This window comes from Triturus cristatus, chromosome 6 (assembly GCF_964204655.1).
Source record: "Triturus cristatus chromosome 6, aTriCri1.1, whole genome shotgun sequence".
Lineage (NCBI taxonomy): Eukaryota > Metazoa > Chordata > Amphibia > Caudata > Salamandridae > Triturus > Triturus cristatus.
In genome coordinates this window covers 1,111,599,697-1,111,671,785 of record NC_140589.1, presented here as the reverse complement: position 1 = coordinate 1,111,671,785, position 72,089 = coordinate 1,111,599,697, and positions in this window count along the sequence as shown.

Genomic DNA, 72,089 nt, shown 5'->3' with positions numbered 1-72,089 from the left:
CATTTTTGATTGAACAATAAAGGCCTCCAAATGTTATTTTATTCACTTCCCGTGGAGGAGAAACACTTTTTAAGGCCTCAGAGTGAGTACATTGGCCATTTTCATTCACTTTTACCCATTTCTCAAATCTTGTGTTTAGGGCCCCTGGAAGCTTGAAAATCACTTTAAACATCTAATTTTATCTCTAAAAGTGATTATCCAAGTACAAATGTGAATTGTCGTTCAAAGACCCAACATTTGAAAATGGACCATTTTTTTCGTTTCTGAAGCATGTCGTAAGGGGGGGTGGTTATCTGTTTCACCAAAAAACAGGCATTTTTGATTGAACAATAAAGGCCTCCAAATGGTATTTTATTCACTTCCCGTGGAGGAGAAACACTTTTTAAGGCCTCAGAGTGAGTAAATTGGCCATTTTCATTCACTTTTACCCATTTCTCAAATCTTGTGTTTAGGGCCCCTGGAAGCTTGAAAATCACTTTAAACATCTAATTTTATCTCTAAAAGTGATTATCCACGTACAAATGTGAATTGTAGTTCAAAGACGCAACATTTGAAAATGGACCTTTTTTTTCGTTTCTGAAGCATGTCGTAAGGGGGGGTAGTTATCTCTTTCACCAAAAAACTGGCGTTTTTGGTTGAACAATAAAGGCCTCCAAATGTTATTTAATTCACTTCCCGTGGAGGAGAAACACTTTTTAAGGCCTCAGAATGAGTAAATTGGCCATTTTCATTCACTTTTACCCATTCCTCAAATCTTGTGTTTAAGGCCCCTGGAAGCATGAAAATCACTTTAAACATCTCATTTCATGTTTAAAAGTGATTTTCCACGTACAAATGTGAATTGTAGTTCAAAGAGGCAACATTTGAAAATGGACCATTTTTTTAGTTTCTGAAGCATGTCGTAAGGGGGGGTGGTTATCTCTTTCATCAAAAATCGGGCGTTTTTGATTGAACAATAAAGGCCTACAAATGTTATTTAATAAACTTTCTGGGGTGTAGAAAAACTTTTTAAGGCCTCAGAGTGAATAAATTGGCCATTTTCATTCACATTTACCCATTCCTCAAATCTTGTGTTTAGGGCCCCTGGAAGCTTGAAAATCACTTTAAACATCTAATTTTATCTCTAAAAGTGATAATCCACGTACAAATGTGAATTGTAGTTCAAAGACGCAACATTTGAAAATTGACCTTTTTTTCGTTTCTGAAGCATGTCGTAAGGGGGGGTGGTTATCTCTTTCACCAAAAAACAGGCGTTTTTGATTGAACAATAAATGCCTCCAAATGTTATTTTTTTCACTTCCCGTGGAGGAGAAACACTTTTTAAGGCCGCAGAGTGAGTAAATTGGCCATTTTCATTCACTTTTACCCATTCCTCAAATCTTGTGTTTAAGGCCCCTGGAAGCATGAAAATCACTTTAAACATCTCATTTTGTGTTTAAAAGTGATTTTCAACGTACAAATGTGAATTGTAGTTCAAAGAGGCAACATTTGAAAATGGACCATTTTTTTAGTTTCTGAAGCATGTCGTAAGGGGGGATGGTTATCTCTTTCATCAAAAATTGGGCGTTTTTGATTGAACAATAAAGGCCTACAAATGTTATTTAATTCACTTTCTGGGGTGGAGAAAAACTTTTTAAGGCTTCAGAGTGAATAAATTGGCCATTTTCATTCACATTTATCCATTCCTCAAATCTTGTGTTTAGGGCCCCTGGAAGCTTGAAAATCACTTTAAACATCTAATTTTATCTCTAAAAGTGATTATCCACGTACAAATGTGAATTGTAGTTCAAAGACGCAACATTTGAAAATGGACCTTTTTTTTCGTTTCTGAAGCATGTCGTAAGGGGGGGTGGTTATCTCTTTCACCAAAAAACTGGCGTTTTTGGTTGGACAATAAAGGCCTCCAAATGTTATTTAATTCACTTCCCGTGGAGGAGAAACACTTTTTAAGGCCTCAGAATGAGTAAATTGGCCATTTTCATTCACTTTTACCCATTCCTCAAATCTTGTGTTTAAGGCCCCTGGAAGCATGAAAATCACTTTAAACATCTCATTTCATGTTTAAAAGTGATTTTCCACGTACAAATGTGAATTGTAGTTCAAAGAGGCAACATTTGAAAACGGACCTTTTTTTTTGTTTCTGAAGCATGTCGTAAGGGGGGGTGGTTATCTCTTTCATCAAAAATCGGGCGTTTTTGATTGAACAATAAAGGCCTACAAATGTTATTTGATAAACTTTCTGGGGTGTAGAAAAACTTTTTAAGGCGTCAGAGTGAATAAATTGGCCATTTTCATTCACATTTACCCATTCCGCAAATCTTGTGTTTAGGGCCCCTGGAAGCTTGAAAATCACTTTAAAAATCTAATTTTATCTCTAAAAGTGATAATCCACGTACAAATGTGAATTGTAGTTCAAAGACGCAACATTTGAAAATGGACCTTTTTTTTCGATTCTAAAGCATGTCGTAAGGGGGGGTGGTTATCTCTTTCACCAAAAAACGGGCATTTTTGGTTGAACAATAAAGGCCTCCAAATGTTATTTAATTCACTTCCCGTGGAGGAGAAACACTTTTTAAGGCCTCAGAATGAGTAAATTGGCCATTTTCATTCACTTTTACCCATTCCTCAAATCTTGTGTTTAAGGCCCCTGGAAGCATGAAAATCACTTTAAACATCTCATTTCATGTTTAAAAGTGATTTTCCACGTACAAATGTGAATTGTAGTTCAAAGAGGCAACATTTGAAAATGGACCATTTTTTTAGTTTCTGAAGCATGTCGTAAGGGGGGGTGGTTATCTCTTTCATCAAAAATCGGGCGTTTTTGATTGAACAATAAAGGCCTACAAATGTTATTTAATTCACTTTCTGGGGTGGAGAAAAACTTTTTAAGGCCTCAGAGTGAATAAATTGGCCATTTTCATTCACATTTACCCATTCCTCAAATCTTGTGTTTAGGGCCCCTGGAAGCTTGAAAATCACTTTAAACATCTAATTTTATCTCTAAAAGTGATTATCCACGTACAAATGTGAATTGTCGTCCAAAACGCAACATTTAAAAATGGATCATTTTTTCCGTTTCTGAAGCATGTCGTAAGAGGGGGTGGTTATCTCTTTCGCCAAAAAACAGGCGTTTTTGATTGAACAATAAATGCCTCCAAATGTTATTTTTTTCACTTCCCGTGGAGGAGAAACACTTTTTAAGGCCGCAGTGTGAGTACATTGGCCATTTTCATTCACTTTTACCCATTCCTCAAATCTCGTGTTTAAGGCCCCTGGAAGCTTGAAAATCACTTTAAACATCTAATGTTATCTCTGAAAGTGATTATCCACGTACAAATGTGAATTGTAGTTCAAAGACGCAACATTTGAAAATTGACCTTTTTTTTCGTTTCTGAAGCATGTCGTAAGGGGGGGTGGTTATCTCTTTCACCAAAAAACAGGCGTTTTTGATTGAACAATAAAGGCCTCCAAATGTTATTTAATTCACTTCCCGTGGAGGAGAAACACTTTTAAGGCCTCAGAATGAGTAAATTGGCCATTTTCATTCACTTTTACCCATTCCTCAAATCTTGTGTTTAAGGCCCCTGGAAGCATGAAAATCACTTTAAACATCTCATTTCATGTTTAAAAGTGATTTTCCACGTACAAATGTGAATTGTAGTTCAAAGAGGCAACATTTGAAAATGGACCATTTTTTTAGTTTCTGAAGCATGTCGTAAGGGGGGGTGGTTATCTCTTTCATCAAAAATCGGGCGTTTTTGATTGAACAATAAAGGCCTACAAATGTTATTTAATTCACTTTCTGGGGTGGAGAAAAACTTTTTAAGGCCTCAGAGTGAATAAATTGGCCATTTTCATTCACATTTATCCATTCCTCAAATCTTGTGTTTAGGGCCCCTGGAAGCTTGAAAATCACTTTAAACATCTAATGTTATCTCTAAAAGTGATTATCCACGTACAAATGTGAATTGTCGTTCAAAGACGCAACATTTGAAAATGGACCATTTTTTTCGTTTCAGAAGCATGTCGTAAGGGGGGGTGGTTATCTCTTTCACCACAAAACAGGCGTTTTTGATTGAACAATAAAGGCCTCCAAATGTTATTTAATTCACTTCCCGTGGAGGAGAAATACTTTTTAAGGCCTCAGAGTGAGTAAATTGGCCATTTTCATTCACTTTTACCCATTTCTCAAATCTTGTGTTTAGGGCCCCTAGAAGCTTGAAAATCACTTTAAACATCTAATTTTATCTCTAAAAGTGATAATCCACGTACAAATGTGAATTGTAGTTCAAAGACGCAACATTTGAAAATGGACCATTTTTTTAGTTTCTGAAGCATGTCGTATGGGGGGGTGGTTATCTCTTTCATCAAAAATCGGGCGTTTTTGATTGAACAATAAAGGCCTACAAATGTTATTTAATTCACTTTCTTGGGTGGAGAAAGACTTTTTAAGGCCTCAGAGTGAGTAAATTGACCCTTTTCATTCACTTTTACCCATTTCTCAAATCTTGTGTTTAGGGCCCCTGGAAGCTTGAAAATCACTTTAAACATCTAATTTTATCTCTAAAAGTGATTATCCACGTACAAATGTGAATTGTCGTTCAAAGACGCAACATTTGAAAATGGACCATTTTTTAAGTTTCTGAAGCATGTCATAAGGGGGGGTGGTTATCTCTTTCATCAAAAATCGGGCGTTTTTGATTGAACAATAAAGGCCTACAAATGTTATTTAATTCACTTTCTTGGGTGGAGAAAAACTTTTTAAGGCCTCAGAGTGAGTAAATTGGCCATTTTCATTCACTTTTACCCATTTCTCAAATCTTGTGTTTAGGGCCCCTGGAAGCTTGAAAATCACTTTAAACATCTAATTTTATGTTTAAAAGTGATTTTCCACGTACAAATGTGAATTGTAGTTCAAAGAGGCAACATTTGAAAATGGACCATTTTTTTAGTTTCTGAAGCATGTCGTAAGGGGGGGTGGTTATCTTTTTCATCAAAAATCGGGCATTTTTGATTGAACAATAAAGGCCTACAAATAATATTTAATTCACTTTCTGGGGAGGAGAAAAACTTTTTAAGGCCTCAGAGTGAATTAATTGGCCATTTTCATTCACATTTACCCATTTCTCAAATCTTGTGTTTAGGGCCCCTAGAAGCTTGAAAATCACTTTAAACATCTAATTTTATCTCTAAAAGTGATAATCCACGTACAAATGTGAATTGTAGTTCAAAGACGCAACATTTGAAAATAGACCATTTTTTCGTTTCTGAAGCATGTCGTAAGGGGGGGTGGTTATCTCTTTCACCAAAAAACTGGCGTTTTTGGTTGAACAATAAAGGCCTCCAAATGTTATTTAATTCACTTCCCATGGAGGAGAAACACTTTTTAGGGCCTCAGAGTGAGTAAATTGGCCATTTTCATTCACTTTTATCCATTTCTCAAATCTTGTGTTTAGGGCCCCTGGAAGCTTGAAAATCACTTTAAACATCTCATTTCATGTTTAAAAGTGATTTTCCACGTACAAATGTGAATTGTAGTTCAAAGAGGCAACATTTGAAAATGGAACTTTTTTTAGTTTCTGAAGCATGTCGTAAGGGGGGGTGGTTATCTCTTTCATCAAAAATGGAGCGTTTTTGATTGAACAATAAAGGCCTACAAATGTTATTTAATTCACTTTCTTGGGTGGAGAAAAACGTTTTAAGGCCTCAGAGTGAGTAAATTGGCCATTTTCATTCACTTTTACCCATTTCTCAAATCTTGTGTTTAGGGCCCCTGGAAGCTTGAAAATCACTTTAAACATCTAATTTTATCTCTAAAAGTGATTATCCACGTACAAATGTGAATTGTCGTTCAAAGACGCAACATTTGAAAATAGACCATTTTTTTCGTTTCTGAAGCATGTCGTAAGGGGGGGTGGTTATCTCTTTCACCAAAAAACAGGCATTTTTGATTGAACAATAAAGGCCTCCAAATGGTATTTTATTCACTTCCCGTGGAGGAGAAACACTTTTTAAGGCCTCAGAGTGAGTAAATTGGCCATTTTCATTCACTTTTACCCATTTCTCAAATCTTGTGTTTAGGGCCCCTGGAAGCTTGAAAATCACTTTAAACATCTAATTTTATCTCTAAAAGTGATTATCCACGTACAAATGTGAATTGTAGTTCAAAGACGCAACATTTGAAAATGGACCTTTTTTTTCGTTTCTGAAGCATGTCGTAAGGGGGGGTAGTTATCTCTTTCACCAAAAAACTGGCGTTTTTGGTTGAACAATAAAGGCCTCCAAATGTTATTTAATTCACTTCCCGTGGAGGAGAAACACTTTTTAAGGCCTCAGAATGAGTAAATTGGCCATTTTCATTCACTTTTACCCATTCCTCAAATCTTGTGTTTAAGGCCCCTGGAAGCATGAAAATCACTTTAAACATCTCATTTCATGTTTAAAAGTGATTTTCCACGTACAAATGTGAATTGTAGTTCAAAGAGGCAACATTTGAAAATGGACCATTTTTTTAGTTTCTGAAGCATGTCGTAAGGGGGGGTGGTTATCTCTTTCATCAAAAATCGGGCGTTTTTGATTGAACAATAAAGGCCTACAAATGTTATTTAATAAACTTTCTGGGGTGTAGAAAAACTTTTTAAGGCCTCAGAGTGAATAAATTGGCCATTTTCATTCACATTTACCCATTCCTCAAATCTTGTGTTTAGGGCCCCTGGAAGCTTGAAAATCACTTTAAACATCTAATTTTATCTCTAAAAGTGATAATCCACGTACAAATGTGAATTGTAGTTCAAAGACGCAACATTTGAAAATTGACCTTTTTTTCGTTTCTGAAGCATGTCGTAAGGGGGGGTGGTTATCTCTTTCACCAAAAAACAGGCGTTTTTGATTGAACAATAAATGCCTCCAAATGTTATTTTTTTCACTTCCCGTGGAGGAGAAACACTTTTTAAGGCCGCAGAGTGAGTAAATTGGCCATTTTCATTCACTTTTACCCATTCCTCAAATCTTGTGTTTAAGGCCCCTGGAAGCATGAAAATCACTTTAAACATCTCATTTTGTGTTTAAAAGTGATTTTCAACGTACAAATGTGAATTGTAGTTCAAAGAGGCAACATTTGAAAATGGACCATTTTTTTAGTTTCTGAAGCATGTCGTAAGGGGGGATGGTTATCTCTTTCATCAAAAATTGGGCGTTTTTGATTGAACAATAAAGGCCTACAAATGTTATTTAATTCACTTTCTGGGGTGGAGAAAAACTTTTTAAGGCTTCAGAGTGAATAAATTGGCCATTTTCATTCACATTTATCCATTCCTCAAATCTTGTGTTTAGGGCCCCTGGAAGCTTGAAAATCACTTTAAACATCTAATTTTATCTCTAAAAGTGATTATCCACGTACAAATGTGAATTGTAGTTCAAAGACGCAACATTTGAAAATGGACCTTTTTTTTCGTTTCTGAAGCATGTCGTAAGGGGGGGTGGTTATCTCTTTCACCAAAAAACTGGCGTTTTTGGTTGGACAATAAAGGCCTCCAAATGTTATTTAATTCACTTCCCGTGGAGGAGAAACACTTTTTAAGGCCTCAGAATGAGTAAATTGGCCATTTTCATTCACTTTTACCCATTCCTCAAATCTTGTGTTTAAGGCCCCTGGAAGCATGAAAATCACTTTAAACATCTCATTTCATGTTTAAAAGTGATTTTCCACGTACAAATGTGAATTGTAGTTCAAAGAGGCAACATTTGAAAACGGACCTTTTTTTTTGTTTCTGAAGCATGTCGTAAGGGGGGGTGGTTATCTCTTTCATCAAAAATCGGGCGTTTTTGATTGAACAATAAAGGCCTACAAATGTTATTTGATAAACTTTCTGGGGTGTAGAAAAACTTTTTAAGGCGTCAGAGTGAATAAATTGGCCATTTTCATTCACATTTACCCATTCCGCAAATCTTGTGTTTAGGGCCCCTGGAAGCTTGAAAATCACTTTAAAAATCTAATTTTATCTCTAAAAGTGATAATCCACGTACAAATGTGAATTGTAGTTCAAAGACGCAACATTTGAAAATGGACCTTTTTTTTCGATTCTAAAGCATGTCGTAAGGGGGGGTGGTTATCTCTTTCACCAAAAAACGGGCATTTTTGGTTGAACAATAAAGGCCTCCAAATGTTATTTAATTCACTTCCCGTGGAGGAGAAACACTTTTTAAGGCCTCAGAATGAGTAAATTGGCCATTTTCATTCACTTTTACCCATTCCTCAAATCTTGTGTTTAAGGCCCCTGGAAGCATGAAAATCACTTTAAACATCTCATTTCATGTTTAAAAGTGATTTTCCACGTACAAATGTGAATTGTAGTTCAAAGAGGCAACATTTGAAAATGGACCATTTTTTTAGTTTCTGAAGCATGTCGTAAGGGGGGGTGGTTATCTCTTTCATCAAAAATCGGGCGTTTTTGATTGAACAATAAAGGCCTACAAATGTTATTTAATTCACTTTCTGGGGTGGAGAAAAACTTTTTAAGGCCTCAGAGTGAATAAATTGGCCATTTTCATTCACATTTACCCATTCCTCAAATCTTGTGTTTAGGGCCCCTGGAAGCTTGAAAATCACTTTAAACATCTAATTTTATCTCTAAAAGTGATTATCCACGTACAAATGTGAATTGTCGTCCAAAACGCAACATTTAAAAATGGATCATTTTTTCCGTTTCTGAAGCATGTCGTAAGAGGGGGTGGTTATCTCTTTCGCCAAAAAACAGGCGTTTTTGATTGAACAATAAATGCCTCCAAATGTTATTTTTTTCACTTCCCGTGGAGGAGAAACACTTTTTAAGGCCGCAGTGTGAGTACATTGGCCATTTTCATTCACTTTTACCCATTCCTCAAATCTCGTGTTTAAGGCCCCTGGAAGCTTGAAAATCACTTTAAACATCTAATGTTATCTCTGAAAGTGATTATCCACGTACAAATGTGAATTGTAGTTCAAAGACGCAACATTTGAAAATTGACCTTTTTTTTCGTTTCTGAAGCATGTCGTAAGGGGGGGTGGTTATCTCTTTCACCAAAAAACAGGCGTTTTTGATTGAACAATAAAGGCCTCCAAATGTTATTTAATTCACTTCCCGTGGAGGAGAAACACTTTTAAGGCCTCAGAATGAGTAAATTGGCCATTTTCATTCACTTTTACCCATTCCTCAAATCTTGTGTTTAAGGCCCCTGGAAGCATGAAAATCACTTTAAACATCTCATTTTGTGTTTAAAAGTGATTTTCAACGTACAAATGTGAATTGTAGTTCAAAGAGGCAACATTTGAAAATGGACCATTTTTTTAGTTTCTGAAGCATGTCGTAAGGGGGGATGGTTATCTCTTTCATCAAAAATTGGGCGTTTTTGATTGAACAATAAAGGCCTACAAATGTTATTTAATTCACTTTCTGGGGTGGAGAAAAACTTTTTAAGGCTTCAGAGTGAATAAATTGGCCATTTTCATTCACATTTATCCATTCCTCAAATCTTGTGTTTAGGGCCCCTGGAAGCTTGAAAATCACTTTAAACATCTAATTTTATCTCTAAAAGTGATTATCCACGTACAAATGTGAATTGTAGTTCAAAGACGCAACATTTGAAAATGGACCTTTTTTTTCGTTTCTGAAGCATGTCGTAAGGGGGGGTGGTTATCTCTTTCACCAAAAAACTGGCGTTTTTGGTTGAACAATAAAGGCCTCCAAATGTTATTTAATTCACTTCCCGTGGAGGAGAAACACTTTTTAAGGCCGCAGAGTGAGTAAATTGGCCATTTTCATTCACTTTTACCCATTCCTCAAATCTTGTGTTTAAGGCCCCTGGAAGCATGAAAATCACTTTAAACATCTCATTTTGTGTTTAAAAGTGATTTTCAACGTACAAATGTGAATTGTAGTTCAAAGAGGCAACATTTGAAAATGGACCATTTTTTTAGTTTCTGAAGCATGTCGTAAGGGGGGATGGTTATCTCTTTCATCAAAAATCGGGCGTTTTTGATTGAACAATAAAGGCCTACAAATGTTATTTAATTCACTTTCTGGGGTGGAGAAAAACTTTTTAAGGCTTCAGAGTGAATAAATTGGCCATTTTCATTCACATTTATCCATTCCTCAAATCTTGCGTTTAGGGCCCCTGGAAGCTTGAAAATCACTTTAAACATCTAATTTTATCTCTAAAAGTGATTATCCACGTACAAATGTGAATTGTAGTTCAAAGAGGCAACATGTGAAAATGGACCATTTTTTTAGTTTCTGAAGCATGTCGTAAGGGGGGGGTGGTTATCTCTTTCATCAAAAATCGGGCGTTTTTGATTGAACAATAAAGGCCTACAAATGTTATTTAATAAACTTTCTGGGGTGTAGAAAAACTTTTTAAGGCCTCAGAGTGAATAAATTGGCCATTTTCATTCACATTTACCCATTCCTCAAATCTTGTGTTTAGGGCCCCTGGAAGCTTGAAAATCACTTTAAACATCTAATTTTATCTCTAAAAGTGATAATCCACGTACAAATGTGAATTGTAGTTCAAAGACGCAACATTTGAAAATGGACCTTTTTTTCGTTTCTGAAGCATGTCGTAAGGGGGGGTGGTTATCTCTTTCACCAAAAAACTGGCGTTTTTGGTTGAACAATAAAGGCCTCCAAATGTTATTTAATTCACTTCCCGTGGAGGAGAAACACTTTTAAGGCCTCAGAATGAGTAAATTGGCCATTTTCATTCACTTTTACCCATTCCTCAAATCTTGTGTTTAAGGCCCCTGGAAGCTTGAAAATCACTTTAAACATCTAAATGTATCTCTAAAAGTGATTATCCACGTACAAATGTGAATTGTCGTTCAAAACGCAACATTTAAAAATTGATCATTTTTTTCGTTTCTGAAGCATGTAGTAAGAGGGGGTGGTTATCTCTTTCGCCAAAAAACAGGCGTTTTTGATTGAACAATAAATGCCTCCAAATGTGATTTTCTTCACTTCCCGTGGAGGAGAAACACTTTTTAAGGCCGCAGAGTGAGTAAATTGGCCATTTTCATTCACTTTTAGCCATTCCTCAAATCTTGTGTTTAAGGCCCCTGGAAGCATGAAAATCACTTTAAACATCTCATTTTGTGTTTAAAAGTGATTTTCAACGTACAAATGTGAATTGTAGTTCAAAGAGGCAACATTTGAAAATGGACCATTTTTTTACTTTCTGAAGCATGTCGTAAGGGGGGATGGTTATCTCTTTCATCAAAAATTGGGTGTTTTTGATTGAACAATAAAGGCCTACAAATGTTATTTAATTCACTTTCTGGGGTGGAGAAAAACTTTTTAAGGCTTCAGAGTGAATAAATTGGCCATTTTCATTCACATTTATCCATTCCTCAAATCTTGTGTTTAGGGCCCCTGGAAGCTTGAAAATCACTTTAAACATCTAATTTTATCTCTAAAAGTGATTATCCACGTACAAATGTGAATTGTAGTTCAAAGAGGCAACATTTGAAAACGGACCTTTTTTTTTGTTTCTGAAGCATGTCGTAAGGGGGGGTGGTTATCTCTTTCATCAAAAATCGGGCGTTTTTGATTGAACAATAAAGGCCTACAAATGTTATTTGATAAACTTTTTGGGGTGTAGAAAAACTTTTTAAGGCGTCAGAGTGAATAAATTGGCCATTTTCATTCACATTTACCCATTCCTCAAATCTTGTGTTTAGGGCCCCTGGAAGCTTGAAAATCACTTTAAAAATCTAATTTTATCTCTAAAAGTGATAATCCACGTACAAATGTGAATTGTAGTTCAAAGACGCAACATTTGAAAATGGACCTTTTTTTTCGATTCTGAAGCATGTCGTAAGGGGGGGTGGTTATCTCTTTCACCAAAAAACGGGCATTTTTGGTTGAACAATAAAGGCCTCCAAATGTTATTTAATTCACTTCCCGTGGAGGAGAAACACTTTTTAAGGCCTCAGAATGAGTAAATTGGCCATTTTCATTCACTTTTACCCATTCCTCAAATCTTGTGTTTAAGGCCCCTGGAAGCATGAAAATCACTTTAAACATCTCATTTCATGTTTAAAAGTGATTTTCCACGTACAAATGTGAATTGTAGTTCAAAGAGGCAACATTTGAAAACGGACCTTTTTTTTTGTTTCTGAAGCATGTCGTAAGGGGGGGTGGTTATCTCTTTCATCAAAAATCGGGCGTTTTTGATTGAACAATAAAGGCCTACAAATGTTATTTGATAAACTTTCTGGGGTGTAGAAAAACTTTTTAAGGCGTCAGAGTGAATAAATTGGCCATTTTCATTCACATTTACCCATTCCTCAAATCTTGTGTTTAGGGCCCCTGGAAGCTTGAAAATCACTTTAAAAATCTAATTTTATCTCTAAAAGTGATAATCCACGTACAAATGTGAATTGTAGTTCAAAGACGCAACATTTGAAAATGGACCTTTTTTTTCGATTCTGAAGCATGTCGTAAAGGGGGGTGGTTATCTCTTTCACCAAAAAACGGGCATTTTTGGTTGAACAATAAAGGCCTCCAAATGTTATTTAATTCACTTCCCGTGGAGGAGAAACACTTTTTAAGGCCTCAGAATGAGTAAATTGGCCATTTTCATTCACTTTTACCCATTCCTCAAATCTTGTGTTTAAGGCCCCTGGAAGCATGAAAATCACTTTAAACATCTCATTTCATGTTTAAAAGTGATTTTCCACGTACAAATGTGAATTGTAGTTCAAAGAGGCAACATTTGAAAATGGACCATTTTTTTAGTTTCTGAAGCATGTCGTAAGGGGGGGTGGTTATCTCTTTCATCAAAAATCGGGCGTTTTTGATTGAACAATAAAGGCCTACAAATGTTATTTAATTCACTTTCTGGGGTGGAGAAAAACTTTTTAAGGCCTCAGAGTGAATAAATTGGCCATTTTCATTCACATTTATCCATTCCTCAAATCTTGTGTTTAGGGCCCCTGGAAGCTTGAAAATCACTTTAAACATCTAATGTTATCTCTAAAAGTGATTATCCACGTACAAATGTGAATTGTCGTTCAAAGACGCAACATTTGAAAATGGACCATTTTTTTCGTTTCAGAAGCATGTCGTAAGGGGGGGTGGTTATCTCTTTCACCACAAAACAGGCGTTTTTGATTGAACAATAAAGGCCTCCAAATGTTATTTAATTCACTTCCCGTGGAGGAGAAATACTTTTTAAGGCCTCAGAGTGAGTAAATTGGCCATTTTCATTCACTTTTACCCATTTCTCAAATCTTGTGTTTAGGGCCCCTAGAAGCTTGAAAATCACTTTAAACATCTAATTTTATCACTAAAAGTGATAATCCACGTACAAATGTGAATTGTAGTTCAAAGACGCAACATTTGAAAATGGACCATTTTTTTAGTTTCTGAAGCATGTCGTAAGGGGGGGTGGTTATCTCTTTCATCAAAAATCGGGCGTTTTTGATTGAACAATAAAGGCCTACAAATGTTATTTAATTCACTTTCTTGGGTGGAGAAAAACTTTTTAAGGCCTCAGAGTGAGTAAATTGACCCTTTTCGTTCACTTTTACCCATTTCTCAAATCTTGTGTTTAGGGCCCCTGGAAGCTTGAAAATCACTTTAAACATCTAATTTTATCTCTAAAAGTGATTATCCACGTACAAATGTGAATTGTCGTTCAAAGACGCAACATTTGAAAATGGACCATTTTTTAAGTTTCTGAAGCATGTCATAAGGGGGGGTGGTTATCTCTTTCATCAAAAATCGGGCGTTTTTGATTGAACAATAAAGGCCTACAAATGTTATTTAATTCACTTTCTTGGGTGGAGAAAAACTTTTTAAGGCCTCAGAGTGAGTAAATTGGCCATTTTCATTCACTTTTACCCATTTCTCAAATCTTGTGTTTAGGGCCCCTGGAAGCTTGAAAATCACTTTAAACATCTAATTTTATGTTTAAAAGTGATTTTCCACGTACAAATGTGAATTGTAGTTCAAAGAGGCAACATTTGAAAATGGACCATTTTTTTAGTTTCTGAAGCATGTCGTAAGGGGGGGTGGTTATCTTTTTCATCAAAAATCGGGCATTTTTGATTGAACAATAAAGGCCTACAAATAATATTTAATTCACTTTCTGGGGAGGAGAAAAACTTTTTAAGGCCTCAGAGTGAATAAATTGGCCATTTTCATTCACATTTACCCATTTCTCAAATCTTGTGTTTAGGGCCCCTAGAAGCTTGAAAATCACTTTAAACATCTAATTTTATCTCTAAAAGTGATAATCCACGTACAAATGTGAATTGTAGTTCAAAGACGCAACATTTGAAAATAGACCATTTTTTCGTTTCTGAAGCATGTCGTAAGGGGGGGGTGGTTATCTCTTTCACCAAAAAACTGGCGTTTTTGGTTGAACAATAAAGGCCTCCAAATGTTATTTAATTCACTTCCCATGGAGGAGAAACACTTTTTAGGGCCTCAGAGTGAGTAAATTGGCCATTTTCATTCACTTTTACCCATTTCTCAAATCTTGTGTTTAGGGCCCCTGGAAGCTTGAAAATCACTTTAAACATCTCATTTCATGTTTAAAAGTGATTTTCCACGTACAAATGTGAATTGTAGTTCAAAGAGGCAACATTTGAAAATGGAACTTTTTTTAGTTTCTGAAGCATGTCGTAAGGGGGGGTGGTTATCTCTTTCATCAAAAATGGAGCGTTTTTGATTGAACAATAAAGGCCTACAAATGTTATTTAATTCACTTTCTTGGGTGGAGAAAAACGTTTTAAGGCCTCAGAGTGAGTAAATTGGCCATTTTCATTCACTTTTACCCATTTCTCAAATCTTGTGTTTAGGGCCCCTGGAAGCTTGAAAATCACTTTAAACATCTAATTTTATCTCTAAAAGTGATTATCCACGTACAAATGGGAATTGTCGTTCAAAGACGCAACATTTGAAAATAGACCATTTTTTTCGTTTCTGAAGCATGTCGTAAGGGGGGGTGGTTATCTCTTTCACCAAAAAACAGGCATTTTTGATTGAACAATAAAGGCCTCCAAATGTTATTTTATTCACTTCCCGTGGAGGAGAAACACTTTTTAAGGCCTCAGAGTGAGTACATTGGCCATTTTCATTCACTTTTACCCATTTCTCAAATCTTGTGTTTAGGGCCCCTGGAAGCTTGAAAATCACTTTAAACATCTAATTTTATCTCTAAAAGTGATTATCCAAGTACAAATGTGAATTGTCGTTCAAAGACCCAACATTTGAAAATGGACCATTTTTTTCGTTTCTGAAGCATGTCGTAAGGGGGGGTGGTTATCTGTTTCACCAAAAAACAGGCATTTTTGATTGAACAATAAAGGCCTCCAAATGGTATTTTATTCACTTCCCGTGGAGGAGAAACACTTTTTAAGGCCTCAGAGTGAGTAAATTGGCCATTTTCATTCACTTTTACCCATTTCTCAAATCTTGTGTTTAGGGCCCCTGGAAGCTTGAAAATCACTTTAAACATCTAATTTTATCTCTAAAAGTGATTATCCACGTACAAATGTGAATTGTAGTTCAAAGAGGCAACATTTGAAAATGGACTATTTTTTTAGTTTCTGAAGCATGTCGTAAGGGGGGATGGTTATCTCTTTCATCAAAAATCGGGCGTTTTTGATTGAACAATAAAGGCCTACAAATGTTATTTAATTCACTTTCTGGGGTGGAGAAAAACTTTTTAAGGCTTCAGAGTGAATAAATTGGCCATTTTCATTCACATTTATCCATTCCTCAAATCTTGTGTTTAGGGCCCCTGGAAGCTTGAAAATCACTTTAAACATCTAATTTTATCTCTAAAAGTGATTATCCACGTACAAATGTGAATTGTAGTTCAAAGACGCAACATTTGAAAATGGACCTTTTTTTTCGTTTCTGAAGCATGTCGTAAGGGGGGGTAGTTATCTCTTTCACCAAAAAACTGGCGTTTTTGGTTGAAGAATAAAGGCCTCCAAATGGTATTTAATTCACTTCCCGTGGAGGAGAAACACTTTTTAAGGCCTCAGAATGAGTAAATTGGCCATTTTCATTCACTTTTACCCATTCCTCAAATCTTGTGTTTAAGGCCCCTGGAAGCATGAAAATCCCTTTAAACATCTCATTTCATGTTTAAAAGTGATTTTCCACGTACAAATGTGAATTGTAGTTCAAAGAGGCAACATTTGAAAATGGACCATTTTTTTAGTTTCTGAAGCATGTCGTAAAGGGGGGTGGTTATCTCTTTCATCAAAAATCGGGCGTTTTTGATTGAACAATAAAGGCCTACAAATGTTATTTAATAAACTTTCTGGGGAGTAGAAAAACTTTTTAAGGCCTCAGAGTGAATAAATTGGCCATTTTCATTCACATTTACCCATTCCTCAAATCTTGTGTTTAGGGCCCCTGGAAGCTTGAAAATCACTTTAAACATCTAATTTTATCTCTAAAAGTGATTATACACGTACAAATGTGAATTGTAGTTCAAAGACGCAACATTTGAAAATGGACCTTTTTTTAATTTCTGAAGCATGTCGTAAGGGGGGTGGTTATCTCTTTCACCAAAAAACTGGCGTTTTTGGTTGAACAATAAAGGCCTCCAAATGTTATTTAATTCACTTCCCGTGGAGGAGAAACACTTTTTAAGGCCGCAGAGTGAGTACATTGGCCATTTTCATTCACTTTTACCCATTCCTCAAATCTCGTGTTTAAGGCCCCTGGAAGCTTGAAAATCACTTTAAACATCTAATGTTATCTCTAAAAGTGATTATCCACGTACAAATGTGAATTGTAGTTCAAAGACGCAACATTTGAAAATGGACCTTTTTTTTCGTTTCTGAAGCATGTCGTAAGGGGGGGTGGTTATCTCTTTCACCAAAAAACAGGCGTTTTTGATTGAACAATAAATGCCTCCAAATGTTATTTTTTTCACTTCCCATGGAGGAGAAACACTTTTTAAGGCCGCAGAGTGAGTAAATTGGCCATTTTCATTCACTTTTACCCATTCCTCAAATATTGTGTTTAAGGCCCCTGGAAGCATGAAAATCCCTTTAAACATCTCATTTCATGTTTAAAAGTGATTTTCCACGTACAAATGTGAATTGTAGTTCAAAGAGGCAACATTTGAAAATGGACCATTTTTTTAGTTTCTGAAGCATGTCGTAAGGGGGGGTGGTTATCTCTTTCATCAAAAATCGGGCGTTTTTGATTGAACAATAAAGGCCTACAAATGTTATTTAATAAACTTTCTGGGGTGTAGAAAAACTTTTTAAGGCCTCAGAGTGAATAAATTGGCCATTTTCATTCACATTTACCCATTCCTCAAATCTTGTGTTTAGGGCCCCTGGAAGCTTGAAAATCACTTTAAACATCTAATTTTATCTCTAAAAGTGATAATCCACGTACAAATGTGAATTGTAGTTCAAAGACGCAACATTTGAAAATGGACCTTTTTTTCGTTTCTGAAGCATGTCGTAAGGGGGGGTGGTTATCTCTTTCACCAAAAAACTGGCGTTTTTGGTTGAACAATAAAGGCCTCCAAATGTTATTTAATTCACTTCCCGTGGAGGAGAAACACTTTTAAGGCCTCAGAATGAGTAAATTGGCCATTTTCATTCACTTTTACCCATTCCTCAAATCTTGTGTTTAAGGCCCCTGGAAGCTTGAAAATCACTTTAAACATCTAAATTTATCTCTAAAAGTGATTATCCACGTACAAATGTGAATTGTCGTTCAAAACGCAACATTTAAAAATTGATCATTTTTTTCGTTTCTGAAGCATGTAGTAAGAGGGGGTGGTTATCTCTTTCGCCAAAAAACAGGCGTTTTTGATTGAACAATAAATGCCTCCAAATGTTATTTTTTTCACTTCCCGTGGAGGAGAAACACTTTTTAAGGCCGCAGAGTGAGTAAATTGGCCATTTTCATTCACTTTTACCCATTCCTCAAATCTTGTGTTTAAGGCCCCTGGAAGCATGAAAATCACTTTAAACATCTCATTTTGTGTTTAAAAGTGATTTTTAACGTACAAATGTGAATTGTAGTTCAAAGAGGCAACATTTGAAAATGGACCATTTTTTTAGTTTCTGAAGCATGTCGTAAGGGGGGATGGTTATCTCTTTCATCAAAAATTGGGCGTTTTTGATTGAACAATAAAGGCCTACAAATGTTATTTAATTCACTTTCTGGGGTGGAGAAAAACTTTTTAAGGCTTCAGAGTGAATAAATTGGCCATTTTCATTCACATTTATCCATTCCTCAAATCTTGTGTTTAGGGCCCCTGGAAGCTTGAAAATCACTTTAAACATCTAATTTTATCTCTAAAAGTGATTATCCACGTACAAATGTGAATTGTAGTTCAAAGACGCAACATTTGAAAATGGACCTTTTTTTTCGTTTCTGAAGCATGTCGTAAGGGGGGGTGGTTATCTCTTTCACCCAAAAACTGGCGTTTTTGGTTGGACAATAAAGGCCTCCAAATGTTATTTAATTCACTTCCCGTGGAGGAGAAACACTTTTTAAGGCCTCAGAATGAGTAAATTGGCCATTTTCATTCACTTTTACCCATTCCTCAAATCTTGTGTTTAAGGCCCCTGGAAGCATGAAAATCACTTTAAACATCTCATTTCATGTTTAAAAGTGATTTTCCACGTACAAATGTGAATTGTAGTTCAAAGAGGCAACATTTGAAAATGGACCATTTTTTTAGTTTCTGAAGCATGTCGTAAGGGGGGGTGGTTATCTCTTTCATCAAAAATCGGGCGTTTTTGATTGAACAATAAAGGCCTACAAATGTTATTTAATTCACTTTCTGGGGTGGAGAAAAACTTTTTAAGGCCTCAGAGTGAATAAATTGGCCATTTTCATTCACATTTACCCATTCCTCAAATCTTGTGTTTAGGGCCCCTGGAAGCTTGAAAATCACTTTAAACATCTAATTTTATCTCTAAAAGTGATTATCCACGTACAAATGTGAATTGTCGTCCAAAACGCAACATTTAAAAATGGATCATTTTTTCCGTTTCTGAAGCATGTAGTAAGAGGGGGTGGTTATCTCTTTCGCCAAAAAACAGGCGTTTTTGATTGAACAATAAATGCCTCCAAATGTTATTTTTTTCACTTCCCGTGGAGGAGAAACACTTTTTAAGGCCGCAGTGTGAGTACATTGGCCATTTTCATTCACTTTTACCCATTCCTCAAATCTCGTGTTTAAGGCCCCTGGAAGCTTGAAAATCACTTTAAACATCTAATGTTATCTCTGAAAGTGATTATCCACGTACAAATGTGAATTGTAGTTCAAAGACGCAACATTTGAAAATTGACCTTTTTTTTCGTTTCTGAAGCATGTCGTAAGGGGGGGTGGTTATCTCTTTCACCAAAAAACAGGCGTTTTTGATTGAACAATAAATGCCTCCAAATGTTATTTTTTTCACTTCCCATGGAGGAGAAACACTTTTTAAGGCCGCAGAGTGAGTAAATTGGCCATTTTCATTCACTTTTACCCATTCCTCAAATCTTGTGTTTAAGGCCCCTGGAAGCATGAAAATCACTTTAAACATCTCATTTTGTGTTTAAAAGTGATTTTCAACGTACAAATGTGAATTGTAGTTCAAAGAGGCAACATTTGAAAATGGACCATTTTTTTAGTTTCTGAAGCATGTCGTAAGGGGGGATGGTTATCTCTTTCATCAAAAATCGGGCGTTTTTGATTGAACAATAAAGGCCTACAAATGTTATTTAATTCACTTTCTGGGGTGGAGAAAAACTTTTTAAGGCTTCAGAGTGAATAAATTGGCCATTTTCATTCACATTTATCCATTCCTCAAATCTTGCGTTTAGGGCCCTTGGAAGCTTGAAAATCACTTTAAACATCTAATTTTATCTCTAAAAGTGATTATCCACGTACAAATGTGAATTGTAGTTCAAAGAGGCAACATGTGAAAATGGACCATTTTTTTAGTTTCTGAAGCATGTCGTAAGGGGGGGGTGGTTATCTCTTTCATCAAAAATCGGGCGTTTTTGATTGAACAATAAAGGCCTACAAATGTTATTTAATAAACTTTCTGGGGTGTAGAAAAACTTTTTAAGGCCTCAGAGTGAATAAATTGGCCATTTTCATTCACATTTACCCATTCATCAAATCTTGTGTTTAGGGCCCCTGGAAGCTTGAAAATCACTTTAAACATCTAATTTTATCTCTAAAAGTGATAATCCACGTACAAATGTGAATTGTAGTTCAAAGACGCAACATTTGAAAATGGACCTTTTTTTCGTTTCTGAAGCATGTCGTAAGGGGGGGTGGTTATCTCTTTCACCAAAAAACTGGCGTTTTTGGTTGAACAATAAAGGCCTCCAAATGTTATTTTTTTCACTTCCCGTGGAGGAGAAACACTTTTTATGGCCGCAGAGTGAGTAAATTGGCCATTTTCATTCACTTTTACCCATTCCTCAAATCTTGTGTTTAAGGCCCCTGGAAGCTTGAAAATCACTTTAAACATCTAAATTTATCTCTAAAAGTGATTATCCACGTACAAATGTGAATTGTCGTTCAAAACGCAACATTTAAAAATTGATCATTTTTTTCGTTTCTGAAGCATGTAGTAAGAGGGGGTGGTTATCTCTTTCGCCAAAAAACAGGCGTTTTTGATTGAACAATAAATGCCTCCAAATGTTATTTTTTTCACTTCCCGTGGAGGAGAAACACTTTTTAAGGCCGCAGAGTGAGTAAATTGGCCATTTTCATTCACTTTTACCCATTCCTCAAATCTTGTGTTTAAGGCCCCTGGAAGCATGAAAATCACTTTAAACATCTCATTTTGTGTTTAAAAGTGATTTTCAACGTACAAATGTGAATTGTAGTTCAAAGAGGCAACATTTGAAAATGGACCATTTTTTTAGTTTCTGAAGCATGTCGTAAGGGGGGATGGTTATCTCTTTCATCAAAAATTGGGCGTTTTTGATTGAACAATAAAGGCCTACAAATGTTATTTAATTCACTTTCTGGGGTGGAGAAAAACTTTTTAAGGCTTCAGAGTGAATAAATTGGCCATTTTCATTCACATTTATCCATTCCTCAAATCTTGTGTTTAGGGCCCCTGGAAGCTTGAAAATCACTTTAAACATCTAATTTTATCTCTAAAAGTGATTATCCACGTACAAATGTGAATTGTAGTTCAAAGACGCAACATTTGAAAATGGACCTTTTTTTTCGTTTCTGAAGCATGTCGTAAGGGGGGGTGGTTATCTCTTTCACCAAAAAACTGGCGTTTTTGGTTGGACAATAAAGGCCTCCAAATGTTATTTAATTCACTTCCCGTGGAGGAGAAACACTTTTTAAGGCCTCAGAATGAGTAAATTGGCCATTTTCATTCACTTTTACCCATTCCTCAAATCTTGTGTTTAAGGCCCCTGGAAGCATGAAAATCACTTTAAACATCTCATTTCATGTTTAAAAGTGATTTTCCACGTACAAATGTGAATTGTAGTTCAAAGAGGCAACATTTGAAAACGGACCTTTTTTTTTGTTTCTGAAGCATGTCGTAAGGGGGGGTGGTTATCTCTTTCATCAAAAATCGGGCGTTTTTGATTGAACAATAAAGGCCTACAAATGTTATTTGATAAACTTTCTGGGGTGTAGAAAAACTTTTTAAGGCGTCAGAGTGAATAAATTGGCCATTTTCATTCACATTTACCCATTCCTCAAATCTTGTGTTTAGGGCCCCTGGAAGCTTGAAAATCACTTTAAAAATCTAATTTTATCTCTAAAAGTGATAATCCACGTACAAATGTGAATTGTAGTTCAAAGACGCAACATTTGAAAATGGACCTTTTTTTTCGATTCTGAAGCATGTCGTAAGGGGGGGTGGTTATCTCTTTCACCAAAAAACGGGCATTTTTGGTTGAACAATAAAGGCCTCCAAATGTTATTTAATTCACTTCCCGTGGAGGAGAAACACTTTTTAAGGCCTCAGAATGAGTAAATTGGCCATTTTCATTCACTTTTACCCATTCCTCAAATCTTGTGTTTAAGGCCCCTGGAAGCATGAAAATCCCTTTAAACATCTCATTTCATGTTTAAAAGTGATTTTCCACGTACAAATGTGAATTGTAGTTCAAAGAGGCAACATTTGAAAATGGACCATTTTTTTAGTTTCTGAAGCATGTCGTAAGGGGGGGTGGTTATCTCTTTCATCAAAAATCGGGCGTTTTTGATTGAACAATAAAGGCCTACAAATGTTATTTAATTCACTTTCTGGGGTGGAGAAAAACTTTTTAAGGCCTCAGAGTGAATAAATTGGCCATTTTCATTCACATTTATCCATTCCTCAAATCTTGTGTTTAGGGCCCCTGGAAGCTTGAAAATCACTTTAAACATCTAATGTTATCTCTAAAAGTGATTATCCACGTACAAATGTGAATTGTCGTTCAAAGACGCAACATTTGAAAATGGACCATTTTTTTCGTTTCAGAAGCATGTCGTAAGGGGGGGTGGTTATCTCTTTCACCACAAAACAGGCGTTTTTGATTGAACAATAAAGGCCTCCAAATGTTATTTAATTCACTTCCCGTGGAGGAGAAATACTTTTTAAGGCCTCAGAGTGAGTAAATTGGCCATTTTCATTCACTTTTACCCATTTCTCAAATCTTGTGTTTAGGGCCCCTAGAAGCTTGAAAATCACTTTAAACATCTAATTTTATCTCTAAAAGTGATAATCCACGTACAAATGTGAATTGTAGTTCAAAGACGCAACATTTGAAAATGGACCATTTTTTTAGTTTCTGAAGCATGTCGTAAGGGGGGGTGGTTATCTCTTTCATCAAAAATCGGGCGTTTTTGATTGAACAATAAAGGCCTACAAATGTTATTTAATTCACTTTCTTGGGTGGAGAAAAACTTTTTAAGGCCTCAGAGTGAGTAAATTGACCCTTTTCATTCACTTTTACCCATTTCTCAAATCTTGTGTTTAGGGCCCCTGGAAGCTTGAAAATCACTTTAAACATCTAATTTTATCTCTAAAAGTGATTATCCACGTACAAATGTGAATTGTCGTTCAAAGACGCAACATTTGAAAATGGACCATTTTTTAAGTTTCTGAAGCATGTCATAAGGGGGGGTGGTTATCTCTTTCATCAAAAATCGGGCGTTTTTGATTGAACAATAAAGGCCTACAAATGTTATTTAATTCACTTTCTTGGGTGGAGAAAAACTTTTTAAGGCCTCAGAGTGAGTAAATTGGCCATTTTCATTCACTTTTTCCCATTTCTCAAATCTTGTGTTTAGGGCCCCTGGAAGCTTGAAAATCACTTTAAACATCTAATTTTATGTTTAAAAGTGATTTTCCACGTACAAATGTGAATTGTAGTTCAAAGAGGCAACATTTGAAAATGGACCATTTTTTTAGTTTCTGAAGCATGTCGTAAGGGGGGGTGGTTATCTTTTTCATCAAAAATCGGGCATTTTTGATTGAACAATAAAGGCCTACAAATAATATTTAATTCACTTTCTGGGGAGGAGAAAAACTTTTTAAGGCCTCAGAGTGAATAAATTGGCCATTTTCATTCACATTTACCCATTTCTCAAATCTTGTGTTTAGGGCCCCTAGAAGCTTGAAAATCACTTTAAACATCTAATTTTATCTCTAAAAGTGATAATCCACGTACAAATGTGAATTGTAGTTCAAAGACGCAACATTTGAAAATAGACCATTTTTTCGTTTCTGAAGCATGTCGTAAGGGGGGGGTGGTTATCTCTTTCACCAAAAAACTGGCGTTTTTGGTTGAACAATAAAGGCCTCCAAATGTTATTTAATTCACTTCCCATGGAGGAGAAACACTTTTTAGGGCCTCAGAGTGAGTAAATTGGCCATTTTCATTCACTTTTACCCATTTCTCAAATCTTGTGTTTAGGGCCCCCTGGAAGCTTGAAAATCACTTTAAACATCTCATTTCATGTTTAAAAGTGATTTTCCACGTACAAATGTGAATTGTAGTTCAAAGAGGCAACATTTGAAAATGGAACTTTTTTTAGTTTCTGAAGCATGTCGTAAGGGGGGGTGGTTATCTCTTTCATCAAAAATGGAGCGTTTTTGATTGAACAATAAAGGCCTACAAATGTTATTTAATTCACTTTCTTGGGTGGAGAAAAACGTTTTAAGGCCTCAGAGTGAGTAAATTGGCCATTTTCATTCACTTTTACCCATTTCTCAAATCTTGTGTTTAGGGCCCCTGGAAGCTTGAAAATCACTTTAAACATCTAATTTTATCTCTAAAAGTGATTATCCACGTACAAATGTGAATTGTCGTTCAAAGACGCAACATTTGAAAATAGACCATTTTTTTCGTTTCTGAAGCATGTCGTAAGGGGGGGTGGTTATCTCTTTCACCAAAAAACAGGCATTTTTGATTGAACAATAAAGGCCTCCAAATGTTATTTTATTCACTTCCCGTGGAGGAGAAACACTTTTTAAGGCCTCAGAGTGAGTACATTGGCCATTTTCATTCACTTTTACCCATTTCTCAAATCTTGTGTTTAGGGCCCCTGGAAGCTTGAAAATCACTTTAAACATCTAATTTTATCTCTAAAAGTGATTATCCAAGTACAAATGTGAATTGTCGTTCAAAGACCCAACATTTGAAAATGGACCATTTTTTTCGTTTCTGAAGCATGTCGTAAGGGGGGGTGGTTATCTGTTTCGCCAAAAAACAGGCATTTTTGATTGAACAATAAAGGCCTCCAAATGGTATTTTATTCACTTCCCGTGGAGGAGAAACACTTTTTAAGGCCTCAGAGTGAGTAAATTGGCCATTTTCATTCACTTTTACCCATTTCTCAAATCTTGTGTTTAGGGCCCCTGGAAGCTTGAAAATCACTTTAAACATCTAATTTTATCTCTAAAAGTGATTATCCACGTACAAATGTGAATTGTAGTTCAAAGAGGCAACATTTGAAAATGGACTATTTTTTTAGTTTCTGAAGCATGTCGTAAGGGGGGATGGTTATCTCTTTCATCAAAAATCGGGCGTTTTTGATTGAACAATAAAGGCCTACAAATGTTATTTAATTCACTTTCTGGGGTGGAGAAAAACTTTTTAAGGCTTCAGAGTGAATAAATTGGCCATTTTCATTCACATTTATCCATTCCTCAAATCTTGTGTTTAGGGCCCCTGGAAGCTTGAAAATCACTTTAAACATCTAATTTTATCTCTAAAAGTGATTATCCACGTACAAATGTGAATTGTAGTTCAAAGACGCAACATTTGAAAATGGACCTTTTTTTTCGTTTCTGAAGCATGTCGTAAGGGGGGGTAGTTATCTCTTTCACCAAAAAACTGGCGTTTTTGGTTGAACAATAAAGGCCTCCAAATGTTATTTAATTCACTTCCCGTGGAGGAGAAACACTTTTTAAGGCCTCAGAATGAGTAAATTGGCCATTTTCATTCACTTTTACCCATTCCTCAAATCTTGTGTTTAAGGCCCCTGGAAGCATGAAAATCACTTTAAACATCTCATTTCATGTTTAAAAGTGATTTTCCACGTACAAATGTGAATTGTAGTTCAAAGAGGCAACATTTGAAAATGGACCATTTTTTTAGTTTCTGAAGCATGTCGTAAGGGGGGGTGGTTATCTCTTTCATCAAAAATCGGGCATTTTTGATTGAACAATAAAGGCCTACAAATGTTATTTAATAAACTTTCTGGGGTGTAGAAAAACTTTTTAAGGCCTCAGAGTGAATAAATTGGCCATTTTCATTCACATTTACCCATTCCTCAAATCTTGTGTTTAGGGCCCCTGGAAGCTTGAAAATCACTTTAAACATCTAATTTTATCTCTAAAAGTGATAATCCACGTACAAATGTGAATTGTAGTTCAAAGACGCAACATTTGAAAATGGACCTTTTTTTCGTTTCTGAAGCATGTCGTAAGGGGGGGTGGTTATCTCTTTCACCAAAAAACAGGCGTTTTTGATTGAACAATAAATGCCTCCAAATGTTATTTTTTTCACTTCCCGTGGAGGAGAAACACTTTTTAAGGCCGCAGAGTGAGTAAATTGGCCATTTTCATTCACTTTTACCCATTCCTCAAATCTTGTGTTTAAGGCCCCTGGAAGCATGAAAATCACTTTAAACATCTCATTTTGTGTTTAAAAGTGATTTTCAACGTACAAATGTGAATTGTAGTTCAAAGAGGCAACATTTGAAAATGGACCATTTTTTTAGTTTCTGAAGCATGTCGTAAGGGGGGATGGTTATCTCTTTCATCAAAAATTGGGCGTTTTTGATTGAACAATAAAGGCCTACAAATGTTATTTAATTCACTTTCTGGGGTGGAGGAAAACTTTTTAAGGCTTCAGAGTGAATAAATTGGCCATTTTCATTCACATTTATCCATTCCTCAAATCTTGTGTTTAGGGCCCCTGGAAGCTTGAAAATCACTTTAAACATCTAATTTTATCTCTAAAAGTGATTATCCACGTACAAATGTGAATTGTAGTTCAAAGACGCAACATTTGAAAATGGACCTTTTTTTTCGTTTCTGAAGCATGTCGTAAGGGGGGGTGGTTATCTCTTTCACCAAAAAACTGGCGTTTTTGGTTGGACAATAAAGGCCTCCAAATGTTATTTAATTCACTTCTCGTGGAGGAGAAACACTTTTTAAGGCCTCAGAATGAGTAAATTGGCCATTTTCATTCACTTTTACCCATTCCTCAAATCTTGTGTTTAAGGCCCCTGGAAGCATGAAAATCACTTTAAACATCTCATTTCATGTTTAAAAGTGATTTTCCACGTACAAATGTGAATTGTAGTTCAAAGAGGCAACATTTGAAAATGGACCTTTTTTTTTGTTTCTGAAGCATGTCGTAAGGGGGGGTGGTTATCTCTTTCATCAAAAATCGGGCGTTTTTGATTGAACAATAAAGGCCTACAAATGTTATTTGATAAACTTTCTGGGGTGTAGAAAAACTTTTTAAGGCGTCAGAGTGAATAAATTGGCCATTTTCATTCACATTTACCCATTCCTCAAATCTTGTGTTTAGGGCCCCTGGAAGCTTGAAAATCACTTAAAAAATCTAATTTTATCTCTAAAAGTGATAATCCACGTACAAATGTGAATTGTAGTTCAAAGACGCAACATTTGAAAATGGACCTTTTTTTTCGATTCTGAAGCATGTCGTAAGGGGGGGTGGTTATCTCTTTCACCAAAAAACGGGCATTTTTGGTTGAACAATAAAGGCCTCCAAATGTTATTTAATTCACTTCCCGTGGAGGAGAAACACTTTTTAAGGCCTCAGAATGAGTAAATTGGCCATTTTCATTCACTTTTACCCATTCCTCAAATCTTGTGTTTAAGGCCCCTGGAAGCATGAAAATCACTTTAAACATCTCATTTCATGTTTAAAAGTGATTTTCCACGTACAAATGTGAATTGTAGTTCAAAGAGGCAACATTTGAAAATGGACCATTTTTTTAGTTTCTGAAGCATGTCGTAAGGGGGGGTGGTTATCTCTTTCATCAAAAATCGGGCGTTTTTGATTGAACAATAAAGGCCTACAAATGTTATTTAATTCACTTTCTGGGGTGGAGAAAAACTTTTTAAGGCCTCAGAGTGAATAAATTGGCCATTTTCATTCACATTTACCCATTCCTCAAATCTTGTGTTTAGGGCCCCTGGAAGCTTGAAAATCACTTTAAACATCTAATTTTATCTCTATAAGTGATTATCCACGTACAAATGTGAATTGTCGTCCAAAACGCAACATTTAAAAATGGATCATTTTTTCCGTTTCTGAAGCATGTAGTAAGAGGGGGTGGTTATCTCTTTCGCCAAAAAACAGGCGTTTTTGATTGAACAATAAATGCCTCCAAATGTTATTTTTTTCACTTCCCGTGGAGGAGAAACACTTTTTAAGGCCGCAGTGTGAGTACATTGGCCATTTTCATTCACTTTTACCCATTCCTCAAATCTCGTGTTTAAGGCCCCTGGAAGCTTGAAAATCACTTTAAACATCTAATGTTATCTCTGAAAGTGATTATCCACGTACAAATGTGAATTGTAGTTCAAAGAGGCAACATTTGAAAATGGACCATTTTTTTAGTTTCTGAAGCATGTCGTAAGGGGGGATGGTTATCTCTTTCATCAAAAATCGGGCGTTTTTGATTGAACAATAAAGGCCTACAAATGTTATTTAATTCACTTTCTGGGGTGGAGAAAAACTTTTTAAGGCTTCAGAGTGAATAAATTGGCCATTTTCATTCACATTTATCCATTCCTCAAATCTTGTGTTTAGGGCCCCTGGAAGCTTGAAAATCACTTTAAACATCTAATTTTATCTCTAAAAGTGATTATCCACGTACAAATGTGAATTGTAGTTCAAAGAGGCAACATGTGAAAATGGACCATTTTTTTAGTTTCTGAAGCATGTCGTAAGGGGGGGGTGGTTATCTCTTTCATCAAAAATCGGGCGTTTTTGATTGAACAATAAAGGCCTACAAATGTTATTTAATAAACTTTCTGGGGTGTAGAAAAACTTTTTAAGGCCTCAGAGTGAATAAATTGGCCATTTTCATTCACATTTACCCATTCCTCAAATCTTGTGTTTAGGGCCCCTGGAAGCTTGAAAATCACTTTAAACATCTAATTGTATCTCTAAAAGTGATAATCCACGTACAAATGTGAATTGTAGTTCAAAGACGCAACATTTGAAAATGGACCTTTTTTTCGTTTCTGAAGCATGTCGTAAGGGGGGGTGGTTATCTCTTTCACCAAAAAACTGGCGTTTTTGGTTGAACAATAAAGGCCTCCAAATGTTATTTAATTCACTTTCTTGGGTGGAGAAAAACTTTTTAAGGCCTCAGAGTGAGTAAATTGACCCTTTTCATTCACTTTTACCCATTTCTCAAATCTTGTGTTTAGGGCCCCTGGAAGCTTGAAAATCACTTTAAACATCTAATTTTATCTCTAAAAGTGATTATCCACGTACAAATGTGAATTGTAGTTCAAAGACGCAACATTTGAAAATGGACCTTTTTTTTCGTTTCTGAAGCATGTCGTAAGGGGGGGTGGTTATCTCTTTCACCAAAAAACTGGCGTTTTTGGTTGGACAATAAAGGCCTCCAAATGTTATTTAATTCACTTCCCGTGGAGGAGAAACACTTTTTAAGGCCTCAGAATGAGTAAATTGGCCATTTTCATTCACTTTTACCCATTCCTCAAATCTTGTGTTTAAGGCCCCTGGAAGCATGAAAATCACTTTAAACATCTCATTTCATGTTTAAAAGTGATTTTCCACGTACAAATGTGAATTGTAGTTCAAAGAGGCAACATTTGAAAACGGACCTTTTTTTTTGTTTCTGAAGCATGTCGTAAGGGGGGGTGGTTATCTCTTTCATCAAAAATCGGGCGTTTTTGATTGAACAATAAAGGCCTACAAATGTTATTTGATAAACTTTCTGGGGTGTAGAAAAACTTTTTAAGGCGTCAGAGTGAATAAATTGGCCATTTTCATTCACATTTACCCTTTCCTCAAATCTTGTGTTTAGGGCCCCTGAAAGCTTGAAAATCACTTTAAAAATCTAATTTTATCTCTAAAAGTGATAATCCACGTACAAATGTGAATTGTAGTTCAAAGACGCAACATTTGAAAATGGACCTTTTTTTTCGATTCTGAAGCATGTCGTAAGGGGGGGTGGTTATCTCTTTCACCAAAAAACGGGCATTTTTGGTTGAACAATAAAGGCCTCCAAATGTTATTTAATTCACTTCCCGTGGAGGAGAAACACTTTTTAAGGCCTCAGAATGAGTAAATTGGCCATTTTCATTCACTTTTACCCATTCCTCAAATCTTGTGTTTAAGGCCCCTGGAAGCATGAAAATCACTTTAAACATCTCATTTCATGTTTAAAAGTGATTTTCCACGTACAAATGTGAATTGTAGTTCAAAGAGGCAACATTTGAAAATGGACCATTTTTTTAGTTTCTGAAGCATGTCGTAAGGGGGGGTGGTTATCTCTTTCATCAAAAATCGGGCGTTTTTGATTGAACAATAAAGGCCTACAAATGTTATTTAATTCACTTTCTGGGGTGGAGAAAAACTTTTTAAGGCCTCAGAGTGAATAAATTGGCCATTTTCATTCACATTTATCCATTCCTCAAATCTTGTGTTTAGGGCCCCTGGAAGCTTGAAAATCACTTTAAACATCTAATGTTATCTCTAAAAGTGATTATCCACGTACAAATGTGAATTGTCGTTCAAAGACGCAACATTTGAAAATGGACCATTTTTTTCGTTTCAGAAGCATGTCGTAAGGGGGGGTGGTTATCTCTTTCACCACAAAACAGGCGTTTTTGATTGAACAATAAAGGCCTCCAAATGTTATTTAATTCACTTCCCGTGGAGGAGAAATACTTTTTAAGGCCTCAGAGTGAGTAAATTGACCATTTTCATTCACTTTTACCCATTTCTCAAATCTTGTGTTTAGGGCCCCTAGAAGCTTGAAAATCACTTTAAACATCTAATTTTATCTCTAAAAGTGATTATCCAAGTACAAATGTGAATTGTCGTTCAAAGACCCAACATTTGAAAATGGACCATTTTTTTCGTTTCTGAAGCATGTCGTAAGGGGGGATGGTTATCTCTTACATCAAAAATCGGGCGTTTTTGATTGAACAATAAAGGCCTACAAATGTTATTTAATTCACTTTCTTGGGTGGAGAAAAACTTTTTAAGGCCTCAGAGTGAGTAAATTGGCCATTTTCATTCACTTTTACCCATTTCTCAAATCTTGTGTTTAGGGCCCCTGGAAGCTTGAAAATCACTTTAAACATCTAATTTTATGTTTAAAAGTGATTTTCCACGTACAAATGTGAATTGTAGTTCAAAGAGGCAACATTTGAAAATGGACCATTTTTTTAAGTTTCTGAAGCATGTCGTAAGGGGAGGTGGTTATCTTTTTCATCAAAAATCGGGCATTTTTGATTGAACAATAAAGGCCTACAAATAATATTTAATTCACTTTCAGGGGAGGAGAAAAACTTTTTAAGGCCTCAGAGTGAATAAATTGGCCATTTTCATTCACATTTACCCATTTCTCAAATCTTGTGTTTAGGGCCCCTAGAAGCTTGAAAATCACTTTAAACATCTAATTTTATCTCTAAAAGTGATAATCCACGTACAAATGTGAATTGTAGTTCAAAGACGCAACATTTGAAAATAGACCATTTTTTCGTTTCTGAAGCATGTCGTAAGGGGGGGGTGGTTATCTCTTTCACCAAAAAACTGGCGTTTTTGGTTGAACAATAAAGGCCTCCAAATGTTATTTAATTCACTTCCCATGGAGGAGAAACACTTTTTAGGGCCTCAGAGTGAGTAAATTGGCCATTTTCATTCACTTTTACCCATTTCTCAAATCTTGTGTTTAGGGCCCCTGGAAGCTTGAAAATCACTTTAAACATCTCATTTCATGTTTAAAAGTGATTTTCCACGTACAAATGTGAATTGTAGTTCAAAGAGGCAACATTTGAAAATGGAACTTTTTTCAGTTTCTGAAGCATGTCGTAAGGGGGGGTGGTTATCTCTTTCATAAAAAATGGAGCGTTTTTGATTGAACAATAAAGGCCTACAAATGTTATTTAATTCACTTTCTTGGGTGGAGAAAAACGTTTTAAGGCCTCAGAGTGAGTAAATTGGCCATTTTCATTCACTTTTACCCATTTCTCAAATCTTGTGTTTAGGGCCCCTGGAAGCTTGAAAATCACTTTAAACATCTAATTTTATCTCTAAAAGTGATTATCCACGTACAAATGTGAATTGTCGTTCAAAGACGCAACATTTGAAAATAGACCATTTTTTTCGTTTCTGAAGCATGTCGTAAGGGGGGGTGGTTATCTCTTTCACCAAAAAACAGGCATTTTTGATTGAACAATAAAGGCCTCCAAATGTTATTTTATTCACTTCCCGTGGAGGAGAAACACTTTTTAAGGCCTCAGAGTGAGTACATTGGCCATTTTCATTCACTTTTACCCATTTCTCAAATCTTGTGTTTAGGGCCCCTGGAAGCTTGAAAATCACTTTAAACATCTAATTTTATCTCTAAAAGTGATTATCCAAGTACAAATGTGAATTGTCGTTCAAAGACCCAACATTTGAAAATGGACCATTTTTTTCGTTTCTGAAGCATGTCGTAAGGGGGGATGGTTATCTCTTACATCAAAAATCGGGCGTTTTTGATTGAACAATAAAGGCCTACAAATGTTATTTAATTCACTTTCTGGGGTGGAGAAAAACTTTTTAAGGCTTCAGAGTGAATAAATTGGCCATTTTCATTCACATTTATCCATTCCTCAAATCTTGTGTTTAGGGCCCCTGGAAGCTTGAAAATCACTTTAAACATCTAATTTTATCTCTAAAAGTGATTATCCACGTACAAATGTGAATTGTAGTTCAAAGAGGCAACATGTGAAAATGGACCATTTTTTTAGTTTCTGAAGCATGTCGTAAGGGGGGGGTGGTTATCTCTTTCATCAAAAATCGGGCGTTTTTGATTGAACAATAAAGGCCTACAAATGTTATTTAATAAACTTTCTGGGGTGTAGAAAAACTTTTTAAGGCCTCAGAGTGAATAAATTGGCCATTTTCATTCACATTTACCCATTCCTCAAATCTTGTGTTTAGGGCCCCTGGAAGCTTGAAAATCACTTTAAACATCTAATTGTATCTCTAAAAGTGATAATCCACGTACAAATGTGAATTGTAGTTCAAAGACGCAACATTTGAAAATGGACCTTTTTTTCGTTTCTGAAGCATGTCGTAAGGGGGGGTGGTTATCTCTTTCACCAAAAAACTGGCGTTTTTGGTTGAACAATAAAGGCCTCCAAATGTTATTTAATTCACTTTCTTGGGTGGAGAAAAACTTTTTAAGGCCTCAGAGTGAGTAAATTGACCCTTTTCATTCACTTTTACCCATTTCTCAAATCTTGTGTTTAGGGCCCCTGGAAGCTTGAAAATCACTTTAAACATCTAATTTTATCTCTAAAAGTGATTATCCACGTACAAATGTGAATTGTAGTTCAAAGACGCAACATTTGAAAATGGACCTTTTTTTTCGTTTCTGAAGCATGTCGTAAGGGGGGGTGGTTATCTCTTTCACCAAAAAACTGGCGTTTTTGGTTGGACAATAAAGGCCTCCAAATGTTATTTAATTCACTTCCCGTGGAGGAGAAACACTTTTTAAGGCCTCAGAATGAGTAAATTGGCCATTTTCATTCACTTTTACCCATTCCTCAAATCTTGTGTTTAAGGCCCCTGGAAGCATGAAAATCACTTTAAACATCTCATTTCATGTTTAAAAGTGATTTTCCACGTACAAATGTGAATTGTAGTTCAAAGAGGCAACATTTGAAAACGGACCTTTTTTTTTGTTTCTGAAGCATGTCGTAAGGGGGGGTGGTTATCTCTTTCATCAAAAATCGGGCGTTTTTGATTGAACAATAAAGGCCTACAAATGTTATTTGATAAACTTTCTGGGGTGTAGAAAAACTTTTTAAGGCGTCAGAGTGAATAAATTGGCCATTTTCATTCACATTTACCCATTCCTCAAATCTTGTGTTTAGGGCCCCTGAAAGCTTGAAAATCACTTTAAAAATCTAATTTTATCTCTAAAAGTGATAATCCACGTACAAATGTGAATTGTAGTTCAAAGACGCAACATTTGAAAATGGACCTTTTTTTTCGATTCTGAAGCATGTCGTAAGGGGGGGTGGTTATCTCTTTCACCAAAAAACGGGCATTTTTGGTTGAACAATAAAGGCCTCCAAATGTTATTTAATTCACTTCCCGTGGAGGAGAAACACTTTTTAAGGCCTCAGAATGAGTAAATTGGCCATTTTCATTCACTTTTACCCATTCCTCAAATCTTGTGTTTAAGGCCCCTGGAAGCATGAAAATCACTTTAAACATCTCATTTCATGTTTAAAAGTGATTTTCCACGTACAAATGTGAATTGTAGTTCAAAGAGGCAACATTTGAAAATGGACCATTTTTTTAGTTTCTGAAGCATGTCGTAAGGGGGGGTGGTTATCTCTTTCATCAAAAATCGGGCGTTTTTGATTGAACAATAAAGGCCTACAAATGTTATTTAATTCACTTTCTGGGGTGGAGAAAAACTTTTTAAGGCCTCAGAGTGAATAAATTGGCCATTTTCATTCACATTTATCCATTCCTCAAATCTTGTGTTTAGGGCCCCTGGAAGCTTGAAAATCACTTTAAACATCTAATGTTATCTCTAAAAGTGATTATCCACGTACAAATGTGAATTGTCGTTCAAAGACGCAACATTTGAAAATGGACCATTTTTTTCGTTTCAGAAGCATGTCGTAAGGGGGGGTGGTTATCTCTTTCACCACAAAACAGGCGTTTTTGATTGAACAATAAAGGCCTCCAAATGTTATTTAATTCACTTCCCGTGGAGGAGAAATACTTTTTAAGGCCTCAGAGTGAGTAAATTGGCCATTTTCGTTCACTTTTACCCATTTCTCAAATCTTGTGTTTAGGGCCCCTAGAAGCTTGAAAATCACTTTAAACATCTAATTTTATCTCTAAAAGTGATAATCCACGTACAAATGTGAATTGTAGTTCAAAGACGCAACATTTGAAAATGGACCATTTTTTTAGTTTCTGAAGCATGTCGTAAGGGGGGGTGGTTATCTCTTTCATCAAAAATCGGGCGTTTTTGATTGAACAATAAAGGCCTACAAATGTTATTTAATTCACTTTCTTGGGTGGAGAAAAACTTTTTAAGGCCTCAGAGTGAGTAAATTGACCCTTTTCATTCACTTTTACCCATTTCTCAAATCTTGTGTTTAGGGCCCCTGGAAGCTTGAAAATCACTTTAAACATCTAATTTTATCTCTAAAAGTGATTATCCACGTACAAATGTGAATTGTCGTTCAAAGACGCAACATTTGAAAATGGACCATTTTTTAAGTTTCTGAAGCATGTCATAAGGGGGGGTGGTTATCTCTTTCATCAAAAATCGGGCGTTTTTGATTGAACAATAAAGGCCTACAAATGTTATTTAATTCACTTTCTTGGGTGGAGAAAAACTTTTTAAGGCCTCAGAGTGAGTAAATTGGCCATTTTCATTCACTTTTACCCATTTCTCAAATCTTGTGTTTAGGGCCCCTGGAAGCTTGAAAATCACTTTAAACATCTAATTTTATGTTTAAAAGTGATTTTCCACGTACAAATGTGAATTGTAGTTCAAAGAGGCAACATTTGAAAATGGACCATTTTTTTAGTTTCTGAAGCATGTCGTAAGGGGAGGTGGTTATCTTTTTCATCAAAAATCGGGCATTTTTGATTGAACAATAAAGGCCTACAAATAATATTTAATTCACTTTCAGGGGAGGAGAAAAACTTTTTAAGGCCTCAGAGTGAATAAATTGGCCATTTTCATTCACATTTACCCATTTCTCAAATCTTGTGTTTAGGGCCCCTAGAAGCTTGAAAATCACTTTAAACATCTAATTTTATCTCTAAAAGTGATAATCCACGTACAAATGTGAATTGTAGTTCAAAGACGCAACATTTGAAAATAGACCATTTTTTCGTTTCTGAAGCATGTCGTAAGGGGGGGGTGGTTATCTCTTTCACCAAAAAACTGGCGTTTTTGGTTGAACAATAAAGGCCTCCAAATGTTATTTAATTCACTTCCCATGGAGGAGAAACACTTTTTAGGGCCTCAGAGTGAGTAAATTGGCCATTTTCATTCACTTTTACCCATTTCTCAAATCTTGTGTTTAGGGCCCCTGGAAGCTTGAAAATCACTTTAAACATCTCATTTCATGTTTAAAAGTGATTTTCCACGTACAAATGTGAATTGTAGTTCAAAGAGGCAACATTTGAAAATGGAACTTTTTTTAGTTTCTGAAGCATGTCGTAAGGGGGGGTGGTTATCTCTTTCATAAAAAATGGAGCGTTTTTGATTGAACAATAAAGGCCTACAAATGTTATTTAATTCACTTTCTTGGGTGGAGAAAAACGTTTTAAGGCCTCAGAGTGAGTAAATTGGCCATTTTCATTCACTTTTACCCATTTCTCAAATCTTGTGTTTAGGGCCCCTGGAAGCTTGAAAATCACTTTAAACATCTAATTTTATCTCTAAAAGTGATTATCCACGTACAAATGTGAATTGTCGTTCAAAGACGCAACATTTGAAAATAGACCATTTTTTTCGTTTCTGAAGCATGTCGTAAGGGGGGGTGGTTATCTCTTTCACCAAAAAACAGGCATTTTTGATTGAACAATAAAGGCCTCCAAATGTTATTTTATTCACTTCCCGTGGAGGAGAAACACTTTTTAAGGCCTCAGAGTGAGTACATTGGCCATTTTCATTCACTTTTACCCATTTCTCAAATCTTGTGTTTAGGGCCCCTGGAAGCTTAAAAATCACTTTAAACATCTAATTTTATCTCTAAAAGTGATTATCCAAGTACAAATGTGAATTGTCGTTCAAAGACCCAACATTTGAAAATGGACCATTTTTTTCGTTTCTGAAGCATGTCGTAAGGGGGGGTGGTTATCTGTTTCACCAAAAAACAGGCATTTTTGATTGAACAATAAAGGCCTCCAAATGGTATTTTATTCACTTCCCGTGGAGGAGAAACACTTTTTAAGGCCTCAGAGTGAGTAAATTGGCCATTTTCATTCACTTTTACCCATTTCTCAAATCTTGTGTTTAGGGCCCCTGGAAGCTTGAAAATCACTTTAAACATCTAATTTTATCTCTAAAAGTGATTATCCACGTACAAATGTGAATTGTAGTTCAAAGAGGCAACATTTGAAAATGGACTATTTTTTTAGTTTCTGAAGCATGTCGTAAGGGGGGATGGTTATCTCTTACATCAAAAATCGGGCGTTTTTGATTGAACAATAAAGGCCTACAAATGTTATTTAATTCACTTTCTGGGGTGGAGAAAAACTTTTTAAGGCTTCAGAGTGAATAAATTGGCCATTTTCATTCACATTTACCCATTCCTCAAATCTTGTGTTTAGGGCCCCTGGAAGCTTGAAAATCACTTTAAACATCTAATTTTATCTCTAAAAGTGATAATCCACGTACAAATGTGAATTGTAGTTCAAAGACGCAACATTTGAAAATGGACCTTTTTTTCGTTTCTGAAGCATGTCGTAAGGGGGGGTGGTTATCTCTTTCACCAAAAAACAGGCGTTTTTGATTGAACAATAAATGCCTCCAAATGTTATTTTTTTCACTTCCCGTGGAGGAGAAACACTTTTTAAGGCCGCAGAGTGAGTAAATTGGCCATTTTCATTCACTTTTACCCATTCCTCAAATCTTGTGTTTAAGGCCCCTGGAAGCATGAAAATCACTTTAAACATCTCATTTTGTGTTTAAAAGTGATTTTCAACGTACAAATGTGAATTGTAGTTCAAAGAGGCAACATTTGAAAATGGACCATTTTTTTAGTTTCTGAAGCATGTCGTAAGGGGGGGTGGTTATCTCTTTCATCAAAAATCGGGCGTTTTTGATTGAACAATAAAGGCCTACAAATGTTATTTAATTCACTTTCTGGGGTGGAGAAAAACTTTTTAAGGCTTCAGAGTGAATAAATTGGCCATTTTCATTCACATTTATCCATTCCTCAAATCTTGCGTTTAGGGCCCCTGGAAGCTTGAAAATCACTTTAAACATCTAATTTTATCTCTAAAAGTGATTATCCACGTACAAATGTGAATTGTAGTTCAAAGAGGCAACATGTGAAAATGGACCATTTTTTTAGTTTCTGAAGCATGTCGTAAGGGGGGGGTGGTTATCTCTTTCATCAAAAATCAGGCGTTTTTGATTGAACAATAAAGGCCTACAAATGTTATTTAATAAACTTTCTGGGGTGTAGAAAAACTTTTTAAGGCCTCAGAGTGAATAAATTGGCCATTTTCATTCACATTTACCCATTCCTCAAATCTTGTGTTTAGGGCCCCTGGAAGCTTGAAAATCACTTTAAACATCTAATTTTATCTCTAAAAGTGATAATCCACGTACAAATGTGAATTGTAGTTCAAAGACGCAACATTTGAAAATGGACCTTTTTTTCGTTTCTGAAGCATGTCGTAAGGGGGGGTGGTTATCTCTTTCACCAAAAAACTGGCGTTTTTGGTTGAACAATAAAGGCCTCCAAATGTTATTTTTTTCACTTCCCGTGGAGGAGAAACACTTTTTAAGGCCGCAGAGTGAGTAAATTGGCCATTTTCATTCACTTTTACCCATTCCTCAAATCTTGTGTTTAAGGCCCCTGGAAGCTTGAAAATCACTTTAAACATCTAAATTTATCTCTAAAAGTGATTATCCACGTACAAATGTGAATTGTCGTTCAAAACGCAACATTTAAAAATTGATCATTTTTTTCGTTTCTGAAGCATGTAGTAAGAGGGGGTGGTTATCTCTTTCGCCAAAAAACAGGCGTTTTTGATTGAACAATAAATGCCTCCAAATGTTATTTTTTTCACTTCCCGTGGAGGAGAAACACTTTTTAAGGCCGCAGAGTGAGTAAATTGGCCATTTTCATTCACTTTTACCCATTCCTCAAATCTTGTGTTTAAGGCCCCTGGAAGCATGAAAATCACTTTAAACATCTCATTTTGTGTTTAAAAGTGATTTTCAACGTACAAATGTGAATTGTAGTTCAAAGAGGCAACATTTGAAAATGGACCATTTTTTTAGTTTCTGAAGCATGTCGTAAGGGGGGATGGTTATCTCTTTCATCAAAAATTGGGCGTTTTTGATTGAACAATAAAGGCCTACAAATGTTATTTAATTCACTTTCTGGGGTGGAGAAAAACTTTTTAAGGCTTCAGAGTGAATAAATTGGCCATTTTCATTCACATTTATCCATTCCTCAAATCTTGTGTTTAGGGCCCCTGGAAGCTTGAAAATCACTTTAAACATCTAATTTTATCTCTAAAAGTGATTATCCACGTACAAATGTGAATTGTAGTTCAAAGACGCAACATTTGAAAATGGACCTTTTTTTTCGTTTCTGAAGCATGTCGTAAGGGGGGGTGGTTATCTCTTTCACCAAAAAACTGGCGTTTTTGGTTGGACAATAAAGGCCTCCAAATGTTATTTAATTCACTTCCCGTGGAGGAGAAACACTTTTTAAGGCCTCAGAATGAGTAAATTGGCCATTTTCATTCACTTTTACCCATTCCTCAAATCTTGTGTTTAAGGCCCCTGGAAGCATGAAAATCACTTTAAACATCTCATTTCATGTTTAAAAGTGATTTTCCACGTACAAATGTGAATTGTAGTTCAAAGAGGCAACATTTGAAAACGGACCTTTTTTTTTGTTTCTGAAGCATGTCGTAAGGGGGGGTGGTTATCTCTTTCATCAAAAATCGGGCGTTTTTGATTGAACAATAAAGGCCTACAAATGTTATTTGATAAACTTTCTGGGGTGTAGAAAAACTTTTTAAGGCGTCAGAGTGAATAAATTGGCCATTTTCATTCACATTTACCCATTCCTCAAATCTTGTGTTTAGGGCCCCTGGAAGCTTGAAAATCACTTTAAAAATCTAATTTTATCTCTAAAAGTGATAATCCACGTACAAATGTGAATTGTAGTTCAAAGACGCAACATTTGAAAATGGACCTTTTTTTTCGATTCTGAAGCATGTCGTAAGGGGGGGTGGTTATCTCTTTCACCAAAAAACGGGCATTTTTGGTTGAACAATAAAGGCCTCCAAATGTTATTTAATTCACTTCCCGTGGAGGAGAAACACTTTTTAAGGCCTCAGAATGAGTAAATTGGCCATTTTCATTCACTTTTACCCATTCCTCAAATCTTGTGTTTAAGGCCCCTGGAAGCATGAAAATCACTTTAAACATCTCATTTCATGTTTAAAAGTGATTTTCCACGTACAAATGTGAATTGTAGTTCAAAGAGGCAACATTTGAAAATGGACCATTTTTTTAGTTTCTGAAGCATGTCGTAAGGGGGTGGTTATCTCTTTCATCAAAAATCGGGCGTTTTTGATTGAACAATAAAAGCCTACAAATGTTATTTAATTCACTTTCTGGGGTGGAGAAAAACTTTTTAAGGCCTCAGAGTGAATAAATTGGCCATTTTCATTTACATTTATCCATTCCTCAAATCTTGTGTTTAGGGCCCCTGGAAGCTTGAAAATCACTTTAAACATCTAATGTTATCTCTAAAAGTGATTATCCACGTACAAATGTGAATTGTCGTTCAAAGACGCAACATTTGAAAATGGACCATTTTTTTCGTTTCAGAAGCATGTCGTAAGGGGGGGTGGTTATCTCTTTCACCACAAAACAGGCGTTTTTGATTGAACAATAAAGGCCTCCAAATGTTATTTAATTCACTTCCCGTGGAGGAGAAATACTTTTTAAGGCCTAAGAGTGAGTAAATTGGCCATTTTCATTCACTTTTACCCATTTCTCAAATCTTGTGTTTAGGGCCCCTAGAAGCTTGAAAATCACTTTAAACATCTAATTGTATCTCTAAAAGTGATTATCCACGTACAAATGTGAATTGTCGTTCAAAGACGCAACATTTGAAAATGGACCATTTTTTTCGTTTCTGAAGCATGTCGTAAGGGGGGTGGTTATCTCTTTCACCAAAAAACAGGCGTTTTTGATTGAACAATAAATGCCTCCAAATGTTATTTTTTTCACTTCCCGTGGAGGAGAAACACTTTTAAAGGCCGCAGAGTGAGTAAATTGGCCATTTTCATTCACTTTTACCCATTCCTCAAATCTTGTGTTTAAGGCCCCTGGAAGCATGAAAATCACTTTAAACATCTCATTTTATGTTTAAAAGTGATTTTCCGGGGGGCGTGGCCAAGATGGCGGGGTGAGCGGACGCTTCCTCCCGTAGCTCCTCCGGCCCGGCCAAGCTAGAGCCCTTTTCTTCAGCTTTTCTCCCCCCGCTGAGGCTCAGCGCGGGAGAGGAGCGTGGCGGAACATCAGGGGCACACATCGGTGCTGTTTCGGTCCGGATCGCCCCGGGGGAACCCCCCCAAAAGTTCGATCGAGATCAAGGAACGACGACGGCGAGCCCGAGGGGCGGAGCGCACTGGAGAGCTGTCCGGGCGCCTCGGCTGGGCCTGGTGCTGAAATCTGGCTGGGCCTGGTGCTAGAAGCTACGATCTGGAAGGGATCCGACCCGCCGTTCGACGGTGATTGAAGGAGCCTTGCGGGAAGGGGCCCGAAGGTGTGGAAGGCTGGGGACGGGAGCCCCGGCACTCGGACTGGTGACGGCGACAACCTCGCATTGCGGAGGCCCTGACCCCTAGCCGAGGTACAGCGGACTCTCTGATAGAGTTGGACCATCTGGGCCCCTGTGCGTGACAAGCGGGGGCCGGTGGTGGAACTTATTCTACTGTGGGGTGCCTCGGAGGCCCCGGGGGTGTCGCCGGGCCTAGTCGTTTTGGCTTGCTCCGCCCGGCCGCCATTTTGTCACCGGAGGAGCAGTGGTGGCGGCCTTCGCTGGAGTCCTGGCTGCTGGCCGCGGGCGACCTCCCGCTATTGCTGGATTGACTACCGGAGGGATGAGCTGTTGGGACCCCTCCGCTGCGGCCCCCTTGGTTGTCCCACGCTAGCTTTTGCGGCTGACGGTGACCGGACTAGGCCGCCATTTTGTCACCTGTGACGCAGCGACCTCACTTGTGGGGGGTACCCGGGCCGAGTGCTTGCCGGCGGCTGAACATCCCTGGGGCGCCTGGACCGGTGCCCGACTGCGGAGCTGGCGATGTCTGGAAAAGGAGGCCCGAAGAAAGGGGACCGTACTCTGCCGGACATGCTTGGCAGGGCCCAGCACTTGCGGGACAGGACACAGCCCTCACCGGGGCCCTCCCGGGCTCCGGCGGATGTGACTGGAGGGGAGCCACCCGTCACGAGGGCCTTTATGGAGGAACTGTTTAGCTCCCTCAGGGAGGACTTTCAGACACTGAAGCGGGAGGTGGCCAGCGAGGTCCGAGAAGTGCGTAGAGAGGTGGAGGGCCTAGGTGAGCGTGTGGAAGCGGCGGAGACGGAGGGTCAACAGCGAGCGGAGGAGATAGTCCACCTCCAGCAGGACGTTCTACGCCTCCGGGAACAGTGTGTGGAGCTCCAGGCCCACTCTGAGGACCTTGAGAACAGATCTCGGAGGAACAACATCCGAGTGCGTGGCGTGCCGACTGCGGATGAGGGGTCCGATCTGGGGGGCTACCTGCGGGCCCTGTTCCGAGAGATCCTGGGGGAGGCCGCGAACTTTCCCATCAGCATCGACAGGGCGCATAGGGTTGGCCGTCAGCGCCAGCCATCGGCACCCCCACCGGACATTCTGGCCTTCCTGCCCGACTTTCCACTAAAGGAGCGTATCATGGCTGAAGCCCGCAGGAAACAGCCCCTGACCTTTCGAGATCGGCCGGTGGCGCTTTACCAGGACCTCTCCGCCATCACTCTGCAGAAACGCAGGTCCTTTAGGATTGCCACTGACTTTTTGCGAGAGCATGAGACGCCGTACTCTTGGGGTCACCCCTTCCGCTTGATTTTTCGGTGGAACGGAGTATTACACCAGCTACGCTCCTTGCAGGACATTTGTGGTGTCCTGGGGATCACGGCAGTGGAGGAGGAGGGAGCTACGCCGTCGTGGAGGTCCTCGGAAGGACGGAATCGGCGGAGGTCAGCGAGGCGGCGCTCAACGACCAGTGCAGGGCGCCCGGACTCCCCTACCATTAGGGCGGACAGGGCCGACGCCCTGAGGGCGGCGGCCGGGGGCTCGACTGGCTCCTCTAGCGTGGCCTTGACGGCCTAACATACACTCCGGGGGGAGATGTCTTTAGCTTCTTGACATGCTTGGCACGGGGCGGGGGGGTGGGGGGGGAGCGGGCGGAGGTGAGTGGCTGGACGTCCACTTTGCTCTTTTCTACGGACTTGCCCGTTTTGGGGCTTGACTGAGACTATGGGGTGTTTGAGTTTGGGGTTGGCCAGTTGCCGAGGTTGTGTTTTGGGTGGGGGAGGGGGTTGTTTGGGGGTTGGGAAGGTCCCGTCCTATGTTGTCTATGCCCGCTTTGTTTTGGCTTGTCCCGCGCTGCGGCCCCGCGCGCCCCACCCGCTGATTCCCTACCCATTGCATGGCGCTCCCGATCCCTGCGAGGAATGCCGGGCCTAAAGGTAGTGACCCTTAATGTTCAGGGTCTGAATAACCCGGTGAAGCGCAGAGCGATCCTGTCGTTGCTGGAGGGGACGCAGGCGGACATTTGCCTTTTGCAGGAGACACACTTATTGCCCCGAGACTGCCATAGGATGCGCTCTGCCAAGTTCCCCACCCAGTTCTTTTCCTCGGCAGCGAACAAGACGGCGGGGGTGGCCATTCTCCTAGCGAGCTCCTTTCGGGGGGAGGTGTTGCATAAGTGTGCTGAACAGAAGGGGAGGCTCCTTGCGTATCGCATGCGCCTGGGAGGCATAGCATTTACGGTTGGCTCCGTTTATAGCCCAAACGAGCATCAAGAGCGCTTCCTAGACTCCGCGCTGGTGGATGTCACTGCTTCCCCAGACCGACACATTATCTTGGGCGGAGACCTCAACATTGTCTTTGACTCTGGGATGGACAGATCAGCGCAGCGCTTTCCGCAGACGGGGGAACTGTCCCAGGCTGGGAAGGCCCGGATTGCGGAACTGGACTTGCACGATCTCTGGCGCTCCCTGCACCCCACGGATAGGGACTACTCTTTCTTCTCGCACGCACACCGCACCTACTCACGGCTGGACTACCTCCTGGTGAGTGGACCGATGCGTGCCGCTGCCACGGCGGCGGACATCGGGGTCCTAACCCTGTCTGACCACTCTCCAGTCACTGGCGTTTTCCGGTGGCCGGCGGCCTCCCCCTCTCGGGGGGTGTGGCGCCTCCGGGACACACTTCTACACAAAAAATCGGTGGTACAACGCGTCCGGGAGGTCATACAGGACTATCTCACCCACAACAGCAACACTGACACCTCGCAGGCGACACAGTGGGCGGCACTGAAGGCCGTCCTCCGGGGGGAATTCATCTCTATCTCTGCAGCCGAGAATAAGGAGCGGCAACTGAAGAGGGATGAGTTGACAGCTCAAGTCCGGGAGCTTGAGCAGGTCCACCGCCGTACGGGAGCGCCGAGGGTGTGGAGGCAGCTGAAGGCAGCGAGGAAGCTCCTCTCGGCTCTGGATCTTGATAGGGCGGAGTACGCCGCCTTACGCTTGAAACATGCCTACTACACCGGGGGTGACAGATGTGGCAAGCTCCTGGCACACCGGCTCCGGGTCGCGCAACAGCGCAGCGTTGTGAAAGAACTGGTAGGTGCGGACGGGGGGGTTGTCTCCGGGGACGCGGAGGTAGCGGAGACTTTCCGCGGCTTCTACGAAGCGCTGTATGCTGAGGAGCCCTCCTCGCCACGGGATGCCTATAGCTATTTGGAGTCGGTGACCCTCCCGGTACTGGACCCGGCTCAGGCCGACCACCTGGAGCGGGACATCCATGTGGAGGAAGTGATTTCGGCTATCGCGCGGCTGAAACATGGCAAGGCCCCGGGCCCAGACGGGTACACGTCGCTATTCTACAAGACTTTTTGCACGGCCGTGGCCCCTGTCCTTACGCGGCTGTTTAACTCTTTCTCCGAACCGGGAGCCATCCCTCCGGATCTCCTGAGGGCGACGGTCGCGGTAATCCCGAAGCCCGGGAAGGACCGGGCCCTCTGTGGCTCGTACCGGCCCATTTCGCTCCTAAATGTCGACCTCAAGTTGTACACGGGGATTCTCGCATCCAGGCTGGGTCCACACCTCCCCGACCTGGTGGAGGCGGACCAGGCTGGTTTTGTGCCCGGAAGACAGACGGTTGACAACACCAAGAGGGTGACGCATGTTCTGGAGAAGGCCTCGAGGATCTCGGGGGAACGGATGTTGTTGTCCGTTGATGCGGAGAAGGCCTTCGACAGAGTTCACTGGCCGTATCTTGAGCGGGTCCTCCAAAAACTGGGAATCGGTGATAAGTTCCGCACCATGGTATTTAATTGCTATAAGCATCCTTCAGCGTCAGTGCGGGTGAACGGGTGTAGCTCTGGTGGCTTTGCCATCGAGCGTGGCACGCGGCAGGGCTGCCCTCTCTCGCCGCTCCTGTTTGCCCTTTACATGGAGCCGTTTGCTCAGAGGATTCGTGATAACCCGGATGCTGTCGGGGTCCGGATGGGCCAGTACGTCCACACCGTCAGTCTCTACGCGGATGATGTCCTGTTGACTTTGGACGACCCTGGGAGGTCGCTGCCTGCGTGCCTCCGAGAGTTGGACGCCTTTGCGGGGGTGGCCGGCTTCAAAATGAATATGAGCAAGTCGATGGCATTAGACGTGTCCCTGGCTGCGGAAACCAGGAGGGTTCTTCAACGGCTCTTCCCCATGCAGTGGTCCTCGTCCACGGTGCCGTACCTGGGGATTCTGTTGGCGCCTACATTATCGGAGATGGTTACGGCCAATTATGCCTCCCTCAGCAGGAAGATCAAGGACGAGCTTGGCCGATGGAACAAAGGCCTGCTGTCCTGGCTGGGGCGAATCGCAGCGGTCAAAATGACGGTGCTGCCCCAGATATTATATCTTTTCCGAGCCCTTCCGCTCCAGCCCCCGGTGGGCTGGATCCGACAGATGCAGGCTGACATCTCCCGCTTTGTCTGGCAGGGCCGTAGGCCCCGCATGAAGAGGGTCCTCTCCACGCTTGCTCCGGAAGCGGGGGGTCTCGGCATTCCGGACCTCCGTAAGTACTTTCAGGCGGCACAGCTTCGCTATCTGGTGGAGTGGAGCAGGTGGGAGTCCGATAAACATTGGCTCTTCCAGGACCAAGCGGTGGCGGGCCGCACCTTACAAGAGGTACCATTCCTGCGCCGCGCGCACCGCCCCCCCAATCTTTACGCTTCCTTTGTTACGCGGGTTCCCCTGCGTGTGTGGGATGCGGTCTGTGAGGCCCGGGGCCTTACCACCTTCCCTTCGCCGCTCACGCCCATTGCGGGCAACCCGGACTTCTCCCCGGGGATGGAGCCGGGGGTTTTCTCCCACTGGGTGCAGGCAGGCTGCAGGGCACTCTTCCAGATCTATGGCCCGGAGGGAGTGGTTCCTTTTCAGCAACTCCGCCAGGAGTTCGGCTTGACGGAGCTGGACAGATTGCGCTACATGCAAGTTCGGCATTGGGCCCTCCAGCCTCAGGTGCGTGCCGCCGCTGCCCGTCCAATCACACCGTACGAGCAGTGGTTGGCTACTCGGACTTCCGACGCCAAACTGATCACTGATCTGTACAAACACCTACAACCCCCGCCGTTTCACTACTACAACCCGGGGAGGGAGCGTTGGCACAGGGAATTGGGTAGGACACTCAGCCACAAGGAATGGGACAAAATTGCGTATCGGGCTCGGCACTCCGCATATCACACGGGCCTTACGGAGACATTCACTAAGGTGTCGACATACTGGTACTACACCCCGGAGAGACTGTATGAAATGCATAAACACACTGACAAGGGGTGCTGGCGGAGCTGCGGGCAGGAAGGTACCCTTACACACATTCTATGGGATTGCCCAGTGCTGACCGCCTACTGGAAAGAAGTCTTGGACGAGGTGGATGAGCACTTTGGGATAGAGCTACCGCGACTCCCGGCGTATGTCCTGCTGGGCCTCCCCAATGACCTAATGTACCCACTGAAGTCCCGCAGGGGTAGGCAGATTGCAATAGCGCTGGGGTCTGCGGTTCAGAACATTCTGATCCACTGGCGCACATCCACCGTCCCCTCCATCACCGGTTGGTTGCATAGGCTCTGGCATGTGCTGGGGATGGAGAAGCTGTCGCTTACGGCTGCGGGGGAGATAGACCAATTTGAAGAGCTCTGGCAACCCTTTCTAGCGCTGCTGTCCACTGAATTCCGGGAGCTCACCTGCCCGAGGTACCTTAGACTTCTCAGGCTGCGGCCGCCGGTGACCCCGGCGGATTAGTTTACATGCGAGATGGGGACCCCCGGGGGGGGAGGGGGTACGGGGCCTCCTGGTTAGGGCTACTTTGATGCGGGACCATAGGACGGGGGGGAGGGGGGAGTGTTGTTGTTTTGTTACTGGGGGGATGGGGGATGGGAGGAGGGGGATTGTGTTCTGTTGCAGTGCTGATGGGGGGGATGTTCTTGCTCAGCTAGGGGGTGTCGGATACGCGCGTGGGACTCCACAGCCTGTAATCCTAGCTTCATTTACTGTGTTCTTCCCTCTGAGCCACCGCGCCTCCTATTGCCAACCCTCTGGAGATGCATCCCTTCTTCTTTGACTGTATTCCTTGTACCCTGCCTCCTATCCCCCTCCCCCATGGTTTGTTTTGCCTCAATAAAAACCGTTTTAAACCTAAAAGTGATTTTCCACGTACAAATGTGAATTGCATTTCAAAGAGGCAACATTTGAAAATGGACCATTTTTTTAGTTTCTGAAGCATGTCGTAAGGGGGGGTGGTTATCTCTTTCATCAAAAATCGAGCGTTTTTGATTGAACAATAAAGGCCTACAAATGTTATTTAATTCACTTTCTTGGGTGGAGAAAAACTTTTTAAGGCCTCAGAGTGAGTAAATTGGCCATTTTCATTCACTTTTACCCATTTCTCAAATCTTGTGTTTAGGGCCCCTGGAAGCTTGAAAATCACTTTAAACATCTAATTTTATCTCTAAAAGTGATTATCCACGTACAAATGTGAATTGTCGTTCAAAACGCAACATTTAAAAATGGATCATTTTTTTTGTTTCTGAAGCATGTCGTAAGAGGGGGTGGTTATCTCTTTCGCCAAAAAACAGGCGTTTTTGATTGAACAATAAATGCCTCCAAATGTTATTTTTTTCACTTCCCGTGGAGGAGAAACACTTTTTAAGGCCGCAGAGTGAGTAAATTGGCCATTTTCATTCACTTTTACCCATTCCTCAAATCTTGTGTTTAAGGCCCCTGGAAGCATGAAAATCACTTTAAACATCTCATTTTATGTTTAAAAGTGATTTTCAACGTACAAATGTGAATTGTAGTTCAAAGAGGCAACATTTGAAAATGGACCATTTTTTTAGTTTCTGAAGCATGTCGTAAGGGGGGATGGTTATCTCTTTCATCAAAAATCGGGCGTTTTTGATTGAACAATAAATGCCTCCAAATGTTATTTTTTTCACTTCCCGTGGAGGAGAAATACTTTTTAGGGCCGCAGAGTGAGTAAATTGGCCATTTTCATTCACTTTTACCCATTCCTCAAATCTTGTGTTTAAGGCCCCTGGAAGCATGAAAATCACTTTAAACATCTCATTTTATGTTTAAAAGTGATTTTCCACGTACAAATGTGAATTGCATTTCAAAGAGGCAACATTTGAAAATGGACCATTTTTTTAGTTTCTGAAGCATGTCGTAAGGGGGGGTGGTTATCTCTTTCATCAAAAATCGAGCGTTTTTGATTGAACAATAAAGGCCTACAAATGTTATTTAATTCACTTTCTTGGGTGGAGAAAAACTTTTTAAGGCCTCAGAGTGAGTAAATTGGCCATTTTCATTCACTTTTATCCATTTCTCAAATCTTGTGTTTAGGGCCCCTGGAAGCTTGAAAATCACTTTAAACATCTAATTTTATCTCTAAAAGTGATTATCCACGTACAAATGTGAATTGTCGTTCAAAACGCAACATTTAAAAATGGATCATTTTTTTCGTTTCTGAAGCATGTCGTAAGAGGGGGTGGTTATCTCTTTCGCCAAAAAACAGGCGTTTTTGATTGAACAATAAATGCCTCCAAATGTTATTTTTTTCACTTCCCGTGGAGGAGAAACACTTTTTAAGGCCGCAGAGTGAGTAAATTGGCCATTTTCATTCACTTTTACCCATTCCTCAAATCTTGTGTTTAAGGCCCCTGGAAGCATGAAAATCACTTTAAACATCTCATTTTATGTTTAAAAGTGATTTTCAACGTACAAATGTGAATTGTAGTTCAAAGAGGCAACATTTGAAAATGGACCATTTTTTTAGTTTCTGAAGCATGTCGTAAGGGGGGATGGTTATCTCTTTCATCAAAAATCGGGCGTTTTTGATTGAACAATAAAGGCCTACAAATGTTATTTAATAAACTTTCTGGGGTGTAGAAAATCTTTTTAAGGCCTCAGAGTGAATAAATTGGCCATTTTCATTCACATTTACCCATTCCTCAAATCTCGTGTTTAAGGCCCCTGGAAGCTTGAAAATCACTTTAAACATCTAATGTTATCTCTAAAAGTGATTATCCACGTACAAATGTGAATTGTAGTTCAAAGACGCAACATTTGAAAATGGACCTTTTTTTTCGTTTCTGAAGCATGTCGTAAGGGGGGGTGGTTATCTCTTTCACCAAAAAACAGGCGCTTTTGATTGAACAATAAATGCCTCCAAATGTTAATTTTTTTCACTTCCCATGGAGGAGAAACACTTTTTAAGGCTGCAGAGTGAGTAAATTGGCCATTTTCATTCACTTTTACCCATTCCTCAAATCTTGTGTTTAAGGCCCCTGGAAGCATGAAAATCACTTTAAACATCTCATTTTATGTTTAAAAGTGATTTTCAACGTACAAATGTGAATTGTAGTTCAAAGAGGCAACATTTGAAAATGGACCATTTTTTTAGTTTCTGAAGCATGTCGTAAGGGGGGATGGTTATCTCTTTCATCAAAAATCGGGCGTTTTTGATTAAACAATAAAGGCCTACAAATGTTATTTAATAAACTTTCTGGGGTGTAGAAAAACTTTTTAAGGCCTCAGAGTGAATAAATTGGCTATTTTCATTCACATTTACCCATTCCTCAAATCTTGTGTTTAGGGCCCCTGGAAGCTTGAAAATCACTTTAAACATCTAATTTTATCTCTAAAAGTGATTATCCACGTACAAACGTGAATTGTAGTTCAAAGACGCAACATTTGAAAATGGACCTTTTTTTTCGTTTCTGAAGCATGTCGTAAGGGGGGGTGGTTATCTCTTTCACCAAAAACAGGCGTTTTTGATTGAACAATAAATGCCTCCAAATGTTATTTTTTTCACTTCCCATGGAGGAGAAACACTTTTTAAGGCCGCAGAGTGAGTAAATTGGCCTATTTCATTCACTTTTACCCATTCCTCAAATCTTGTGTTTAAGGCCCCTGGAAGCATGAAAATCACTTTAAACATCTCATTTTGTGTTTAAAAGTGATTTTCAACGTACAAATGTGAATTGTAGTTCAAAGAGGCAACATTTGAAAATGGACCATTTTTTTAGTTTCTGAAGCATGTCGTAAGGGGGGATGGATATCTCTTTCTTCAAAAATCGGGCGTTTTTGATTGAACAATAAAGGCCCACAAATGTTATTTAATTCACTTTCTGCGGTGGAGAAAAACTTTTTAAGGCTTCAGAGTGAATAAATTGGCCATTTTCATTCACATTTATCCATTCCTCAAATCTTGTGTTTAGGGCCCCTGGAAGCTTGAAAATCACTTTAAACATCTAATTTTATCTCTAAAAGTGATTATCCACGTACAAATGTGAATTGTAGTTCAAAGACGCAACATTTGAAAATGGACCTTTTTTTTCATTTCTGAAGCATGTCGTAAGGGGGGTGGTTATCTCTTTCACCAAAAAACTGGCGTTTTTCGTTGAACAATAAAGGCCTCCAAATGTTATTTAATTCACTTCCCGTGGAGGAGAAACACTTTTTAAGGCCTCAGAATGAGTAAATTGGCCATTTTCATTCACTTTTACCCATTCCTCAAATCTTGTGTTTAAGGCCCCTGGAAGCATGACAATCACTTTAAACATCTCATTTTATGTTTAAAAGTGATTTTCCACGTACAAATGTGAATTGTAGTTCAAAGAGGCAACATTTGAATATGGACCATTTTTTTAGTTTCTGAAGCATGTCGTAAGGGGGGATGGTTATCTCTTTCATCAAAAATCGGGCGTTTTTGATTGAACAATAAAGGCCTACAAATGTTATTTAATTCACTTTCTGGGGTGGAGAAAACTTTTTAAGGCCTCAGAGTGAATAAATTGGCCATTTTCATTCACATTTACCCATTCCTCAAATCTTTTGTTTAGGGCCCCTGGGAGCTTGAAAATAACTTTAAACATCTAATTTTATCTCTAAAAGTGATTATCCACGTACAAATGTGAATTGTAGTTCAAAGAAGCAACATTTGAAAATGGACCTTTTTTTTCATTTCTGAAGCATGTCGTAAGGGGTGGTGGTTATCTCTTTCACCAAAAAACTGCGTTTTTGCTTGAACAAGAAAGGCCTCCAAATGTTATTTAATTCACTTCCCGTGGAGGAGAAACACTTTTTAAGGCCTCAGAATGAGTAAATTGGCCATTTTCATTCACTTTTACCCATTCCTCAAATCTTGTGTTTAAGGCCCCTGGAAGCATGAAAATCACTTTAAACATCTCATTTTATGTTTAAAAGTGATTTTCCACGTACAAATGTGAATTGTAGTTCAAAGAGGCAACATTTGAAAATGGACCATTTTTTTAGTTTCTGAAGCATGTCGTAAGGGGGGGTGGTTATCTCTTTCACCAAAAAACGGCGTTTTCGGTTGAACAATAAAGGCCTCCAAATGTTATTTAATTCACTTCCCATGGAGGAGAAATACTTTTTAAGGCCTCAGAGTGAGTAAATTGGCCATTTTCATTCACTTTTACCCATTTCTCAAATCTTGTGTTTAGGGCCCCTGGAAGCTTGAAAATCACTTTAAACATCTAATGTTATCTCTAAAAGAGATTGTCCACGTACAAATGTGAATTGTCGTTCAAAGACGCAACATTTGAAAATGGACCATTTTTTTAGTTTCTGAAGCATGTCGTAAGGGGGGGTGGTTATCTCTTTCACCAAAAAACATGCGTTTTTGATTGAACAATAAATGCCTCCAAATGTTATTTAATTCACTTCCCGTGGAGGAGAAACACTTTTTAAGGCCGCAGAGTGAGTAAATTGGCCATTTTCATTCCCTTTTACCCATTCCTCAAATCTTGTGTTTAAGGCCCCTGGAAGCACGAAAATCACTTTCAACATCTCATTTTATGTTTAAAAGTGATTTTCCACGTACAAATGTGAATTGTAGTTCAAAGAGGCAACATTTGAAAAAGGACCATTTTTTTAGTTTCTGAAGCATGTCATAAGGGGGGGTGGTTATCTCTTTCATCAAAAATCAGGCGTTTTTGATTGAACAATAACGGCCTACAAATGTTATTTAATTCACTTTCTGGGGTGGAGAAAACTTTTTAAGGCCTCAGAGTGAATAAATTGGCCATTTTCATTCACATTTACCCAGTCCTCAAATCTTGTGTTTAGGGCCCCTGGAAGCTTGAAAACAACTTTAAACATCTAATGTTATCTCTATAAGTGATTATCCACGTACAAATGTGAATTGTCGTTCAAAGACGCAACATTTGAAAATGGACCATTTTTTTCGTTTCTGAAGCATGTCGTCAGGGGGGGTGGTTATCTCTTTCACCAAAAAACAGGCATTTTTGATTGAACAATAAATGCCTCCAAATGTTATTTTTTTCACTTCCCGTGGAGGAGAAACACTTTTAAAGGCCGCAGAGTGAGCAAATTGGCCATTTTCATTCACTTTTACCCATTCCTCAAATCTTGTGTTTAAGGCCCCTGGAAGCATGAAAATCACTTTAAACATCTCATTTTATCTCTAAAAGTGATTCTCCACGTACAAATGTGAATTGTAGTTCAAAGAGGCAACATTTGAAAATGGACCATTTTTTTAGTTTCTGAAGCATGTCGTAAGGGGGGATGGTTATCTCTTTCATCAAAAATCGGGCGTTTTTGATTGAACAATAAAGGCCTACAAATGTTATTTAATTCACTTTCTGGGGTGGAGAAAAACTTTTTAAGGCTTCAGAGTGAATAAATTGGCCATTTTCATTCACATTTATCCATTCCTCAAATCTTGTGTTTAGGGCCCCTGGAAGCTTGAAAATCACTTTAAACATCTAATTTTATCTCTAAAAGTGATTATCCACGTACAAATGTGAATTGTAGTTCAAAGAGGCAACATTTGAAAATGGACCATTTTTTTAGTTTCTGAAGCATGTCGTAAGGGGGGGTGGTTATCTCTTTCATCAAAAATCGGGCGTTTTTGATTGAACAATAAAGGCCTACAAATGTTATTTAATAAACTTTCTGGGGTGTAGAAAAACTTTTTAAGGCCTCAGAGTGAATAAATTGGCCATTTTCATTCACATTTACCCATTCCTCAAATCTTGTGTTTAGGGCCCCTGGAAGCTTGAAAATCACTTTAAACATCCAATTTTATCTCTAAAAGTGATAATCCACGTACAAATGTGAATTGTAGTTCAAAGACGCAACATTTGAAAATGGACCTTTTTTTCGTTTCTGAAGCATGTCGTAAGGGGGGGTGGTTATCTCTTTCACCAAAAAACTGGCGTCTTTGGTTGAACAATAAAGGCCTCCAAATGTTATTTAATTCACTTCCCGTGGAGGAGAAACACTTTTTAAGGCCTCAGAATGAGTAAATTGGCCATTTTCATTCACTTTTACCCATTCCTCAAATCTTGTGTTTAAGGCCCCTGGAAGCATGAAAATCACTTTAAACATCTCATTTTATGTTTAAAAGTGATTTTCCACGTACAAATGTGAATTGTAGTTCAAAGAGGCAACATTTGAATATGGACCATTTTTTTAGTTTCTGAAGCATGTCGTAAGGGGGGATGGTTATCTCTTTCATCAAAAATCGGGCGTTTTTGATTGAACAATAAAGGCCTACAAATGTTATTTAATTCACTTCCCGTGGAGGAGAAACACTTTTTAAGGCCTCAGAATGAGTAAATTGGCCATTTTCATTCACTTTTACCCATTCCTCAAATCTTGTGTTTAAGGCCCCTGGAAGCTTGAAAATAACTTTAAACATCTAATTTTATCTCTAAAAGTGATTATCCACGTACAAATGTGAATTGTAGTTCAAAGAAGCAACATTTGAAAATGGACCTTTTTTTTCGTTTCTGAAGCATGTCGTAAGGGGTGGTGGTTATCTCTTTCACCAAAAAACTGTGTTTTTGCTTGAACAAGAAAGGCCTCCAAATGTTATTTAATTCACTTCCCGTGGAGGAGAAACACTTTTTAAGGCCTCAGAGTGAGTAAATTGGCCATTTTCATTCACTTTTACCCATTTCTCAAATATTGTGTTTAGGGCCCCTGGAAGCTTGAAAATCACTTTAAACATCTAATGTTATCTCTAAAAGTGATTATCCACGTACAAATGTGAATTGTCGTTCAAAGACGCAACATTTGAAAATGGACCATTTTTTTCGTTTCTGAAGCATGTCGTTAGGGGGGTGGTTATCTCTTTCACCAAAAAACAGGCGTTTTTGATTGAACAATGAATGCCTCCAAATGTTATTTTTTTCACTTCCCGTGGAGGAGAAACACTTTTTAAGGCCGCAGAGTGAGTAAATTGGCCATTTTCATTCACTTTTACCCATTCCGCAAATCTTGTGTTTAAGGCCCCTGGAAGCATGAAAATCACTTTAAACATCTCATTTTATGTTTAAAAGTGATTTTCCACGTACAAATGTGAATTGTAGTTCAAAGAGGCAACATTTGAAAATGGACCATTTTTTTCGTTTCTGAAGCATGTCGTAAGGTGGGGTGGTTATCTCTTTCACCAAAAAACAGGCGTTTTTGATTGAACAATAAATGCCTCCAAATGTTACTTTTTTCACTTCCCGTGGAGGAGAAACACTTTTTAAGGCCGCAGAGTGAGTAAATTGGCCATTTTCATTCACTTTTACCCATTTCTCAAATCTTGTGTTTAGGGCCCCTGGATGCTTGAAAATCACTTTAAACATCTAATTTTATCTCTAAAAGTGATTATCCACGTACAAATGTGAATTGTCGTTCAAAACGCAACATTTAAAAATGGATCATTTTTTTCGTTTCTGAAGCATGTCGTAAGAGGGGGTGGTTATCTCTTTCGCCAAAAAACAGGCGTTTTTGATTGAACAATAAATGCCTCCAAATGTTATTTTTTTCACTTCCCGTGGAGGAGAAACACTTTTTAAGGCCGCAGAGTGAGTACATTGGCCATTTTCATTCACTTTTACCCATTCCTCAAATCTCGTGTTTAAGGCCCCTGGAAGCTTGAAAATCACTTTAAACATCTAATGTTATCTCTAAAAGTGATTATCCACGTACAAATGTGAATTGTCGTTCAAAACGCAACATTTAAAAATGGATCATTTTTTTCGTTTCTGAAGCATGTCGTAAGAGGGGGTGGTTATCTCTTTCGCCAAAAAACAGGCGTTTTTGATTGAACAATAAATGCCTCCAAATGTTATTTTTTTCACTTCCCGTGGAGGAGAAACACTTTTTAAGGCCGCAGAGTGAGTACATTGGCCATTTTCATTCACTTTTACCCATTCCTCAAATCTCGTGTTTAAGGCCCCTGGAAGCTTGAAAATCACTTTAAACATCTAATGTTATCTCTAAAAGTGATTATCCACGTACAAATGTGAATTGTAGTTCAAAGACGCAACATTTGAAAATGGACCTTTTTTTTCGTTTCTGAAGCATGTCGTAAGGGGGGGTGGTTATCTCTTTCACCAAAAAACAGGCGCTTTTGATTGAACAATAAATGCCTCCAAATGTTAATTTTTTTCACTTCCCATGGAGGAGAAACACTTTTTAAGGCCGCAGAGTGAGTAAATTGGCCATTTTCATTCACTTTTACCCATTCCTCAAATCTTGTGTTTAAGGCCCCTGGAAGCATGAAAATCACTTTAAACATCTCATTTTCTGTTTAAAAGTGATTTTCAACGTACAAATGTGAATTGTAGTTCAAAGAGGCAACATTTGAAAATGGACCATTTTTTTAGTTTCTGAAGCATGTCGTAAGGGGGGATGGTTATCTCTTTCATCAAAAATCGGGCGTTTTTGATTGAACAATAAAGGCCTACAAATGTTATTTAATTCACTTTCTGGGGTGGAGAAAAACTTTTTAAGGCTTCAGAGTGAATAAATTGGCCATTTTCATTCACATTTATCCATTCCTCAAATCTTGTGTTTAGGGCCCCTGGAAGCTTGAAAATCACTTTAAACATCTAATGTTATCTCTAAAAGTGATTATCCACGTACAAACGTGAATTGTAGTTCAAAGACGCAACATTTGAAAATGGACCTTTTTTTTCGTTTCTGAAGCATGTCGTAAGGGGGGTGGTTATCTCTTTCACCAAAAAACAGGCGTTTTTGATTGAACAATAAATGCCTCCAAATGTTATTTTTTTCACTTCCATGGAGGAGAAACACTTTTTAAGGCCGCAGAGTGAGTAAATTGGCCATTTTCATTCACTTTTACCCATTCCTCAAATCTTGTGTTTAAGGCCCCTGGAAGCATGAAAATCACTTTAAACATCTAATTTTATCTCTAAAAGTGATTATCCACGTACAAATGTGAATTGTCGTCCAAAACGCAACATTTAAAAATGGATCATTTTTTCCGTTTCTGAAGCATGTAGTAAGAGGGGGTGGTTATCTCTTTCGCCAAAAAACAGGCGTTTTTGATTGAACAATAAATGCCTCCAAATGTTATTTTTTTCACCTCCCGTGGAGGAGAAACACTTTTTAAGGCCGCAGAGTGAGTACATTGGCCATTTTCATTCACTTTTACCCATTCCTCAAATCTCGTGTTTAAGGCCCCTGGAAGCTTGAAAATCACTTTAAACATCTAATGTTATCTCTGAAAGTGATTATCCACGTACAAATGTGAATTGTAGTTCAAAGACGCAACATTTGAAAATGGACCTTTTTTTTCGTTTCTGAAGCATGTCGTAAGGGGGGGTGGTTATCTCTTTCACCAAAAAACAGGCGTTTTTGATTGAACAATAAATGCCTCCAAATGTTATTTTTTTCACTTCCCATGGAGGAGAAACACTTTTTAAGGCCGCAGAGTGAGTAAATTGGCCATTTTCATTCACTTTTACCCATTCCTCAAATCTTGTGTTTAAGGCCCCTGGAAGCATGAAAATCACTTTAAACATCTAATTTTATCTCTAAAAGTGATTATCCACGTACAAATGTGAATTGTCGTCCAAAACGCAACATTTAAAAATGGATCATTTTTTCCGTTTCTGAAGCATGTAGTAAGAGGGGGTGGTTATCTCTTTCGCCAAAAAACAGGCGTTTTTGATTGAACAATAAATGCCTCCAAATGTTATTTTTTTCACCTCCCGTGGAGGAGAAACACTTTTTAAGGCCGCAGAGTGAGTACATTGGCCATTTTCATTCACTTTTACCCATTCCTCAAATCTCGTGTTTAAGGCCCCTGGAAGCTTGAAAATCACTTTAAACATCTAATGTTATCTCTGAAAGTGATTATCCACGTACAAATGTGAATTGTAGTTCAAAGACGCAACATTTGAAAATTGACCTTTTTTTTCGTTTCTGAAGCATGTCGTAAGGGGGGGTGGTTATCTCTTTCACTGAAAAAACAGGCGTTTTTGATTGAACAATAAATGCCTCCAAATGTTATTTTTTTCACTTCCCATGGAGGAGAAACACTTTTTAAGGCCGCAGAGTGAGTAAATTGGCCATTTTCATTCACTTTTACCCATTCCTCAAATCTTGTGTTTAAGGCCCCTGGAAGCATGAAAATCACTTTAAACATCTCATTTTGTGTTTAAAAGTGATTTTCAACGTACAAATGTGAATTGTTGTTCAAAGAGGCAACATTTGAAAATGGACCATTTTTTTAGTTTCTGAAGCATGTCGTAAGGGGGGATGGTTATCTCTTTCATCAAAAATCGGGCGTTTTTGATTGAACAATAAAGGCCTACAAATGTTATTTAATTCACTTTCTGGGGTGGAGAAAAACTTTTTAAGGCTTCAGAGTGAATTGATTGGCCATTTTCATTCACATTTATCCATTCCTCAAATCTTGCGTTTAGGGCCCCTGGAAGCTTGAAAATCACTTTAAACATCTAATTTTATCTCTAAAAGTGATTATCCACGTACAAATGTGAATTGTAGTTCAAAGAGGCAACATTTGAAAATGGACCATTTTTTTAGTTTCTGAAGCATGTCGTAAGGGGGGGTGGTTATCTCTTTCATCAAAAATCGGGCGTTTTTGATTGAACAATAAAGGCCTACAAATGTTATTTAATAAACTTTCTGGGGTGTAGAAAAACTTTTTAAGGCCTCAGAGTGAATAAATTGGCCATTTTCATTCACATTTACCCATTCCTCAAATCTTGTGTTTAGGGCCCCTGGAAGCTTGAAAATCACTTTAAACATCTAATTTTATCTCTAAAAGTGATAATCCACGTACAAATGTGAATTGTAGTTCAAAGACGCAACATTTGAAAATGGACCTTTTTTTCGTTTCTGAAGCATGTCGTAAGGGGGGGTGGTTATCTCTTTCACCAAAAAACTGGCGTCTTTGGTTGAACAATAAAGGCCTCCAAATGTTATTTAATTCACTTCCCGTGGAGGAGAAACACTTTTTAAGGCCTCAGAATGAGTAAATTGGCCATTTTCATTCACTTTTACCCATTCCTCAAATCTTGTGTTTAAGGCCCCTGGAAGCATGAAAATCACTTTAAACATCTCATTTTATGTTTAAAAGTGATTTTCCACGTACAAATGTGAATTGTAGTTCAAAGAGGCAACATTTGAATATGGACCATTTTTTTAGTTTCTGAAGCATGTCGTAAGGGGGGATGGTTATCTCTTTCATCAAAAATTGGGCGTTTTTGATTGAACAATAAAGGCCTACAAATGTTATTTAATTCACTTCCCGTGGAGGAGAAACACTTTTTAAGGCCTCAGAATGAGTAAATTGGCCATTTTCATTCACTTTTACCCATTCCTCAAATCTTGTGTTTAAGGCCCCTGGAAGCTTGAAAATAACTTTAAACATCTAATTTTATCTCTAAAAGTGATTATCCACGTACAAATGTGAATTGTAGTTCAAAGAAGCAACATTTGAAAATGGACCTTTTTTTTCGTTTCTGAAGCATGTCGTAAGGGGTGGTGGTTATCTCTTTCACCAAAAAACTGTGTTTTTGCTTGAACAAGAAAGGCCTCCAAATGTTATTTAATTCACTTCCCGTGGAGGAGAAACACTTTTTAAGGCCTCAGAGTGAGTAAATTGGCCATTTTCATTCACTTTTACCCATTTCTCAAATATTGTGTTTAGGGCCCCTGGAAGCTTGAAAATCACTTTAAACATCTAATGTTATCTCTAAAAGTGATTATCCACGTACAAATGTGAATTGTCGTTCAAAGACGCAACATTTGAAAATGGACCATTTTTTTCGTTTCTGAAGCATGTCGTTAGGGGGGTGGTTATCTCTTTCACCAAAAAACAGGCGTTTTTGATTGAACAATAAATGCCTCCAAATGTTATTTTTTTCACTTCCCGTGGAGGAGAAACACTTTTTAAGGCCGCAGAGTGAGTAAATTGGCCATTTTCATTCACTTTTACCCATTCCGCAAATCTTGTGTTTAAGGCCCCTGGAAGCATGAAAATCACTTTAAACATCTCATTTTATGTTTAAAAGTGATTTTCCACGTACAAATGTGAATTGTAGTTCAAAGAGGCAACATTTGAAAATGGACCATTTTTTTCGTTTCTGAAGCATGTCGTAAGGTGGGGTGGTTATCTCTTTCACCAAAAAACAGGCGTTTTTGATTGAACAATAAATGCCTCCAAATGTTACTTTTTTCACTTCCCGTGGAGGAGAAACACTTTTTAAGGCCGCAGAGTGAGTAAATTGGCCATTTTCATTCACTTTTACCCATTTCTCAAATCTTGTGTTTAGGGCCCCTGGATGCTTGAAAATCACTTTAAACATCTAATTTTATCTCTAAAAGTGATTATCCACGTACAAATGTGAATTGTCGTTCAAAACGCAACATTTAAAAATGGATCATTTTTTTCGTTTCTGAAGCATGTCGTAAGAGGGGGTGGTTATCTCTTTCGCCAAAAAACAGGCGTTTTTGATTGAACAATAAATGCCTCCAAATGTTATTTTTTTCACTTCCCGTGGAGGAGAAACACTTTTTAAGGCCGCAGAGTGAGTACATTGGCCATTTTCATTCACTTTTACCCATTCCTCAAATCTCGTGTTTAAGGCCCCTGGAAGCTTGAAAATCACTTTAAACATCTAATGTTATCTCTAAAAGTGATTATCCACGTACAAATGTGAATTGTCGTTCAAAACGCAACATTTAAAAATGGATCATTTTTTTCGTTTCTGAAGCATGTCGTAAGAGGGGGTGGTTATCTCTTTCGCCAAAAAACAGGCGTTTTTGATTGAACAATAAATGCCTCCAAATGTTATTTTTTTCACTTCCCGTGGAGGAGAAACACTTTTTAAGGCCGCAGAGTGAGTACATTGGCCATTTTCATTCACTTTTACCCATTCCTCAAATCTCGTGTTTAAGGCCCCTGGAAGCTTGAAAATCACTTTAAACATCTAATGTTATCTCTAAAAGTGATTATCCACGTACAAATGTGAATTGTAGTTCAAAGACGCAACATTTGAAAATGGACCTTTTTTTTCGTTTCTGAAGCATGTCGTAAGGGGGGGTGGTTATCTCTTTCACCAAAAAACAGGCGCTTTTGATTGAACAATAAATGCCTCCAAATGTTAATTTTTTTCACTTCCCATGGAGGAGAAACACTTTTTAAGGCCGCAGAGTGAGTAAATTGGCCATTTTCATTCACTTTTACCCATTCCTCAAATCTTGTGTTTAAGGCCCCTGGAAGCATGAAAATCACTTTAAACATCTCATTTTCTGTTTAAAAGTGATTTTCAACGTACAAATGTGAATTGTAGTTCAAAGAGGCAACATTTGAAAATGGACCATTTTTTTAGTTTCTGAAGCATGTCGTAAGGGGGGATGGTTATCTCTTTCATCAAAAATCGGGCGTTTTTGATTGAACAATAAAGGCCTACAAATGTTATTTAATTCACTTTCTGGGGTGGAGAAAAACTTTTTAAGGCTTCAGAGTGAATAAATTGGCCATTTTCATTCACATTTATCCATTCCTCAAATCTTGTGTTTAGGGCCCCTGGAAGCTTGAAAATCACTTTAAACATCTAATGTTATCTCTAAAAGTGATTATCCACGTACAAACGTGAATTGTAGTTCAAAGACGCAACATTTGAAAATGGACCTTTTTTTTCGTTTCTGAAGCATGTCGTAAGGGGGGTGGTTATCTCTTTCACCAAAAAACAGGCGTTTTTGATTGAACAATAAATGCCTCCAAATGTTATTTTTTTCACTTCCATGGAGGAGAAACACTTTTTAAGGCCGCAGAGTGAGTAAATTGGCCATTTTCATTCACTTTTACCCATTCCTCAAATCTTGTGTTTAAGGCCCCTGGAAGCATGAAAATCACTTTAAACATCTAATTTTATCTCTAAAAGTGATTATCCACGTACAAATGTGAATTGTCGTCCAAAACGCAACATTTAAAAATGGATCATTTTTTCCGTTTCTGAAGCATGTAGTAAGAGGGGGTGGTTATCTCTTTCGCCAAAAAACAGGCGTTTTTGATTGAACAATAAATGCCTCCAAATGTTATTTTTTTCACCTCCCGTGGAGGAGAAACACTTTTTAAGGCCGCAGAGTGAGTACATTGGCCATTTTCATTCACTTTTACCCATTCCTCAAATCTCGTGTTTAAGGCCCCTGGAAGCTTGAAAATCACTTTAAACATCTAATGTTATCTCTGAAAGTGATTATCCACGTACAAATGTGAATTGTAGTTCAAAGACGCAACATTTGAAAATGGACCTTTTTTTTCGTTTCTGAAGCATGTCGTAAGGGGGGGTGGTTATCTCTTTCACCAAAAAACAGGCGTTTTTGATTGAACAATAAATGCCTCCAAATGTTATTTTTTTCACTTCCCATGGAGGAGAAACACTTTTTAAGGCCGCAGAGTGAGTAAATTGGCCATTTTCATTCACTTTTACCCATTCCTCAAATCTTGTGTTTAAGGCCCCTGGAAGCATGAAAATCACTTTAAACATCTAATTTTATCTCTAAAAGTGATTATCCACGTACAAATGTGAATTGTCGTCCAAAACGCAACATTTAAAAATGGATCATTTTTTCCGTTTCTGAAGCATGTAGTAAGAGGGGGTGGTTATCTCTTTCGCCAAAAAACAGGCGTTTTTGATTGAACAATAAATGCCTCCAAATGTTATTTTTTTCACCTCCCGTGGAGGAGAAACACTTTTTAAGGCCGCAGAGTGAGTACATTGGCCATTTTCATTCACTTTTACCCATTCCTCAAATCTCGTGTTTAAGGCCCCTGGAAGCTTGAAAATCACTTTAAACATCTAATGTTATCTCTGAAAGTGATTATCCACGTACAAATGTGAATTGTAGTTCAAAGACGCAACATTTGAAAATTGACCTTTTTTTTCGTTTCTGAAGCATGTCGTAAGGGGGGGTGGTTATCTCTTTCACTGAAAAAACAGGCGTTTTTGATTGAACAATAAATGCCTCCAAATGTTATTTTTTTCACTTCCCATGGAGGAGAAACACTTTTTAAGGCCGCAGAGTGAGTAAATTGGCCATTTTCATTCACTTTTACCCATTCCTCAAATCTTGTGTTTAAGGCCCCTGGAAGCATGAAAATCACTTTAAACATCTCATTTTGTGTTTAAAAGTGATTTTCAACGTACAAATGTGAATTGTTGTTCAAAGAGGCAACATTTGAAAATGGACCATTTTTTTAGTTTCTGAAGCATGTCGTAAGGGGGGATGGTTATCTCTTTCATCAAAAATCGGGCGTTTTTGATTGAACAATAAAGGCCTACAAATGTTATTTAATTCACTTTCTGGGGTGGAGAAAAACTTTTTAAGGCTTCAGAGTGAATTGATTGGCCATTTTCATTCACATTTATCCATTCCTCAAATCTTGCGTTTAGGGCCCCTGGAAGCTTGAAAATCACTTTAAACATCTAATTTTATCTCTAAAAGTGATTATCCACGTACAAATGTGAATTGTAATTCAAAGAGGCAACATTTGAAAATGGACCATTTTTTTAGTTTCTGAAGCATGTCGTAAGGGGGGGTGGTTATCTCTTTCATCAAAAATCGGGCGTTTTTGATTGAACAATAAAGGCCTACAAATGTTATTTAATAAACTTTCTGGGGTGTAGAAAAACTTTTTAAGGCCTCAGAGTGAATAAATTGGCCATTTTCATTCACATTTACCCATTCCTCAAATCTTGTGTTTAGGGCCCCTGGAAGCTTGAAAATCACTTTAAACATCTAATTTTATCTCTAAAAGTGATAATCCACGTACAAATGTGAATTGTAGTTCAAAGACGCAACATTTGAAAATGGACCTTTTTTTCGTTTCTGAAGCTTGTCGTAAGGGGGGGTGGTTATCTCTTTCACCAAAAAACTGGCGTTTTTGGTTGAACAATAAAGGCCTCCAAATGTTATTTAATTCACTTCCCGTGGAGGAGAAACACTTTTTAAGGCCTCAGAATGAGTAAATTGGCCATTTTCATTCACTTTTACCCATTCCTCAAATCTTGTGTTTAGGGCCCCTGGAAGCTTGAAAATCACTTTAAACATCTAAATTGATCTCTAAAAGTGATTATCCACGTACAAATGTGAATTGTCGTCCAAAACGCAACATTTAAAAATGGATCATTTTTTTCGTTTCTGAAGCATGTAGTAAGAGGGGGTGGTTATCTCTTTCGCCAAAAAACAGGCGTTTTTGATTGAACAATAAATGCCTCCAAATGTTATTTTTTTCACTTCCCGTGGAGGAGAAACACTTTTTAAGGCCGCAGAGTGAGTACATTGGCCATTTTCATTCACTTTTACCCATTCCTCAAATCTCGTGTTTAAGGCCCCTGGAAGCTTGAAAATCACTTTAAACATCTAATGTTATCTCTGAAAGTGATTATCCACGTACAAATGTGCATTGTAGTTCAAAGACGCAACATTTGAAAATGGACCTTTTTTTTCGTTTCTGAAGCATGTCGTAAGGGGGGGTGGTTATCTCTTTCACCAAAAAACAGGCGTTTTTGATTGAACAATAAATGCCTCCAAATGTTATTTTTTTCACTTCCCATGGAGGAGAAACACTTTTTAAGGCCGCAGAGTGAGTAAATTGGCCATTTTCATTCACTTTTACCCATTCCTCAAATCTTGTGTTTAAGGCCCCTGGAAGCATGAAAATCACTTTAAACATCTCATTTTGTGTTTAAAAGTGATTTTCAACGTACAAATGTGAATTGTAGTTCAAAGAGGCAACATTTGAAAATGGACCATTTTTTTAGTTTCTGAAGCATGTCGTAAGGGGGGATGGTTATCTCTTTCATCAAAAATTGGGCGTTTTTGATTGAACAATAAAGGCCTACAAATGTTATTTAATTCACTTTCTGGGGTGGAGAAAAACTTTTTAAGGCTTCAGAGTGAATAAATTGGCCATTTTCATTCACATTTATCCATTCCTCAAATCTTGTGTTTAGGGCCCCTGGAAGCTTGAAAATCACTTTAAACATCTAATTATATCTCTAAAAGTGATTATCCACGTACAAATGTGAATTGTAGTTCAAAGACGCAACATTTGAAAATGGACCTTTTTTTTCGTTTCTGAAGCATGTCGTAAGGGGGGGTGGTTATCTCTTTCACCAAAAAACTGGCGTTTTTGGTTGAACAATAAAGGCCTCCAAATGTTATTTAATTCACTTCCCGTGGAGGAGAAACACTTTTTAAGGCCTCAGAATGAGTAAATTGGCCATTTTCATTCACTTTTACCCATTCCTCAAATCTTGTGTTTAAGGCCCCTGGAAGCATGAAAATCACTTTAAACATCTCATTTCATGTTTAAAAGTGATTTTCCACGTACAAATGTGAATTGTAGTTCAAAGAGGCAACATTTGAAAATGGACCTTTTTTTCGTTTCTGAAGCATGTCGTAAGGGGGGGTGGTTATCTCTTTCACCAAAAAACTGCGTTTTTGGTTGAACAATAAAGGCCTCCAAATGTTATTTAATTCACTTCCCGTGGAGGAGAAACACTTTTTAAGGCCTCAGAGTGAGTAAATTGGCCATTTTCATTCACTTTTACCCATTCCTCAAATCTTGTGTTTAAGGCCCCTGGAAGCATGAAAATCACTTTAAACATCTCATTTTATGTTTAAAAGTGATTTTCCACGTACAAATGTGAATTGTAGTTCAAAGAGGCAACATTTGAAAATGGACCATTTTTTTAGTTTCTGAAGCATGTCGTAAGGGGGGGTGGTTATCTCTTTCACCAAAAAACTGCGTTTTTGGTTGAACAATAAAGGCCTCCAAATGTTATTTAATTCACTTCCCGTGGAGGAGAAACACTTTTAAGGCCTCAGAATGAGTAAATTGGCCATTTTCATTCACTTTTACCCATTCCTCAAATCTTGTGTTTAAGGCCCCTGGAAGCTTGAAAATCACTTTAAACATCTAGGGGCAGATTTATAAGCCCTGTGCGTCACTTTTGCGCCGCCGTTGCGTCACTTTTGTGACGCAGCGGCGGCGCAAAGCCAGCGCCATGCTGCGGCAGATTTACAACGTGACGCATCTAGGGAGATGCGTCACGTTTTAAAGCTTGCGCCACATATGGGCGTACCTTCACAGGGGAGGGCGTTCCGGCGCAGGAACGCCTCCGAAAAGTGGCTGAGTGAAATCTACAGGATTTCACTCAGTCACTTTTCCGGCCATGCTGCGTCAAATCCCTGCGCCTGCTTGAAGCAGGTGTAAGGATTGACGCAGCACGTTTGAGAAAGGGCACCCCCGAGCCTTGCTGGAGCTGCGTCGCGCTTGCAACGCAACTCCAGCAATGCGCCGCCCTTCCGCCATCAGATGCGTCACGCATCTGTTTATCCTTGCGCCACGATGCACTGCATTGTAAATGCGGGGCATCTATTGTGGCGCAAGGGTAAACTTGCGTGACGCATCTTCCCCGGCGCATCCATGCTGATTTGCAGGGATGCGCCAGGGAACATAAATCTGCCCCCTAATGTTATCTCTAAAAGTGATTATCCACGTACAAATGTGAATTGTAGTTCAAAGATGCAACATTTGAAAATGGACCTTTTTTTTCGTTTCTGAAGTATGTCTTAAGGGGGGGTGGTTATCTCTTTCACCAAAAAACAGGCGTTTTTGATTGAACAATAAATGCCTCCAAATGTTATTTTTTTCACTTCCCATGGAGGAGAAACACTTTTTAAGGCCGCAGAGTGAGTAAATTGGCCATTTTCATTCACTTTTACCCATTCCTCAAATCTTGTGTGTAAGGCCCCTGGAAGCATGAAAATCACTTTAAACATCTCATTTTATGTTTAAAAGTGATTTTCAACGTACAAATGTGAATTGTAGTTCAAAGAGGCAACATTTGAAAATGGACCATTTTTTTAGTTTCTGAAGCATGTCGTAAGGGGGGATGGTTATCTCTTTCATCAAAAATCGGGCGTTTTTGATTGAACAATAAAGGCATACAAATGTTATTTAATTCACTTTCTGGGGTGGAGAAAAACTTTTTAAGGCTTCAGAGTGAATAAATTGGCCATTTTCATTCACATTTATCCATTCCTCAAATCTTGTGTTTAGGGCCCCTGGAAGCTTGAAAATCACTTTAAACATCTAATTTTATCTCTAAAAGTGATAATCCACGTACAAATGTGAATTGTAGTTCAAAGACGCAACATTTGAAAATGGACCTTTTTTTCGTTTCTGAAGCATGTCGCAAGGGGGGGTGGTTATCTCTTTCACCAAAAAACTGGCGTTTTTGGTTGAACAATAAAGGCCTCCAAATGGTATTTAATTCACTTCCCGTGGAGGAGAAACACTTTTAAGGCTTCAGAATGAGTAAATTGGCCATTTTCATTCACTTTTACCCATTCCTCAAATCTTGTGTTTAAGGCCCCTGGAAGCTTGAAAATCACTTTAAACATCTAGGGGCAGATTTATAAGCCCTGTGCGTCACTTTTGCGCCGCCGTTGCGTCACTTTTGTGACGCAGCGGCGGCGCAAAGCCAGCGCCATGCTGCGGCAGATTTACAACGTGACGCATCTAGGGAGATGCGTCACGTTTTAAAGCTTGCGCCACATATGGGCGTACCTTCACAGGGGGGGCGTTCCGGCGCAGGAACGCCTCCGAAAAGTGGCTGAGTGAAATCTACAGGATTTCACTCAGTCACTTTTCCGGCCATGCTGCGTCAAATCCCTGCGCCTGCTTGAAGCAGGTGTAAGGATTGACGCAGCACGTTTGAGATAGGGCACCCCCGAGCCTTGCTGGAGCTGCGTCCCGCTTGCGACGCAACTCCAGCAATGCGCCGCCCTTCCGCCATCAGATGCGTCACGCATCTGTTTATTCTTGCGCCACGATGCACTGCATTGTAAATGCGGGGCATATATTGTGGCGCAAGGGTAAACTTGCGTGACGCATCTTCCCCGGCGCATCCATGCTGATTTGCAGGGATGCGCCAGGGAACATAAATCTGCCCCCTAATGTTATCTCTAAAAGTGATTATCCACGTACAAATGTGAATTGTAGTTCAAAGACGCAACATTTGAAAATGGACCTTTTTTTTCGTTTCTGAAGTATGTCGTAAGGGGGGGTGGTTATCTCTTTCACCAAAAAACAGGCGTTTTTGATTGAACAATAAATGCCTCCAAATGTTAATTTTTTTCACTTCCCATGGAGGAGAAACACTTTTTAAGGCCGCAGAGTGAGTAAATTGGCCATTTTCATTCACTTTTACCCATTCCTCAAATCTTGTGTGTAAGGCCCCTGGAAGCATGAAAATCACTTTAAACATCTCATTTTATGTTTAAAAGTGATTTTCAACGTACAAATGTGAATTGTAGTTCAAAGAGGCAACATTTGAAAATGGACCATTTTTTTAGTTTCTGAAGCATGTCGTAAGGGGGGATGGTTATCTCTTTCATCAAAAATCGGGCGTTTTTGATTGAACAATAAAGGCCTACAAATGTTATTTAATTCACTTTCTGGGGTGGAGAAAAACTTTTTAAGGCTTCAGAGTGAATAAATTGGCCATTTTCATTCACATTTATCCATTCCTCAAATCTTGTGTTTAGGGCCCCTGGAAGCTTGAAAATCACTTTAAACATCTAATTTTATCTCTAAAAGTGATAATCCACGTACAAATGTGAATTGTAGTTCAAAGACGCAACATTTGAAAATTGACCTTTTTTTTCGTTTCTGAAGCATGTCGTAAGGGGTGGTGGTTATCTCTTTCATCAAAAATCAGGCGTTTTTGATTGAACAATAAAGGCCTACAAATGTTATTTAATTCACTTTCTGGGGTGGAGAAAACTTTTTAAGGCCTCAGAGTGAATAAATTGGCCATTTTCATTCACATTTACCCATTCCTCAAATCTTGTGTTTAGGGCCCCTAGAAGCTTGAAAATCACTTTAAACATCTAATTTTATCTCTAAAAGTGATAATCCACGTACAAATGTGAATTGTAGTTCAAAGACGCAACATTTGAAAATGGACCATTTTTTAAGTTTCTGAAGCATGTCATAAGGGGGGGTGGTTATCTCTTTCATCAAAAATCGGGCGTTTTTGATTGAACAATAAAGGCCTACAAATGTTATTTAATTCACTTTCTTGGGTGGAGAAAAACTTTTTAAGGCCTCAGAGTGAGTAAATTGGCCATTTTCATTCACTTTTACCCATTTCTCAAATCTTGTGTTTAGGGCCCCTGGAAGCTTGAAAATCACTTTAAACATCTCATTTTATGTTTAAAAGTGATTTTCCACGTACAAATGTGAATTGTAGTTCAAAGAGGCAACATTTGAAAATGGACCATTTTTTTAGTTTCTGAAGCATGTCGTAAGGGGGGGTGGTTATCTTTTTCATCAAAAATCGGGCGTTTTTGATTGAACAATAAAGGCCTACAAATGTTATTTAATTCACTTTCTGGGGAGGAGAAAAACTTTTTAAGGCCTCAGAGTGAATAAATTGGCCATTTTCATTCACATTTACCCATTTCTCAAATCTTGTGTTTAGGGCCCCTAGAAGCTTGAAAATCACTTTAAACATCTAATTTTATCTCTAAAAGTGATAATCCACGTACAAATGTGAATTGTAGTTCAAAGACGCAACATTTGAAAATAGACCATTTTTTTAGTTTCTGAAGCATGTCGTAAGGGGGGGTGGTTATCTTTTTCATCAAAAATCGGGCGTTTTTGATTGAACAATAAAGGCCTACAAATGTTATTTAATTCACTTTCTGGGGAGGAGAAAAACTTTTTAGGGCCTCAGAGTGAGTAAATTGGCCATTTTCATTCACTTTTACCCATTTCTCAAATCTTGTGTTTAGGGCCCCTGGAAGCTTGAAAATCACTTTAAACATCTCATTTTATGTTTAACAGTGATTTTCCACGTACAAATGTGAATTGTAGTTCAAAGAGGCAACATTTGAAAATGGACCTTTTTTTAGTTTCTGAAGCATGTCGTAAGGGGGGGTGGTTATCTCTTTCATCAAAAATGGAGCGTTTTGATTGAACAATAAAGGCCTACAAATGTTATTTAATTCACTTTCTTGGGTGGAGAAAAACTTTTTAAGGCCTCAGAGTGAGTAAATTGGCCATTTTCATTCACTTTTACCCATTTCTCAAATCTTGTGTTTAGGGCCCCTGGAAGCTTGAAAATCATTTTAAACATCTAATTTTATCTCTAAAAGTGATAATCCACGTACAAATGTGAATTGTAGTTCAAAGACGCAACATTTGAAAATGGACCTTTTTTTCGTTTCTGAAGCATGTCGTAAGGGGGGGTGGTTATCTCTTTCACCAAAAAACTGGCGTTTTTGGTTGAACAATAAAGGCCTCCAAATGTTATTTAATTCACTTCCCGTGGAGGAGAAACACTTTTTAAGGCCTCAGAATGAGTAAATTGGCCATTTTCATTCACTTTTACCCATTCCTCAAATCTTGTGTTTAAGGCCCCTGGAAGCTTGAAAATCACTTTAAACATCTAATTTTATCTCTAAAAGTGATTATCCACGTACAAATGTGAATTGTCGTCCAAAACGCAACATTTAAAAATGGATCATTTTTTTCGTTTCTGAAGCATGTAGTAAGAGGGGGTGGTTATCTCTTTCGCCAAAAAACAGGCGTTTTTGATTGAACAATAAATGCCTCCAAATGTTATTTTTTACACTTCCCGTGGAGGAGAAACACTTTTTAAGGCCGCAGAGTGAGTACATTGGCCATTTTCATTCACTTTTACCCATTCCTCAAATCTCGTGTTTAAGGCCCCTGGAAGCTTGAAAATAACTTTAAACATCTAATGTTATCTCTAAAAGTGATTATCCACGTACAAATGTGAATTGTAGTTCAAAGACGCAACATTTGAAAATGGACCTTTTTTTTCGTTTCTGAAGCATGTCGTAAGGGGGGGTGGTTATCTCTTTCACCAAAAAACAGGCGTTTTGATTGAACAATAAATGCCTCCAAATGTTATTTTTTTCACTTCCCATGGAGGAGAAACACTTTTTAAGGCCGCAGAGTGAGTAAATTGGCCATTTTCATTCACTTTTACCCATTCCTCAAATCTTGTGTTTAAGGCCCCTGGAAGCATGAAAATCACTTTAAACATCTCATTTTGTGTTTAAAAGTGATTTTCAACGTACAAATGTGAATTGTAGTTCAAAGAGGCAACATGTGAAAATGGACCATTTTTTTAGTTTCTGAAGCATGTCGTAAGGGGGGATGGTTATCTCTTTCATCAAAAATCGGGCGTTTTTGATTGAACAATAAAGGCCTACAAATGTTATTTAATTCACTTTCTGGGGTGGAGAAAAACTTTTTAAGGCTTCAGAGTGAATAAATTGGCCATTTTCATTCACATTTATCCATTCCTCAAATCTTGTGTTTAGGGCCCCTGGAAGCTTGAAAATCACTTTAAACATCTAATTTTATCTCTAAAAGATTATCCACGTACAAATGTGAATTGTAGTTCAAAGAGGCAACATTTGAAAATGGACCATTTTTTTAGTTTCTGAAGCATGTCGTAAGGGGGGGTGGTTATCTCTTTCACCAAAAAACTGGCGTTTTTGGTTGAACAATAAAGGCCTCCAAATGTTATTTAATTCACTTCCCGTGGAGGAGAAACACTTTTTAAGGCCGCAGAGTGAGTACATTGGCCATTTTCATTCACTTTTACCCATTCCTCAAATCTCGTGTTTAAGGCCCCTGGAAGCTTGAAAATCACTTTAAACATCTTATGTTATCTCTAAAAGTGATTATCCACATACAAATGTGAATTGTAGTTCAAAGACGCAACATTTGAAAATGGACCTTTTTTTTAATTTCTGAAGCATGTCGTAAGGGGGGTGGTTATCTCTTTCACCAAAAAACTGGCGTTTTTGATTGAACAATAAAGGCCTCCAAATGTTATTTAATTCACTTCCCGTGGAGGAGAAACACTTTTTAAGGCCTCAGAATGAGTAAATTGGCCATTTTCATTCACTTTTACCCATTCCTCAAATCTTGTGTTTAAGGCCCCTGGAAGCATGAAAATCCCTTTAAACATCTCATTTCATGTTTAAAAGTGATTTTCCACGTACAAATGTGAATTGTAGTTCAAAGAGGCAACATTTGAAAATGGACCATTTTTTTTAGTTTCTGAAGCATGTCGTAAGGGGGGTGGTTATCTCTTTCATCAAAAATCGGGCGTTTTTGATTGAACAATAAAGGCCTACAAATGTTATTTAATAAACTTTCTGGGGTGTAGAAAAACTTTTTAAGGCCTCAGAGTGAATAAATTGGCCATTTTCATTCACATTTACCCATTCCTCAAATCTTGTGTTTAGGGCCCCTGGAAGCTTGAAAATCACTTTAAACATCTAATGTTATCTCTAAAAGTGGTTATCCACGTACAAATGTGAATTGTCAGTCAAAACACAACATTTAAAAATGGATCATTTTTTTCGTTTCTGAAGCATGTCGTAAGAGGGGGTGGTTATCTCTTTCACCAAAAAACAGGCGTTTT